The 72,089-nt window shown below is 40.5% G+C and overlaps 1 long non-coding RNA gene across 1 annotated transcript; it reads right to left on the bottom strand.

Moving 5' to 3' along the window:
- Window positions 1-15,861: 15,861 nt before the first annotated feature.
- LOC137162892 (uncharacterized) lies at window positions 15,862-46,912 on the bottom strand. Its single transcript, XR_010922552.1, has 3 exons — window positions 46,831-46,912; window positions 46,300-46,349; window positions 15,862-15,939 (listed from the first exon to the last, which is right to left on the bottom strand). It is a non-coding gene; the product is annotated as an uncharacterized lncRNA (long non-coding RNA).
- Between the last annotated feature and the right edge of the window lie 25,177 nt (window positions 46,913-72,089).

The raw sequence follows: 72,089 nt of genomic DNA, 5'->3' as shown, positions 1-72,089 counted from the left end.
ATTGACACCTTATTCTGTGACAGTTCCTCAGATTTTTCACGTAAAAATAATGGCTCAGGTGTGGGAATGTCCCTCACATTCTCTACAGGAAAGACCATTGTAAAGACTGCAGCTTACAATTTTCTTGAGTTCATTTTTTGTTTGAAATTATTCATCATGTGATTTCTACAAATAATCTTGGGCATATAGATTGTGCTGCTAGCATTCAAAATTTAAACTGCATTAGCTACTTTTGAGTTGACACATGCGTCATGTGACGTGTTTCTGTTCTATGACTGGATAAGCATATTTTTAAATCAAGTTTCCAATGAGGAGTATTTGCCCATCTCTAGATAAATAAAAAGTATGTTGTGCTGATAAGGCATACATACTTTTAGCACTGTCAGGGGGCTGGTACACCCATGACAGGAGTTGGGTCGCATGAGCTGGGGAGGCAGGGAAAAGCCATAGAGCCACCGATTGGGTCTCCCGTTCACAACCCCGGACTATCCCATGTAGTAATACGACCTAATGGCCAGGGTCAATAAGGTGGCCCTGTCAATCAGGGCAGTATTGTCTAGCAGTGGGAGTCAACAAAGCAGCCTTTTCATTCAGGGCAGTGCAGCCTAGTGGCCGCAGTCAAGAGAGAACACCTCTGGTTGGGGCAGCATGGCCTAGTAGCCAGAGTCAATAAAGATGCCCACCTTGGTGGGATAAGGCTCTCTATTGGCACGTTGGGATAGCTGGGTGCCACCTAGGGATGTGCAGTGTCCTTAGTATTGGGGCTCAGACCCTCCCTACTCCCCCGAGCCTCAGCCCTGGGCCCTGGCAGTGGTGGAGGTACAAGCCACCAAGACAGCAGCGATCCTCCCAAATCATGCTGACTGATTCTCTGATCATCCCACCATAGCACCATCCCAATCTCATGGGCTACTTTCTACGCTGCTTCCTGCAGCGACATGATTCTCCAGGGCCTCCAGGACCCTCAGCTGGTGCCGCTCCCGGTGGCTCTGTCCGTTCCTCAGCTTTGCCCGTTAAGCTGGAATCCACCTGCGACTTGGCGTGGCTTAGCTCTGGGGTCAAAGTCTGCAACAGCTCCCTGGAGAGAGCAGGTAATCTGCATCCTTCTCTTCAGCAGCCCACTCAGACTGAGCTGGGTTGCTTCCTTTTATACCTGACTTCCAGGCTGAGCATGACCTCCTTCCAGGAAGCGTGGCCTCCTCAGCCTGCAGTGCATCATTAACCCTCTCTAAGCGAGGGCAGGGCTGGTTAGGATGACCAGATGTTCAATTTTATAGGGACAGTCCCAATATTCAGGGTTTTTTCTTACATAGGTGCCTATTATCCCCTACTCCCTAGTATTCCCTATCTACCCGATTTTTCACATTTGCTATCTGGTCACCCGAGGGCTGGTACACCCTGTCACAAGCACCTGTGAACATTCTTCTCCATATGGCAATGCCATGGTAAATTTCAGTATGAAACAATTGTCACACAAGCCAGAAATACAGAAAGGCCCAAATTAAGACACCTGATTTGAACACAGCTTTGTAGTATGGAAGTGAATCACAATTCTGGATTTGAATCACAACCCAGTTTTTACTGCTGGTGTCTGTCTCCATAATGGCTGAATGAAAATGCTGGACCTGAATACCCCTGAACTCAGAAGGGTCAAGATCATGATTCAGATCCAAACTTTACAGCTCAAACCCATTTCCAGTCAGCATGTGTTACTCATATGAGTCTCTGAGCAGCAATACAGCCAGAGATACAAAAGGAAGCAGTCATTCAGGTTATCCCTTATAATCTGTATTTATTCTTTTATTAATATTAGTGAATTTAGAATGAGGCTCTGAGGATCTTAAAATTTCCCTGTGCAAGCCAAAACTGGCAGTTTGGATTGTAGGTTCAGCCCCAGCCACAGGTCTTTGCTTTTGAAGGCACCCACCGCTGGGACTAGAAATGCGTTCAGCCAAGGGAAACTGCCTATTTGAAAAATCATAAGCCTTTATTATATTTGTTGTTTCACTGTAAATATATTAGCATCTATTTTTGCACTGCATCAGTTTATTTGGGAGAGAATGGGCTTTGTCCCCAAACACCAGAACTTCAAAGCCAGAGACCTGTGGTGTGGGGTTGAATCAAAAAATAAAAAATGTGATTTCAGTTGCCAGTGGGATTTTAGGCTGTTAGAGATATTTAAGTTTATTTTAAATAAGATGAAGGTCTCTTTAAACATTTCTAAACAGAATGTTATTTAAAATTATATTATATTCTTTTGAAAAAAAATTAAGACATTAACCATCTTAATTTTTTTAATATTAAAAATCTCCATTTCTTTGGTCAAATTCTGGTCATTGAAATGAGATATAATTCTCCCCTCCCTTTCCTCCTATAAATGGGTGCATATACACATTGAAATAGCATGCTAATATGCATATATATTCTGGCAATGAACACCCTGAGTAAAGCTACCCCTGGATAACCCAGTTCTTCTCAGAATAGGAATACAGTAAACTGCATGGAGGATCATGCATAAAAGCTATGGCCAAGAGCTTAGTCAGGGAAGGCATATATAAGTACCTGCATTAACAAGCGAACTATGCCCCTTGACTTCTTGGTCATGCCTCATTATGCTCCTCTGTGTCTCCTGTAATGGAAACCCTGAAGAGCAGATTTTCTATGTGTCTCCTGCTGTGAGCTCTTACCACTTCAGACACGGTTTTGTGGTATTTGCATATACACTCAGTAAAGCAGAATTTGGTTTTTGGAAGTGAAACACAGTGGGTATATGTATGTTGGGAGACATTGGCACAGCTTGCAAGCTGCAGTCTTTCCTTAGCTTTATGTTGCATTACTCAGCTACGGTGGGACAAGGGGTCAGATATCGCCCAGCTAGGGTAAATTAGCACAGCTCCATTGAAATCATGAGTTCCACTGAAGTTCATGGAGGTATGTTGATTTACACCAGTTGAAGAACTGGCGCAAGATCTCAAAATATACACAGTCTCATGTCATGTCCTTTCCTTAGTTCCCCTTATCAGATGGAACCTCAGGTCACAAGCACAAATGAGGTCAGTGATATAATTAAGAAAGTGATACATTGTTAACACTCATTTTAGTTTCGGTTGGCGTGGCCCATGACTTTATGGAAAAGTCCAACAAAATCAAAGGTAACAAAATAGAAGGTAGAGGAAAACAAAATTCCATAAGAAATCATACTCTGTTAAATTCTATAGGCTTCTTAAGAATACATGATAGAAAGGTTATAATGTTACAATCTGGAGGACTTGTCTGTAAAGGTGTTCATGATGCAAGACATGGGTGCTATATGCAAGATGCATGCCTGTAAGCAGGGTTCACTCCAATTTTAACACGGCCATATTTTAACACGGCCACAACATATTTTAATATTTCCTGGCATGAAGGAAATAGATATTCGTTTTTGGGTCAGAACTACATTGGGTCTAAAGTTTCTGAATTTAAAGATTTTGTTAAAAGTTTTCATCAAAAGTTTGATTTTCAACCAAAAACCCCAGAAAAAAATCCACTTCTTTCACCAAATATAAAACAGTTTTCTCAGGAGGAAAAGTCTGTTTCCCAGCCAGCTCTGGTGGTGATGTTTAGCTAGGGATAGTGGAGAATATTGTTACTCTTTCGGAGCGTCAAATTTTATTAACTGCTTCATGTCATTTGTTTGCTACTCATCGTCTCTCAAATAACTCAATAAGATGAGATTCTCATTGATAAAACATGTTCATGTTTCAGTGGTTGTCATGCATATACCTAACTGTAACCCAAATATCTTTCACTTTATAAGACCAAAGGTCAGTGATTAGGGCTACCTCAGTTCTCTGATAATTAGGTATATAGAGTAAAGAAGAAAATTAATTATTATTTTTTCCTATTTCTAGCTTTCTTCTGTTAATAACAAAATGTTCTCCTCTTGTTATGCCTCGAGTTTCTCAGAAGAACAGTCATACTGAGTCAGACCAATGGTCCATCTAGCCCAGTATCCAGTCTTCCAATAGTGGCTGGTACCAGATGCTTCAGAGAGAATTAACAGAACAGGGCAATTTATCAAATGATCCCTCCCCTTCTGCCCAGTTCGAGCTTCTGGCAGTCAGAGACTTAGGGACACCCAAAGCATGGTGTTATGTCTCTAACCATCTCGGCTAATAGACACTGATAGATTTTTTAGTTCTTTTTTTAATCCAGTTATAGTTTTAGGCTTCACAATATCCCATGGCTATGAGTTCCACAGGTAGACAGTGCATTGTGTGAAGAAGTACTTCCTTATGTTTGCTTTAAACCTGCTGTTTACTCATTTCATTGGGTGACCCTCAGTTCTTGTGTTATGTGAAGTGGTAAATAATACTTATTCACTTTCTCCACACCAGTCTTGATTTTATAGACCTCTATCATATCCCACCTTAATCAACTCTGCCTTTTTGAGTGATGCCCCAGCATACCAATAAAACACACTAGCACTCTCTCTTTGCAGATGCTACAGAACGATCAGGGTACAGAGCACACGAACACTGTAGGACAAAAATCTAACACCATCCCTTTGCTAAGGCAAAACTCAGGTTTATATCAAGCATTGCAAACAGGAGCTATCTGTACCTGCACTCAAACACTACTCTACACAAACCACCCCAGACTTGCTAAATGCAACCCCTCCCTCCCCCTTCACTTTTGCCCTGCGGATTCCTTCTGAGATATTGCTTTCACTTACCCTTCACTAATTCCCAGAGACCAGTGTCGTGTACAATACCACTGCTGACAATCCCCATGACAAGACCACCCTTGTGCACGGTTGGAAGTGACAAAGGAGAAGGACCTGGGCATATTGGTTGGTCACAGGATGACTATGACCCGCCAGTGTGATGTGGCCATGAAAAAAGCTAATGCAGTCCTAGGATGCATCAGACAAGGTATTTCCAGTAGAGATAAGGAGGTGTTAGTACCATTATACAAGGTGCTGGTGAGACCTCATCTGGAATATTGTGTCCAGTTCCGGTTTAAAAAAGATAAATTCAAACTGGAACAGGTGCAGAGAAGAGATGCTAGGATGATCCACAGAATAGAAAGCCTGCCTTATGAGAGGAGACTCAAAGAGCTTGACTTGTTTAGCCTAACCAAAAGACGGTTGAGGGGAGATATGATTGCTTTCTATAAATACATCAGAGGGATAAATACCAGGGAGGGAGAGTAATTATTTAAGTTCAGCGCCAATGTGGACACAAGATCAAATGGATATAAACTGGCCAACAGGAAGTTTAGACTTGAAATTAGATTTCTAACCATCAGAGGAGTGAAGTTTTGGAGCAGCCTTCCAAGGAGAACAGTGGGGCAAAAAAAAACCCTATCTAGCTTCAAAACTGAGCCTGATAAATTTATGGAGGGAATGGTATGATGGGACATCCTAATTTAGCAATTAACTGATCTTTACTAGTGATAGATATGCCAATGGCCTGTGAAGGGACATTCAATTGAGTGGGTTATAGAGAATTCTTTCTTGAGTGTCTGGCTGGTGAGTCTTTCCCAGATGCTCAGGGTTTAGCTGATCACCATATTTGGGGTTGGGAAGGAATTTTCTCCCAGGGCAGATTGGCAAGGGCCCTGGAGATTTTTCGCCTTCCTCTGTAGCATGGGGCATGGCTCACTTGCTGGTGGATTTTCTGTACCTTAAAGTCTTTAAACCATGATTTGAGGACTTCAATAACTCAGTCATAGGTTAGAGGTTTATTACAGGATTGGGTGGGTGAGGTTCTGTGGCCTGCATTGTGCAGGAGGTCAGACTAGATGATAATATTGGTCGCTTCTGACCTTAAAGTCTATGAGTTGATGAGCATGCAGTTAATGCTGCAACTCTAATCTGTGGAGCACAAGACAACACACACAATGGCACATTCTCTTAAAACTTCCTCATATCTACTTATTATGGCATGCCTGACTCCTCCACAATCCCTATTACTCAGCCATTTACAGCAGCTATTGTCAGCTCCAGAGTTAAGGCTGAGTTGCAAGGGCGGAATGTACTTTAACTCTGCATTTCTGGGGTTTCTGAAGTTTATATTTGTGTTACCTTAATTTCCTGGTTTTTAGAGTTTGCGTGTAGCTGAACTTGATGTTCTGGAAGGCCACAAGATACCACCAGGCAACCTTAACTTTATGGTAATGGCATTCTGGAGAATGTAATAGTTACACTAAGTTAGGCCTACAGTGTTTTGAAAAAAACGATACCAGTTCTTTTAATAATATTCTAGATAAAAAAAACCCTGTGTCATAGGCAGTGCTTTTGCTCTAAATAGCTTCTCTTAGCTTCTCTAATGGTAAGGAAAAAGAAGACAGCTCCTGTTTATAATGCTCACTAAAAGATATAGAAAAGCAAACTGATATTGTAGTTGTCTGTGCTCTTTAGGAGAGCTCATTAGCTCCATCTAATATGTAATAGATATTTGGGCCAAAAAACTTTGAGTTTTACAAATAGTTTTCTTCCTTCAACATATAGAATTTAACAGTTTTTCATTGTTTTACAATTTTCACCCCTATTTGTACAGCTTCTCTTTAGACGGGAAACAGAAGTTTTAATGATTTTCATTGCCTCTAATACATATTCAGAAATGATGCTCCAACTGTTCTGGACTAAAAGCCAACATTTCTTGATGAAAAACAGGTCCACATAGTTGGGAATACTGATGAGTGAAATTTTATGCCATTTTGTTGCCTATAGACCATCAGAAAAGTTGTTCATTTAAATGTAAAAACAGTCCTGTACCAGACATCTCAGCATGGTTGGCAGACTTTGAGTATGAAAATGATCAAGATAATTCTCCCAATTTAGAAAGTTAACTTTTTTAAAACAACTTAGTTGTTTTGTTTGGCCCCTTTCTAAAATTCAGAGAATTAGAGGCCTCCTCTATTTGCATAAAATCTGAGGTTTACGATGAGTACTGATCAGAAGCTGAAATGAAGTTATCCAGTGAATATTGCATAGAACATAGCTCACCTAAAACCTTTTAATAGATTATAAATGGAAGCAATTTGAACATGTAGTTGATTTATGGGGGGAAGATGCCTTCAAATTCACAGAACTTTTTGACACTGTAGGTCTCGAACTTTTTATTTACAAAAGAAGGAAGAGCTGTCCTTTTCAACTGTGGACACCAAGACACCGAGACACCAAACAGAGAACCCCAGATAGTGCTCACTACTTCTCAAAGGAATCCAAGGAGCCAATGGACGCTACCCAGAGGAACGTTGTCCAGAGAGGTGAGACAATTAGGAAGCAGAAACAGGCCCTACAGTCACAAACCAAAGAGTTTCCTTCCCCTGGTCTGGTGGATGGCCATCTTGGTCAGAGCCAGGAGCAGGTTGACAAGGAGGTCTCACAACTTTGTGTGGCGACAGATGGGGTGTGCAAATACAAAGAGGTGTGGAGAAAAATGCATCCAGAACCTCCCCAGGAAGTTATGGAGGAGCCAGAAAGAGGGCCACATCCTGACGCACTCTATGTAGATTTGTGCCAGAGTCTCGCTCCCTGCAAAACGGTCAAGTGTCAGGCAACCCTGTCATGCATGCAAAGCACACTCCACGTGGTTTCTCTGTGGAATCATGAGCATGGAGGTCCCCAGTGGGCTGTGGCACTAAGGTGGAGGACAGGCTGGCTCACCAGGGCTCCTTGTCATCCACAGGTGACAGCAGGTTCCGCCAATTGGTGTTGGGGTGGGACATGAAGGCAAGTAAGTGGATCATATGGAGCACGAGCATGGAGAGATATTCTTAACTTACAACAAAACAGTTTCTCTCGGTAAAACAGCAGGAATCTTTGTATTAAAAATATCTTTTTTTTTTCTCTTTAGAAAGAAAACAAGCAAAAACTTAAGGCAAACACTCAAATTTAAACATTTCTTTAAAACCGGGAAAATGATTTTTTTTCCTAACAGTTTTCCCAGAGAAATTTTTTTCACAGTCCTAGGGCAACATGTAGTATTTTTGTTTTCTTAAAATAAAGAGTGACTGAATGGTACCTGTGTGACACTCTAATTACAGCTGAAGCTGAAGGAAAACTCTGCTAATACTAGCTGAAGCCCTCTTCAGAAGAAAGTTGAATAGGTCATTCTTTCCATGTTTTAGCAGAGTTGTATCAAATCTGTGTAACACATCTAAAATTAGTTCTGACCTTGTCAGGCTCAGCCATATCCTTCAGATATGGATCATTAAATTCAATCCTTGAAGCTGCAGGGGAAAGAGTTGTAAAGACTGGATTTTCCTTAAATTTCATTTCATGATCTCTAGCATTAGATATTAGCTTTGATTGTCATATATATCTTCAACACTTTTTGAAAGTCATGATTAGTAACTTTTTGAAGTTAAGAACTGATGGGAAACACTGATTATTTTGGCATATGTCATATTTTATCTTCATGGTGCTTACACAGCAGATCAAATTTAAAAGAGATGAATAAGTTGGTAAAGATAAACACCGTTTCATTCACTTTTACATACTCAGACTTATTTAGACTCACTCTACCAATGTGTAATGGAGTTTAAGTGTGCATAACCCCCTGCTTCACTTTAACTTCCAATTCCTTGGTATGTAAGTTGTACCCTCCCATAACACTTACACAATGATAAAGCAGGTCTGAATGTATCCAAGGGAATGTAAGAGGGTTTCATTTATAGTTGTAGGTAACTTACAAAATTAAAACGTCATTCAACCTTTAAAGTAAACAACTCTTTCTATAATCTCGGTGTCATGGTTCTTTATTTCTGATGTAAAACATTTTCCAAAATAAAACTCACAATACAAATTTGTGTGGAACAGAGGACACATTCTGTGAATCCCCAGAGAGATCCCTTGTGGCCCCTGTCCCTGGCAACACAAATGACCCACTACAAGAGTCACAGGCACAGCTCCCTCTGCTGTCCATGAAGAGGGCTTGGTGATAAAGATATGTGTTATCATTTCCTGAGAATCTCTAAAGTTCCAGAGGCCTCTGTACATTTCTCCAAGTCCTGCCCCACTCCTCTCTTGGCATGCCTAGACTCTGACCTCTCCCTTAGCACATATTCTGGGCCAGTTGAAAGCATCTCCACAGGATTCAGAAGAGAGGGATGGGAGCGAGAAACTCACATGAGAGAGTCTCATCCTCATGCTGATCTGGCTGGGATGATCCCACTGGATGCTCATTTGCAATATTTAGCACATATGACATTGTTTCCACATCACTAATCTGTTTTTCCCTTACTAGGAAGCAGAATTGATATTTCTTTTTCTGTAAAACTTGGTTTCTGTGGTATAAAAATCAACCCTAGGCCAATTCTGGTAAAGCAAAGAATATCAAGCCAAGCTATTTAATATCAAATGGCTCATTATTACCACAGAGAATTGAAAAAACAGTTGAAGAAATTATCATGGACAACTGAAAAAAAAATCTGAAAAAATGAGAAGGTCCATTATAATGAGCACAAAATGCAACTTAATTTTTAAAAATACAGTATTTGGCTCTTCATAGCTGGGGCCGGAAGAATCATTTTATCATAAGTTTGTACCCGCCTGATGAGAGCACACTGATTTATTTTATCACAAATCAAGCCTCCTGATGGGCTATGAAGGATCTGTAAGATTTTGGCCTTTAAAAGTGGCTGTTATCATAAAAGAGAGAGGCTAAAAAGGGAGAACATGAAAGTTTGCAGTAAGAGAGGTAGAGAACCATGTTGGCCAGATTAACTACTCATATATATATAGGTACAATTCTATTAAATTCAATGGAGTTGCATTCACATAGGCCAGATGTTAATCTTACCCTTCAACAAAAGATAGTGAAAAAAGTGCTCACTAGTGTTCACAATAAAGACCTGAAATCCTCACTCAGACAAACTCCTATTAAAGTCAACGGGAGGTTGCCCAAGTATGAACCCACTGACACTTAAAGTTAAATCCTGTCGGAGAACATTATATTCCAAAGTGTGAATACCATGAACGAATGCGTAAATGGTTGCTTCTTTTGCTCTTTTAAAATATTTTTACTGCACTCAATCTTTTCAGGAAGCTATAGGTGAAACTTTGCCATCCTCTTATCCATTGCTCTAACTCTTACTCTATTATTATGTGTATTACAGTAATATCCAGAGATCCACTCAGTATGTTTGGCATTATACAAACACACAAGAGACAGTCTAAGCCCCCACAGAATTCACAATCTAAGTAGAACAGTTTGAGTCCCATGGCATTCTGTACAGGTTTGCCATTACACTGACAGAGGCAGAACACTCCTGTCCTCCATATGTAACCCAGGCCTGCTTGGCGTGGCACTGTGTCCCCCTCTAGTGGCACCTAGCCCAGCTAGAGATTAATGAGTCTCCTACAACTTTAGCTGAGGGGCATGTAGCTTTTAGCTCATGCAGTAAAGGTTCATATATTAAGCTTCAGAGGTCCCACATTTGATCCCGCCCATGGAGAACCAAAATCTGTTGATGTTACAAGTGGGGTCTCGTCAGGGATATCAGCTGGGAAGTCTCTGAAGCTTGGGATGTGCTTCCTCAACTAGGCGAAGTATGTAATCCATGCATGCTTGGTGTGGTGCTCTGTCCCCCTCTAGTGGCACCTAGCCCAGCTAGTGATTGATAAGTCTGCTACAGCCTTAGCTAAGCAACCTGTACCTTTTAGCTCATGCAATAAAAACTCATACGTTAAGCTTCAGAGATCCCAGGTTCCAACCCACCCACTGACGACCAGTGTCTGTCAGTGTTACCCATATTCATTCTGATTTTCAAGGTATTTTGGAGAAAACACTCCCCAACACATTATAAATCCTCCAAGGACCTTTTCTGAACACTGATCTCTAAAGTGCTTAAAATGTGGGATTTTTTCCCTTTGGTCTTTCTCAAGTAATACACCAACACCCAACTACTTGTGATATCCTGTCTCAACTATCTTTTAGCATCATTAGTGTAGGACTAACGAGACTTCACATGTAAGAAAAGTGAAGGTAGTGGGACGACTCCATTGTGGGTATCCTGTACATTGGACTCTGAAAACTTGTTTGAAAATACTAGGAATGTTTTTCAAGATGTTTCGCCAAAGGTGTATATACTGTGGAGGTGTGATATTGGGAAACATTAATTTTTATAATGGATCTGTGTTCCAGAAGGTAATTTCACTTCATTATCATGGTGCTAGTCCTACACTTTGGCAAATAGCAATTACATGCATTTAGACAATGATAAGGAGATGACTGATTCTTTCCTTAGAATACATTCTGTAGGAAAAGTTAATTCAACGACTTTCAGGCTTAATTATAGTCAATTAAGTATTTCAACATTTACAATTTAATATCCACATTTTTTAAAATACCTTTTAATGGGCTTGCAGAGATAGCCCATTTATGATTATGTCCTTAGCATTAATTGCCTTGCTGACACCAACTCCCCAGATGTTTAGCAGTTTTAAAAATAATTTTCTCAAATGGTAGATTTCAGACATATCTCTATCACAGTCTTTCCACCAGCTTTTCTTATAGGAAGCGATTTAGATTCTACCTATCCCTGCATGACAGAGTCTCTATTTTGCTCATTGAACAAAGTTGCTCCTAGTGATGGACAAATCAAACAATAATTTTGCCAATTATTGTAAATATTGGCTATATTCGACATAGCAAACATTTTTGATCAATTAGAAATATTTGGCAATTAAATCAGGGATTAGCACAAGGGGTTGCTGGGAGATTTCCTAGGTTCTTCAGAGCATTCCAGCTAATCAGTGCTGGATTTAGATTGTCATGTGTCTTACATGTAATGGGACAGTCCTAATGTTACAGCTACTTCTGCTGAAGATTTTTGTCCAGTTTTACCACAAAACTGCCATCCAGCCTCTTACTTCATGCAGTTATTGGGTGCATCTCTGCTTGTGCTTGGGCTGAATAATCTTTCACAATGAATTGGGCTGGTTTCTGTGTTATAGGATGTAATCTGGGATTCCATTAACCAGTTATTCTAAGTCTTTTCCTTCCCAAGACTCCACTTCATAAATAGGATCTAGCCAAGACCTCCATCTCTTTTAACAATTTGGTCACAGGGTGGCCATAACTCCTAAACAGAGAACCCATGGCATAATCCATCATGCAGTAGCACAGCAAAGATAATAAGAAAGCAGTCAACAAAGAGAGGTGCATTAGGGTACAGACCCAGCACAAGTGGGCCAGAAAGCAGTAGAGTGTGGGAGGGAGGTTACAGAATCCCTAGAGTCCAACAATGGGAGCCAGGCCTGAAAGGTAGTGAATAGAGAATTCAGGAAATAAGGAGGAAAGAGAGGGAAGGAAAGAAAGGTAGCATGTCCTGTTGCCTGGAGGGAAAGAGTGACACATCTATTTGGGGGGGGAATAAATGATATAAACAGTGAGCAAGTAGGCAAACAGATGTACCTCTACAGTACATCCCAGATATACAGCTCTGAGTTTTTGTTCTATCCTTTTCAGGTTCTTATATCATGCCCATCGCCACAGTTTCCTCATCTGTGCACTCCCGTCACTGTCCATGGGGCTTCCATGAATTTATCTTGTCCTTTTTTCAACCCAGTTCTACTTTTCACAACCTCCTCTGTCAACGAGTTCCACAGGTTTACTGTACTTTGTGTGAAGTACTTTTTTACATTTGTTTTAAACCTGTTGCCTGTTAATTTCATTGGGTGACCCCTAGTTCTTGTGCTTTGTGCTTGTACTTCCATATTCACTTTCTTCATGTCATTCACGATTGTATAGACCTCCATCATATCTCCCTTTAGTCATCTCTTTTTCTAAAATAATCTGACTCAGTCTTTTTAATCTCCTGATACGAATGCTGTTCCATACCCCTAATCTTTTTTGTTGCCCTTCTCTGCACCTTTTCTAACTCTAATAAATATTTTTGAGAAGGGGTGACCAGAACTCATTGCAGTATTCAAGGTGTGGGTGTACCATGGATTTATACAGCAGCATTATGATATTTTCTGTTTTATTATCTATACCTTTCCTAATGGTCCCTAACATTTTGTTAGTTTTTTTGATTGTCACTCCACATTGAGCAGATGTTTTCAGAGAAACTATCTACAATGACTGCAAGATCTTTTCTTGAGGGGTAATAGCTAATTTAGACCCCATCTTTTTTATGTATAGTTGGGATTATTTATTCCAATGTGCAGTACTTTGCATTTCTCAACATTGAATTTCATCTGCTATTTTGTTGCCCAGTCACCCAGTTTTGGGAGATCCCTTTGTAACTCTCCACAGTCAGCTTTGAACTTAACTATTTTGAGGAATTTTTATCATCTGCAAAATTTCCCTCCTCACTACCCACCCTCTTTTCCAGATCATTTATGAATATGTTGAACAGCAGAGATCCCAGTACAGATCCCTGGGAGATCCGCCATGTACCTCTCTCCATTGTGAAAACTGATCATTTCGTTCTATCCTTTGTTTTCTATCTTTTAACGAGTTACTAATTTATGAGAGGACCTTCCCTTTTATCCCATGACTATATCCACTGGATCACCCTTGACAACATGCTTGTCAACACTCTCAAAGAATTCTAATAGATTGGTGTGGCATGATGTCCCTCTACAAAAGCCATGTTAATTCTTCCCCAATGTACCATGTTTATCTATGTGTCCGGTGGTTTTATTCTTTACTATAGTTTCCATTAATTTGCCTGGTATTCAAGTTACACTTACTAGACTGTAATTGCCAGGATCACCTCTGGAGCTTTTTATAAAAATAAGCATTACATTAACTATCCTCCACTCATCTGAAACAGAGGCTGATTTAAATGATTGGTTGCATACTACAGTTAGTAATTTTGCAATTTTATATTTGATATCTTTCAGCACTCTTGGGTGGATACCATTTAGTTCTGGTGACTTATTACTGTTTAATTTATCAGTTGTTCCAAAACCTTCTCTATTGATACCTCAATCTGGGACAGTTCCTCAGATTTGTCACCTAGAATGGCTTAGGTATGGGAATCTCTCCCATATCTGCTGCAGTGAAGACCGATACAAAGTATTCATTTAGCTTCTCGGGAAAGGTTGTGCCTTCCTTGAGTGCTTCTTTAGCACCTTGATCATCCAGTGGCCCCACTGACTGTTTGGCTGGCTTCCAGCTTCTGACATACTTTTAAAAATTGCTGTTAGTTTTTGTGTCCTTAACTATTTGCTCTTCAAATTCTTTCTTAGCCTATCTTATTATACTTTTACACTTGACTTGCCAGCATTTATGTTCCTTTCTATTTCTTTCCATAGGATTTGACTTCCAATTTTTAAAAAGGATGCTTTAACCACCACTTTTACTCTGCTGTTTAGTCATGGTAGCCTGTTGTTTTTTTTATTATAATTTGGGGTATACATTTAGTTCAAGCTTCTATTATTGTGTTTTTAAATAATCTCCATGAAATTTGCATGTATTTCATCCTTGTGACTATTTCTTTTAATTTCCATTTAACTAGCTTCCTCATTTCTGTGTAGTTCCCATTTTAAAAATTAAATGCTACTGTGGTGGGTTTCTTTGGTATTTTCCCCCTACAAGGATGTTACATTTAATTACATAATTACTGAGTGGTTCAGATGTATACACTTAAACCAGATCCTGTGTGGCACTTAGGACTAAATCAAGAATTGCCTCTTCCCTAGTGGGTTTCAGGACTAGCTGCTCCAAGAAGCAGTCCTTTATGGAGTCTAGAAGTTTTATACCTGCAACCTGTCCTGAGGTGACCTGTTCCAAGTTAATGGGGGGGATAGCTGAAATCCCCTATTATTATTTAATGTTCTGTTTGTGTAGTCTCTCAAATCTCCCTGAGCATTTCACAGTCACCATCACCATCCTGATCAGGTGGTCGGGAGAATATTCCTATTGCTATGCTCTTTATTATTCAAGTATGGAATTTCTATCCATAGAGATACTATAGTAGTGTTTGATTTATTTCAGATTTTTACTATATTTGACTCTTTGCTATATATTTTGTACCCTGGTATTACCATGTCCCATTGATTATCCTCATTCCACCAAATTTCTGCAATGTCTATTATATTAATATCCTCCTTTAATGCCAGGCATTTTAGTTCACTCATCTTACTATTTAGTCTTCTAGCATTTGTATATAAGCACTTGAACATTTTGTCAATATTCAGTTGCTTGCCTTCATGTGTTATATTTAAGGAGGACTCTTTTACATTTGACTATTCTTCACTCACTTTCATCCTCCTTAACAACACAGAGACTTTTCGACTAGGGGTGTGACCACTCCACTGTGTCCCTGAAAGTCTCATCTATGTACTTCTCTGTCTCCTTAGCGCCTCCATTTCACTCACTCTGGCCTCAAGCTTGTACTGTGTCTTAGAGGGCCATGAGCTGCTTGCGCCGCATGCACATGTTCACCACCTGCTCATGAGGCATGCTGCATTCGGTGCAATAAACTGGATAGCCCCCACTCTGCTGCTGGTTTTTTGCCTGCAATATTTTCATTCTTGTAGGGGTTTTTTGGGGAGAAGGGAGGCTATTGGTCTAGGTTTAGAGTGTGTATGTTAGGTGTATCTGTCTGTCTAAACTCCCTCGCAAAACTCCACTGTACACTATTTTCTCTGGTTGCTTAAAAGCTGGCTTTTTAAATCTCTAGCCTCCCTGAGTTAGGCCTGTCCCCTTGTCAAAAGATCCTAAAGAGTCTAGGAATCAAAGGATAGCAGGCTAAGCCTCATTGATAAGCTCTCAGCCTAGACTAGCAGACTGCTTAGCTTAGCATACAGCCCTCAAAACAGACCACACTGTAACCTTTAATTAAGCAAGCAAGCAGACGAACAAACTGACAATAAACTCACCCCAAGGGTCATGGAATCACTTCTCCTTCACCCAGAGAACACCCTTGCAGAACTTCACTCTTTAGTGCTCCTGTTTGCCGGCTTGAACAGACTACAATTCTATAACTGCACTGAATAAGAGAAAAGTGATGGGTAAATTGAAAGGATTTTTCTCATGCACAATATAAAAATACAATTGAAATCAGTGTTTTCAGCCCAATTATATATTTCTTTCCCTAAGTACAATATACATAGACATTTACCAAATTAAATACCTCCAAAATATGAAGTCATGTGGCATATATTTCAGATACTGTTTAGCAGTGGTTTTCCTATTTAAATACACCTATGATTAATCCCCAAACCTGCTGGCATCAACTGAAAATGAATCAGGTGCTGGGATTACACTTTATTTATTCCTGATGATCCACAAAAGTTACAGAGAGAAATTTGAAATATGGAAACTCTAAGGAAATTCATTGGACATAGTTGGGCATATTTTGAACTACCTGTTTAGTTAATTAGCAATGGCTACAAAGCTGGCTACCATAAAAAGTTTCTTAGTAAATTGTATTTAAACCCTAGAGCAGTTTGTAAGCATTATGGTTCCTTTACGCTCTACACAAGATTTTTCTTTGTTTAGTAGCCTGCATGTTACATGTATCTTTTCACATTTCAGTAATGTTTTGTATGCATTACTATTTTATTATCAGGTCATGCTGACACTTTAAAAGTCTGCTGCCCTGTCCCCCTTTGAAAGAGTTGCCAAATCAACTACTATGAACAAAATCATGCCCTAGGCATTTTTCAAGGAAGTAGAACACTATGTCACAAATGAAATCCACGTGCATTAAAAGCAACTTAAAATGTATTAACTGAGCAAATCCTGATGTTTGCACCATGTCTAATATCTCTTAAGAAGATAGCCCTGTCTGTGAAGCTCTTCAACCTCATCTCCTTGAAATCACATCTGAGAGTTCCAGGGGACTACTCCTGCTTAAATTTAAGCACATGCATACATTTTTGCAGGATCACTGCCTTAGTCGTGGAACTCTTTCTCCTGTTATTTCTCCTGCTCCATCCTATATTGTCTTAGCAAGGGATAGATCTTCTTTTGCACTAATTAGAGATAGGCCTCAGTCACAAAGAGAATGTCCAGGTCCAAACCCTGATTAATTCAGGAATGTTCAGATCTGCCAGGTGCCACTCATAAAGGTAGGATCCAGATCATGATCAAAGCTTTAGGGGTTTTCAGGCCTGGAATTTTGATTTGAGCCTCCCTCTAATATTAGCCCCTGTATTTTTATAGCTACCCAATAAACAGGGAGAAGGAATATGTGTGAACAGATGTGTTTTAACCTGCTTCAGTTGTATTGTAAGCTCTTTGGGGCAGATACCATCTTTTTAGTATATCTTTATGCAGTGCTTATCATAATGAGGCCCTGATCCATGAATGGAGCTTCTAAGTGCTACCTTAAAATACGACTCTCTCACTTGAAATATGAAAGCTTTTGGCTACCATAATATGTAAAAATGCAATATAATAACACCTAAAAATCAATGTGTGCCTTTATCTATTCTTAAGCATCATACCGCTTTACAATATTCTTAACTGTTGCACAGTGTCTAAGTAATGAAAAGAATATTTGAGGGAAAGGAAAACTCTTTAAAAAAAAACCAAGCCAATTTCCAATTCTCACTGAAACGAACGTAGAACAGACTATGCATCTGGGAACAGAGAGGAAATACATGTTTCTAGCAATCACAACTATGAAAATAACTTGCAAATTTGTGACATCATGAACTACTAATTATTTCCACACTTAGGAAAATATCAGAATTTATTAGGGACTTTTCAAGATATGGAAAATATCTCACAAGTGAGGCAACTGTAACTCATGAGAGGTAGAACCCAGAATGAATTATTAAGGTCATTCCTTCAAGAACGAATGTAAACATTTTCCACATCTCCCTATACTATATACACAGTATACATGAGTATATATATATAAAATGTCTGTATTCATGGGATCTGTGCATACGTAATAGTTATCCTATCTATTCTAGGAATTTCTAAGGCACATGTCATTATAGTATCTAAGCATCGATACTGTTTATGTAATTTTAAATAAATTAAAGAAATCCAGTTACTACTCATTTTCTTTATTTGTAAATACAATATTAAGATGTTAAATCCTAATATAAAACATATGATAAATATCAGGAACTGATATAAAAGTTAGGTGATGGCTAATTCTCAATGTTTAGAATAATAAAAAAGGAATCACAGAAAGCATGACATCAAGAGCATACATCAACATTACTTTTGCCTGAAGACCAAAGTGTAATGAGTGCAATATAAGGAGGAGGGATGGTCAACGCTCCAAGGATCATACCAAACTGGACAGGACTCCAGGAAAGACTCTTTGGGTGGGGAGGGGGGTTGGTATGGTGCTGAACACATTGTTGGTACTAACCAAGCAATAAAATTATATTTTTATTAAATACAAACAGTCAAAGACCACAAAGTCCAATCTCAAAATAGTGCAGATTTTTTAAAAAATTGTATGTCTTTCATGGATTCTCACTGAAAGACTTAAAAAATGTGTCTTGGGAAGGTTGCTCAGTTGGCCTAAAGGAAGCGGGGGTCTATTCCAATCTGAGGGGCAGCACAGCAATACCTAGATAGTAAGGAAATCATAGAACAATAGAATCGTAGAACTGGGAGGGACCTCGAGAAGCAGTTAAGTGGGAAGCTTGAGAAAGGCCAAAGGAGTGAGGAAGAAATGAAAATTCACAGTACTTGGCAAATAACTCCACATGGAGGATGAGGGAGATAGAAGACTCTAGGGCAATGGGGAGAGCAGTGGTCCTGCCTGTGCTCCACTCTTTCCCCAGTTCCTTCGTAGTGCCGTGCATCCCCAGAAGAGTATGGAGGGAAAAGCTCCTGCATTCTGGGATGTGTCCAGAGGAGGGAAAAAGTTCCTTATGGCCTTTCCATTCATAGTCACTATGTTACCGGTGTCTGGCATGACTTCTTTGTCACATTACCTATGCCAGTCCAGTGACATCTTGATCTATGAACATCACTCTACATAGATCCTAAGTCGGTCAAATTACTTCCCTACATAAAAATGGCCTCTATTTACTGGTTCCTTATGAGGGGGTAGCGGGAGTTAGTAAAGTTTTATATGGAAAAAAAATGAAAATTATCTTCAAACCGTTCTCTGTCAATACACAACATGACCTACCTCGTACAGCCCATTAACTATTGGGCTAGTGTAATATGCCAATGTATTAGTCAAATGGATGCAGTACACATACACAGAGGCATCCACAGCAAACAGTGGGTTAAAATTAAGAAAACCTGAGAGCAAAGCTGAAAGAAAGGTCTATTTTTAAGGCAGTGGTGGGGGTGAGGAGAGGGAACCCAGAGTTGATTTTAGTTCACATTTTTTCCATAAAATCTAAAACCTCCAGACTTGTAAAAATCATGTCCCTGTGGTAATAGCAGCTTTGTGGATTTTCCAGACAATAGGGCATCAGAAAGAGTCACCTGATCCACTTTTAAGACCTGGTGAGAACTGTGGAATATAATGGGCTGCAAAACACCTGAAACGGCTGGTATCATGAGCACTTCCTGTCTAATTCTGTTGGACAACAGACACAAAGCCTGCCCTGTAATTACATCCTACCCTGATCTACATTTGCAGTCATGTAATTAATACTTCCTCTGTAAAGCAATGGAATAATTTAGAGAGCAGATATTTCAATCTTAGTCTGGGAAAAGTCAGAGAGAGCCCTGCATGTGCCTTTTAGCTACAGGGAAGTGCCTTTCTGGTTCCATTTGCTCACAGTAACTGTAATTAGATGCTCAGAGCTCTCTTTGTGCTAGGAGAAGAAAATGATACTTCCTTCCTGTTTAAAAGCCACAAGTGAAGGAGGGGGTGAGGGGAAGCCTATACTTATTCAGTAAGGTTTGTGAAAATGATAAACTTAGATGGCTAGGCAGGCTGAGCCAGCACAGTAAGTGTTGTGTGGTGCTATGAACAGGAGAACATTAAGCTTACTACTGTGGAAGTAAAATACTCTACCTCTAGTAAATCTGTATTGGCTTCACTGCTCACATAATGAGCCCCATCCTGGAAGGCATTAGCCTGCTAAAATCAACAGGAGTTGCACATGTGAAAGACCTGCAGGATCAAGGCCAGCATCAGCCCCATGCCCATCCATGGATTGGCATCAGTGCTTCTCTAAACCTTTGCCCATTGGGTTGGTCATAAGGAAACTTCTGTGACAGCAATTAGAAGTAAAATTGAGTCAAGAACAATGGGGGAGTAACATGGAAGTGCTCCATGACCACCCCACACTCAATTTTCTCACAAATCTTCATTCAGTCTTTCTGATCGGTCCTATTTTTTTTTTAAAGACACACACGCACCCTTACAAATCAACAAGACATCCTCATATCTTCCGATTTTTAGTCCGATATGTTGCAGGAGTAAGGTACACGTGCACAAATTTATAAAGTATAGTGTGTCCACAAGTAAACTAAATGTAAGGCTACAGTGTTTTGAGCCTTTACTGTGGAATACTGCACTATATTTATGTGTCCCTACAGCTCTTAGTTCTTTTCCCCTATCCTCAAATAACCACTGTTCCCTCCTCCTCACAGCTAACAGAGTGGCTTTGTCCTATTAGTACTTCATCACTGTAGTGACCTTCCTTTTCTACTCTGGTGGCTCCACTTGATTCATTGTACTCATTTATAGGTTCTACTCAAATTATGGGATCATTTTCCTCATTGAATTCTCTACAGTCCATGTGTCATGGTATAATATTTTCATGAGGCAGATCAATTAATGCTAAAATACAAAAACTGTCAAAACTCTAACATTGTCCTCAGTTAGTGAAAATGGTCTCATCCCTTAGAAATGTAAGAGATTTGACAGGCTTCCACAAAAGCAAAGGGGTTTGCCTTCAACATCTTTATTCAGTAGTTTAGGCTGAAATTTTTAATGACATCTGAGAAAGGCAGAGAGCAAATCATACTAACTACTTTTTCAATGGCACATTGCTAAACTTCGAGCACGTTTTCAGTCTGCATTTAATCATATCATTGATTCAGTGAGAAGCAAGTCTTCAGGTGTAACCTTTACACTGTTACCCAAACTTTATAGGAGAATATTGTTGATATTATAGTATTAACAAACCTGGTCTCTACCAGAAACTGATAGCACAGGAGTTACAAAATACAAAACTAATAGCTCTGAAGCCTTTTTTTTTATATAAAAGGCAGATACAAAAACTGCTTGTTATGTAAGTATCTTCTGCTTGCTATGAGCAAATACATCGAGAGAAAGATTTTTTTTAATGTATCTGAATGTAGATTTTTAATATCCAGTTAAGTGGACTGAAATATTTGCAAACTGAAATGAACACTGAACAAAAAGTAATACACATAGAAGACATTCAAAAATGACAGCATCTACCCAACATTTTAGCATCTGATGGCAATGCTCTAGTAGATACAGTAGGGGTATCCCTTCACAAAATGTGCTCCTATGTCCTTACTGAAGGTTATTTGCTGTACTGCTGTGCTATTGCTTTTGTCCTGATAGAATAAAATATAAACAGCCTCAGGCATACTTGGGAAATGGAAAAGCGGAGTTAACTAAGTTGCTATTGCAGTACTGCTTACACTGTCATGGGGCAGATAGGTCATTTGCTCTCTGAAAAGTGGTTGGAATCCAGCATTCAAGGGAGAGAAGACATAAGCCATGTACTAATATGTTAGTATATGTTACTAATGCTATTTGTTACCATGCAAGGAAAACCTCTGCCAAAAAAAAAAAAAGAATATTTTGAGCGCATGTGAATGTAGTTATTATAGAAGGCTGAAGAGTACAGTATAACTTTCACTGTAACATCTGCTTCCATGAGCACACAATCATAGAAATGTAGGGCTGGAAGGGACCTTGAGAAGTCATCAAGTCCAGCCTCCTGCTCTGAACCTAGTAAACTCAGACCACCCCTGACAGGTATTTGTCTAACACGTTCATAAAAATCACCAAGATGAGGACTCGTCAACCTCCCCTGAAAACCTCTTCCAGAGATTAACTACTTATCACAGTTCTCTTTATAACATCCCTTAACATATTTAAATACTATGATCGGGTCCCCACCTCGCTCTTCTTTTCTCAAGATTAAACATGCCCAGTTATTTTAACCTTTCCTCATAGGTCAAGTTTTCTAAACCTTTTTGTCATTTTTATTGCTCTCCTCTGCACTTTCTCCAATTTATCCACATCTTTCTTAAAGTGTGGTGCCCAGAACTAAACACAGTACACCATCTAAGGTCCCATCAGTGCCAAGTAGAGCGGGACAGTTATTTCTTGTGTCTTACATACAACACTCCTTTAATACTCCCCAGAATGACATTAGTCTTTTTTGTAGTTGCATCACATTGTTTTCTCATGCTCAATTTGTGATTCACTATAACTCCCAGGTCCTTTTCAGCATTATTATCACTAGCCAGTTATTCCCCATTTTGTAGCTGTGTATTTGATTTTTCCTTCCTAAGTGCAGTACTTTGCGCTTGTCTTAACTGAATTTCATCTTGTTGATTTCAGACAAATTCCCCAATTTCTCAAGGTTGTTTTGGATTCTAATCATATCATCCAAAGTGCTTTGCAATCCTTCCAGACTTGGTGTCATCCACCAATTTTATAAGCATTCTCTCCACTCCATTACCCAAGTTATTTATGAAAGTATTGAATAGTGCCAAAGCCAGGACTGACCCCAGTGGGACCTCAATAGATAAGTTCTGCCAGTTTTAAAGCAAACCATAACTACTCTTTGAGTACAGTCTTTCAAGCAGTTGTGCACCCACATTATAGTCATTTCATCTAGGTCACATTTCCTTAGTTTGCCTATGAGAATGTCATGTGGGACTGTATCCTAAGTCTTACTAAAGTCAAGGTATATCACATCTACTGATTCACCCATCCACTAGGCCAGTAACCCTGCCACAGAAGGAAATTAGATTGGTTAGGCATGAGTTATTCTTGACTAATCCTTGCTGGCTATTCCTTATAACCCTGTTATACTCTACGTGATTACAAAATGATTGTTTAATAATTTGTTCCAGTATTTTTCCAAGTATCAAAGTTAGGCAAACTAGTCTGTAATTCCCCATGTCCTCTTTGTTCCCTTTTATAAAGATAGGTACTATGTTTGCCCTTCTCCAGTCCTCTGGGACCTCACCCATCCTTCATGAGCTCTTGAAAATAATTGCTTACAGTTCTGAGAATGCTAGTCCCCTAAGTAACCTAAAAGGAATTTCATCAGGCCCGGCTGGCTTAAATACCAATTTATCTAAATATTCTTTAACCTGTTTTGTCCCTATTTTAGCAATGCTTCATATAATATTTGATACAATACTTTGTATGAAAAATAAATTATTTTAATCCAGACAGACAATCCAGTTCACACCTTTCACCTTATGGACTTTGACACAAGAGATAACTACAAAACTTCAGAGAAATTCGGCTAGTTTTGTGTTTCAAAGCTAGCAAGAAACTCATTGAGATCACCAATCTCGGCAAGTTAGGCCAAGGCCCACATCCATTAGGCCCAGACTTCCCCACTTACATTTTCTTATGGAAAGACACAAGCCTTTATGGCCGCCTTCACACCATTTGTCTCTAGGAAATACTGGTCAACCTGTCCACCCCTCATTTTTTCAAGGGTGAATAGCACCAATCCCCCATTCTACTATATCTTGGTTGGATGTTTGTAAAAAAAATCAGAATATCATAAAAGGTGGAGAATAGCATGGAATATTATTCAGAATTATTTTTCAGGTACTCAGAAATATAGCAGGTTCCTCACAAAAATAAGGAAAGAGAATCCATGCCCCAAAGAGATACAATGTGGCGTTACAATTAGATATTTTAAAAAAGAGAGAGCAAGAGAGAGATGAGAGAGGACAAAGGACAGGATCGCATACTTACAGTATGGTATGTACACATACTTACGGCAAGGTAGGTACACATTCTGTTAATGACGTTAATTTGGGTTGTTTGGTTTAACCTTTCCTCTCCAGTCACTTCTCTTCAGAGAGTGTTAAGAGTAATTTACATAAAACATAAAAGCTGCCAATACTAAGTCAGACCAGGGTCCATCTTGCCCAGAATGCTGTCTCTGACTGTAGCAAAGCAGTGTGGCCTCCCTCTGAGGCCGAAACCAAGGGGCTGACACACACCATCTGGGGGGCAGGCCCGGGTAACACACCACTTCCAAACCAGAAGTGGTGGGGGCGGGAGTGGCTAAGGCCTCAGGCGCCGGCCTGTGTGGGGCGCTGTCCGGACCCTCCTCAGAGAAGCCCCCACCTGCTGTCACAGGTGGTCAGGGGTCACCGGGCTTTGATATCTCTGGCAGCTGCGCCGACCACGGCTCAGGCCTGCCAGCAGCTAAGGGCTCCTGCTGCGGTGGGAGCAAGCATCCTCCCGGCCCCTCTGCACCCACACTGGGCACAACAAGGAAGCCGCAGGGACCCCGGCCGCACAGCAGGGCTCCGGGGAAGAACCTAGCACTCCTCTTACCCCCCACTGCCGGGTGGCCCGGGGGCATCTGCCCCGTCACTCCTGCTCCCTGCCATCCCTGCTGCCCCCACAGAAGAAAGGGGTAGTGGGGGAGAGTGGGAAATGGGCCCACAGACATCCCCGCAATGGGCGCTGCCACCAACAGGGGGGAGGTGCAAATGCAAGTATTGGCCCTTGGGTGCTGGAGACCCATGGTGGAGACCTACTCTGACAGTGACCCATATCAGAGCTTCAGTGGGAATGTACAGAGCAAGGCAATTATAGGGTGATCCACTCCTGTCTTCCACTCACAGCTTCTGGTAATTTGAATGAAATAAGAAATAGTGAATATGCAACATTACAGAAACTGAAGTATACTTCTAACTCTCAAATGGGGAGCTAAAATTATCTATATCTCTGAGCTGACTGGCTGTGCATTAACAACAATTACTTCCATTTCAGTGTCTGCAGTATGGGAATTAATAAGACCATTTGCTTCCTCTGAGGATGTGACTGTAAAGCAGAGTCCTCTCTGACGTAGCCTCAAGTATTGTTGAATAAATTCTTTCACTTTCCTCTTTCGCTTAACATGACGATGTGCAATCAGGATAAAATAAAATCTGTGATCCTTGGAAAGAAGAGTTTCTCATTTCCCTTGATAGAGGCAAGAACTTGTTCTGAATTGCTACAAACAGGTGACCTGTATGGTCTATCTTTCAGATTCAACACTCGTTATTCACTGGCACCATCCCTACAGAATCCATTTTCCCATATCTGAAAAATACCCTGGCTTTCGGGTGTCCCCGAGCCAAGCAGTGATAGAGTTCTAAAAGATAATCCACTTCTAAAGTAATAGAGTTCCATCCTGCTTAACTTGTGCACCCCAGACTCCAGTGTGAGAATGTCTCCATTGCTCTTATACTTAGCTCCATTCTAGAAAACCTAAGTGCAGATAGATAGATAGATAGACAGATAGCAAAGTCACTTTAAAATGAATGGGTTATTAACATTATTGAAGAGGGAGTTCTCAGAATTTAATTGCATTGTGTAATTTGAATAGCAATTTTTTTGCAATGTAGACTACAGCTTAATACAGCTCGTGGACACCTGTTGTCCCATTTGCAATCACATAAAATCCATGTGGCAACTCCAGCAAACACTTATATGGAAAATTAATATTAGGAAAGTATTTAATATCCCTTAATGCGATTTAGCAGCTGAAAGCAAGAAGGAGAGTTAGCACAGTGTAATGAGCCAGGTCTCCATGGACTGTAGTTTGAAAAACACTGGCTTAGAATAATATTTCATAGTCTGAATAATGTGTTTGCACTGGTGTTCTGTGTGGTATGGATGGGGCCCTTGTCTTGTGCGAATGGTTTGATTAGCTCCTTTACAGTACTAACATCTCATTGAAATCACTGAGACTGCTGCACCATTGAATTCAATTGGCATATTTAAGGTCATAGCAATGCATTGTAATACTGTTCAAAAACCTATTTGCTACTTGCTTATCCTACAGAATAGCAGCAGGGACTGTAGGAGCAAGGGGTCCTGTTGGGGAAGGAAGTCTTTGTGAGTCCCTCTCCAGGGGAAGGAATGTTCAAACCCCACATTTCACAGTTACCCATAGCTCCGCACAGACACATGTTGATCTGCTAGAAAACATAGGGCCATCTCTGCAGTGGCCTCCTTATCAGCCCTAGAGCCCAATACCCCATTGATCCATGACCAGCATGGCTCAAGAAGACCTGTGCTGCCAAGGCTTCCACAAACCATTGCTGCTCTAGGGATCCACCAAAACATGCATTCAGCCTCAAGCTGCATTAACTTGTTTGTAGACTTGCTAATTATCACCAAGGATACATCCCTCCCAGACTCCCAACTTTCCATGCATCCACCCACTCATGCCAATTCCTAGACCTATGGAGGGTCTTCCAGGGGCCTAAACATAAGGGGGATGGGTTCCTTAGAGGCAGCTGATCTCAATCCCACATAGGAAAAGGAAGATCAGCATAAAGTAGAATGCAGTTTCTTGGGAGAATGATTCTGCCCTCCCACCACTACTCCAGTATCGTTCTGTGGTAGAAAGAGTTACATTGGCCTTTCAGAGAAACAAAGGATTTATTTTTTAAGAGAACCTTTGTTAAAGGATCTCATTTAAATTCACAAAAAAACAACAATTCCTTGGTTAAACAGATGTCATTAATTACATTTTTCAAGTTTATTTTTTAACCTACACTGTACACATGGTCCTCTTCGAAGCTTAAAGTAAACATTCCTCGCCTTACATCGTCCTGCATCTGGCAATTATTTTTTCCACTATGTTATCAATGGCGCTGAAATGCACATGCCTTCCTATTTATGTTTCAGTCATTGCTTTGACTAGGCACCACCCACTCAAGGAGGAAAGATTGTTAACTTGTGTTCCCCCTGCTGGCTGCACATTGCAAAATAGCAGAATCAAATTTTAGCTAGATAGACGCACATTTCCATGTATAAAAATACATGCTCAGTAGCTCACTGAAATTTGCATGTATCATTACAATGATTGAGTGCATAATTACCACAACTGGGTACAAGGGCCTAGTCCCAGAAGGTGCTGGATCAGAACTTTAGACATCTACAATAAACACCTGTATGCATGTTAAATATTCATGAAACTGTAGGCATGTATGTATGTACATAGCATCTATACCTCAATCACCCTCCTCTAAAAATTTGGCCCTGTACTTCAAGTCCTATATTAACAGAGAGTTTTGAGGGGAGGAGTTGTGTAGTTTTCATTAGATCTAAATAACAGGGTTGAGTTTAAAACAAAATATTTGAAATCTGTCTGCTCCCATTGAGGTGACTATGATCATTTTAACTCTGTGCTTGCAAATGGCAGGCACCGGTGAATTTGGCATTCACATCTTTACTTCTCTTTCTAAGCTTTGCTAAACTGGGGGTCCGTATAACCTGGCAGAATTAATCCCTTTAGGGCTGCCATTCCATCTGTAAAATAATCTATCATGTATTGTAACTTCTAACGAATATGGTATGTGAATTTACCCACATTTATGACACTCACAAAAGCTGCTGTATCTAAAGGTATGGAAAAAGTAGGGACGGAATGTGCTAAATGTTCCACTTTTCATGGGACATTCCCACATTTAAATATAAATTCTCACATCCTGTTGTCAAGAACCATTGTCCCCAGGCCTGCACCTGGAACACCCCCCTCCACTTGCAGTGAGCAGTTTCCACCCTGGCTGAGAGTGTCTCAGATTCCTGCCACTGCAGATCCTGTGATGTGGGACAGGACAGAGAGCAAGGAGGAGAAATGGAACAGATCAGGAAGGGGCAAATCAGACTGGGAGTGAGGACGACTGATTTAGAAGGGAAATGGGGACAAAAAGTGAGAGAATGGAATAGGATGGGGAAGAGGAAGAAAGAAAGTAAAGGGAAGAGAAGTTTGGAAAGTAGGAATGGAAATGATTTAATTGAGAAGAAATGATGAGGACAGAAAGGAGTGGGTGAAAGGGACAAAGTGAGAAAGAAGGAAAGTTAGGGGGATTGGAAGTGACACAGGGACAGGAGAAAAAGAAAGGAGAGAGAGAAATGGATAACAAGAGAAGGAAAAGTGAGGAAGAAGGAGACATGAAACAAGAATCAAAGGAGAAACTCCATCACATGAAGAACAGCAGCTCCCCTGAGTTGTAGACTGCAAATAATTAATGCAAAGAGCCACTTTCCCCTTCTTTCATTCTGTTCACACAGTTTTGCACACAACATTATTTGGGAGGGGTCTGAGTGAGAAGTAGCCAGGGGATCAGCTTAAAACTTGGGTATTAAACAGCCCCTCACATTTCAGGAATTGCAATGAACTCCCAGTGTTCTCTCCACAGCCAGTGCATGCAGCTGTGATTGGAACGGCTACACAATTTCATATTTTCTTTCCAGACTCTGCTACATGGGGGGAAAAGATTGAAGGTGCAAAGAAAGGCCAGCCAAAATGTGGTGTAGGTGTGCAGTCCCTTGTGCTGACGTTGCTAAGTACAGCTTTTCCCTCAGGTTTCCAATGGATTTTCTAGTATGTAATTGCCAACATTTGTGATTTTTAAAAAGGATTCTTTTTTCTTATTGTTAGATTGATTGTCCCCCTGCTATGAAGGAGAGGAGAGGGAGGAGAGACAACCCAGTGGAACCTTTACATGCTTCTCCTCATGGAGTTTCCTGTGCCTCCTTTCTTCCAAAGGGAGTGGTTCCTCACGTCACATCAGTAGGAGAAAGATGTGGACTAGAAACCCAGCAAAGCTTTAGGTGTCATGGGGAAACTTGGCCCCATCCTTGTGGATCTGGGCACATCAGTACGAGGAGCCAGCCCCTCTTTTTGGAGCACCATGCTACCACTGGCCATCTCGTCCTCAGTTGCTAAGCCTACTCCCCAGTGAGAGGACAAGCAGGTGTAGCTGGACTATTATTTCTGAGGAACTCAGATCACCATGGAACCATTCTGCAGGGAGCATAGCCTGCCCTTTTGACTCATGAGTTGCAACTCCAGGGTGTGCTTGCTAAGGGGCTCACAGAAAGTGGGGAATATGAACCTTAGCTGCTGCTCCTCCTTTTGTGCACCTCCAACAGGGCTTCCCAGTGACTTTTGTCCAATTCTGCCTTCAGTGATGGGATGGGAGTATAAGGCTCTATTAGGCTGCAGATATAAATCTTGCACATAACATTAAATGAACCAGAGCAACCAGGAAAAGCCACTGTTAAACATGGGCTCCTAATACTACAAAAGTCATCATCATTAGAGCTGTGTGAAAATAGCAAATGGTTTTCCACAGTATTTTGCGGAAAAGATTTTGCTGGGTCAATCTGCCACCTCACAGAATCAATTTTCCCAAAAAACGATTAAGACTTTCAAGGCCAGAAGGAACCATTATGATCTCCTGCATAACACAGGCCAAAGAACGTCACCCAGTAATCTCTGTATCAAGTCCTTCACTTCTGTTTGACCTATGCTAGAGTATGTCTTTTAGAAAGATACCGAGTCTTTAAGATGTCAAGAAAATCCACCACATCCATTTGTAATTTTCCCCAAAGGTTAATTTACCATCACTGTTAAACATGTGCACCTAAAACATTCTTAAACAATTTCCAATTCTCATTTGCATTTTTACATTCAAATTTTTCACAATTTTATTGATTGTTTTCAGTGTCAAGAAACTGGCCTTTTTAAAAGCACCAAGTATATACATTACTGCTCAGAACTGTATTTTCTTTGTACATAACAAATGAAATCAGATCACATTATTTGCACCTAGACAACCATTAATTTTTAGTTCAGAGATCAATTCATATTTATCTATCAGAATGAGGTTTAATATAAAGTTACCCTGAGTTGGTTCCAACACTTTTTGTGTAAGAATATTATCAATATTTTTTAGGAACTCCAGTAATGTTTTACTAGTGGCAGCATGAAACTTCCAGCATATATTGCCCAGATTGAAATCCCTCATGATGATGCAATTATTCTTTCTACACATTATATACAGATGTTTAAGAAACAATTCAACTTGTTTCCTCATCTGCTTTGGTGGCATATGTAGCACACCTCAACCAGTACCCCAACCTCTTGTGTTATCAGTTACTACTTTGATCTGTAAGCACTGCTGGATTTTAAACTTTGTATGTTTAAGTTTGAAAACTGATCTTAGTCAAAATGAAATTTTATATTTCTAATTTTGAAAATGAGATTTTTACTTGAAAATATGATCATTTTTGACTGAAAATGGACATACTTTCATTTCAAACTTGTCTTGGTATTAACCTGAGAACTGAAAGTGTGTGTGTGTGTGTGTGTGTGTGTGTGTGTGTGTAATTAAACCAACTTTGCAAACTTTGCTTGGAGGTCTTCAAATTTCATTTCAAGTTTTCCACATATACCTGGCTCAAAAAGGGGTATCCACCATAACAGCAAAGTATAAATGTGTCCAACAAAAACAAACAAAGGAATAGATGCAGACGAGTTACTAGTGCTTGTCCAATGATTTGCTATGAATAAGTTTTCCAACAAATTAAGTCTTTTTTAATTTCTTTTCTCAAACTGTTTTTGTAAGAGTTTCCCACTATTCAAAATTATATTGGATCTAGTTTAGCAATCCTTACTCATGCTGGCAAGCACTTACTCATGTGAGAAGTCCCATTAAGTACTCATCAACATAAGTAAGGGTTGCACAGCTGGACATTTTAAGTACAGTTTGTAAATAAATTTCACTCTATTGGTTGTTTGCCAATCATTCACTTTGTCTCTTCATGACTGGCTGTCTAAGTCACATAATATTGTATTTCCTCCCTGATTGGATAAAAATGTATAAAAGGAAGAATAGCCAGTGATGGATTATCTTGTTTCAGTCAGCTTGCCTCTGAATATATACAATCATATAAAGAACATTCTCCAAATATCCTTGTGTTCAAAATCTCATTTACAGAAATATTCGTAAATTGTGATTAAAGGGTCACTTAAATGGCCAAACTAAAGAACTAATTACATTTCAAATGAATATATTGTAAGCCTTGTTTTTGCAGTATATATAAAACTCCATTTTCACAGATTTAGTGCTCCGTAGGCAAAAGTAATTTAAAAAAACACTGTGGTGTATTAATGGTACCCTTCCAAAATGCAGTGGCTTTCTAGGCATTGTTTCCTAGACTCAGAAGAAATATATTTTAACCTGATATCTCTAAATTCATTAAAATATATCAAATTCATAAGAGGCACATAAAACCATTCCTGGCTAAACTAATAAACGGAGTGAGAGTTAAAATGAGCATGTGGACTGTCATATTTTGCAAGCAAAGACTTGCAGAGACGTTCAGTGTCAAAACAAATCCTGCCAACCATGATAACTTCTGTCATACTACAGCTAAATTATTAAAATAAATGTGAAAACTGGAATGTAATTTGAGGTGACTAATGCTGAGATATGATACAGCAGTAAGGATGCATCTCGATATATTTACTGATCAGGCTGCAAGGTAGGAAATAATTGCATATAACCATACAGGTAGCTGAAGACAGACCTAGAGGTCCCCTTTCCACCTCCACTCCAGACACCTTACCTAGAGCTTTGAAACATTCCCTTTAGAAAAATTCTGCTCCCATCCCATATTATCTGGGGGGTATTGACTTAACTTTAATGTCATTTTAGTTTATTCATAGACAAAATTTAAACCTGAAATCAGAAAATGGGTCTAATTTCTCCTATTAGTTCTCACTAATTAGTATTATTTGTATTACAGTAGTGCCCAGAGACCACAGTCATGATTGAAGCCCATTGTGCTGGGTGCTGTACAAAAATACAGTCATAACACAGTCATAGTATCATAGAAATGTAGGGCTGGAAGGGACCTTGAGAGATCGTAATGTCCAGCCCCCGCAACTGAGACAGGACCAAGTAAACCTAGATCATCCCTCAAAAGTATTTGTCTAAACTGTTCTTAAAAACCTCCAGTAACTGGAATTCCACAACCTCCCTTGGAAGCCTATTCCAACCTCCCTTGGAAGCGTAACTACCCTTTCCTGTCTAACACAAATCTCTCTTGATGCAGATTAAGCCAATTACTTCTTGTCCTACCTTCAGTGGACATGGAGAACACCATCATCTTTATAACAGCTCTTAACATATTTGAAGACTGTTATCAGCTCCCCCATTAGTCCCGAGCCACAAAGAACTTACACTGTAATTAATGAACCTTATTCATTCAAGATTCCTATTGAAGTTGCAGTCTCCAGTTCAGCAAAGCATTTAAACATGTGGTGAAGTCCAAACCTACTCGGCAAAGCAACTGAGTGTGCATTGTAGTTCAAGTACATGTGGAAGTCCCCCTGAAGTCATTATTAAACACATGGTTTAATGCTTTGCTGAATAGTGGTAGACTGCTAAATGAGGGCCACATTTTTCCTCTTTGTGACATCATCACACACTCCAGAAAAAGTTATTGTGATTCAATGTAGGGGGGAAAAAATCATCAGAAGAAAAATACAGAACGTATAGGCTATTAACAATAATAATTGCCTCTAAATTATATCATTTTCACATCTTTCGTGTGGTGTAGAGTTCCCTTTGAGCTTTCATTCAGCAGTTGTATGTGGCAGACCTCAGCCATTCCAGTGCTTTGTCAGTCAGGAGGTTGAGGGAAACCCATCCTCCTTGGAAGCGGTGGAACCACAAGATGGTTCGCTGTTTGTATTTCTCCACACTCGCAGGCTGCAGTAGCACAAAGGATCCAACTGTGCATGCAGGAATTAAAGCACCTGACACCAGTCCTTAGGCAGTTTAAGCAGGTCCATTCCTTTCGTGGCAGGCTGCAGCCTATGGGTGAGGTGGAGATGGGAGGCAGTTGTTGCCGTCTGCCAGGGCGTTGTTCCTTCCTCCACTGGCTCATGACCCACTCACTCCGTCTTTGGCCATTATCTGCCTGTATCAAGGCTTGAGCTGCTCTTATGAAAGGCCTGTAGCTCTTGAGGCATTGAGCCGGCAGAGACTGGAAGATCCTTTCATGAAGGGATTTTCTGCATTTTCTGTCAGGTGCAAGGAGTTGTTTAGCGTTTCTAAATTTCAGACACATAAGCGAACATTTTCTAAAGAGCTCAGCACCCACAATTGGGCTAGATTATCCAGAGAATTTGGCTTCCCTGTAGGCATCAAAATAAGAGGCCAGATTTTCAAAAGAGTGCAGCATGCTGTGTGCGGAGCTCTTTTGAAACGCTGATCACACATGTCAAAGTATGTCTCTTAAAAATCAGAAGGTAGGAACTTGACAAGATGGCCCAAAATGTAGAAGATCTCTGAGATTATGCAAAACCATGGCTTTTAAAATCACTGAGGTCTATGGGAATTTGCTTGAGCAAAGTCTGTATGAAAAACCAAGGCTCAGTTGTGCCTTGCACACACAGCCCCAGAGTATAAGGCAGTGCAGAGCAGCACAGCTCTGGAGGCACTGGGAGACATTCTATCCTCATAGAGTGCAGTTCTACACCAGCTATTGGTAAACTGCTTCCCTTCAACAACATATATTCAGAGGGTGCTTACTACAGATCTCATTGTATCTTAAAAATATGCAATGCCTTTTTTAAAATATCCTTTTTTTTCTCTCATTGTGTGTTATAAAAATGTGTTTTTTGTTTTTTAAAGGCAAGTAGTGGCAAAAATACCCAGTGTATTTCATGATATGCTACCTTTTGTGTAGGAATCCAACAGAAGTTTGTTTTTTAACCAACTGCAAATGTTATTAATTCCTATCTATTATTATAATCACATTTCTATGGCATGCCCAATATCTTATTGAAAAGGTCTAAACTAAGTTGATAGTATAGCTTTAAGCCGTGGCACGTCTGAAGAGTTTGCAATTACAAAATAGGAAGATACCAGGTCCACGTGGACCACTAATTTATGAAGAAAATGCAAAAATAAATCTATTTGGACACCAAAGTTGTTTATTTCGGCCTTTGTAAGATATTTTTTGAGTACCGTTCTTAGAACTGCTTTATAAACTCCATTTGGAGCAGAAGAAACAAATGCATTTGGTTTATGCAGTTCTTGAGTTTCCCATAAGGGCCGAGGGAACAGTGAGCAGGAACTGACAGATTCAATTACTCAAAGTGGCCACTCTCATTCTTTATTTTAGTTTGACATAAAACTTGGCACAAGCCTATTACTAGCAATATTCATTTATCGCTGTAGTTACTTTTAAACTGCAAATCTGGTTTGCATCTATGGAAAAAATAGAGCCAGCATGTACATGGACTGAAGACACATCCAATTATCTGGGCAATTTATTTTATGAACTTACACTGAATTAAAAAGGGAGCATTACCAGCATCCAGTAAGTGTTCTTCCTCTGCAGGCTGCAAATCAGCAGAAAAAGGCTTCTTGAACTCGCACATTGAAAGATCTGGCTTTATAATATGTTGCCTGAACGTGGTCTGGTTAAAACAGGAACTGACAGTCTGATTGATCGCCCCTATTTCTTGCCTTATTGTCACAAATTACTTTCAGGATGCTAGTAGTAACACAGAGTTCAACTCCTATAAAAGGCATAGCTCCCCAGCTGGGCTTTCACCATCCTAAGTATTTCTTCATATTAGCTAGTGGAAATCATTTACACTGTTAGAACCCTCGTTTTCCCTTATGAATGCTACATGAACACTTAAATCAAGCATACTAGAGGACTCCATGGCTCAGGGGATCAGTACTGAAAATGGGATAAAGAGCCTTTTGCCACTCAGTTGCTAGATAAAAATTCAGCCACAACAAGGTAATAACTATGTGACAATAGGTAACTATTTGGTGGCATATACAAAATGAATTTACAATGATTTCAAAATGTCCTTTGACCTCAACGCAATCCTCCATGCAAATCAGGTTCAGTAACACATGTTATTTATTGATCTTGGACCACGTTGGAGAAGGTAGCAGTTTAGGGGCAATGTCCAAAGCTGATGTATCTTTGGCTTTATGTAGGAAGCAAAAGCCTTATTTTCTTATCCATTAAAATTCCAGAAGTCAATTTATAAATGATAGTTAAGACTCTTAAGTAGCTATTATTCCTATATCTTCTAGTTCTAGGGAACCTCAGCCTTATCTCCTTTAAGATAGGATAAATACAGAGCTGGGTGTTATAAATTGAATCTATTGATTTTTCAACATTTTACTGCTACACTTACACTTGAAACAAGTTACAGGGAACCACAGCAAGAGAATTTATGACCTTACAAATGATGGCAGCATGTGATAAATACTGCACTATCAGTTGTTCAGGTAAGTAATATATTCTCTTGTAAAACCAGTAATGAAAGCTGAGTTATTTATGAAGTAAAAGAAGTCTGGCTTCTTTAACCTCCCCTGCTAATTTACTTTAAGATAACATGAGGATAGACTTGTGTGCCACCTTTTTTTTTTTAATTGCTATGCCCTCTCTCATTAATGTATCCTATTTCTTCCATTTATCATGTAAAAGGAGTGAATGTTATTTCACCTTTAAAACTGAAATACCTCTTCTTGATATAAGCTGATGATTTCCAACCCCCCTTTAAAAAAGAGGAAATTGCTTTTCTGGCTGCTAGCCATGCAGAAGCTGAGAACATGTCTTTTAGTAAAGGTAAAGCATCCTAATGAATGACTTCCTTTTGAAAGAACAAGAGACAATCCTTGCAGTCATTCAGAACAAGCTACTACTTAGACACTAATGGAAGAAATAGAGGAAATAAAGACAACTTCCCATATGTAGTACGGCATGTATCACACTAAGCAGAAGTCTTTGGTTTCAGCCAATCAACAGTCTGAATCTTATTCACTAAAAGGAGAAAAGGCTCAGGTCCAACTTCCACATTCACCTCCACCTGTGAATTAAGTGGGGTTGCCCAGGATTTAATCAAGGATAGAGGCCCCACATGTACAGTGGCCATCATTGAGCCTTTGTTTTTCTTTCAATCACAGAAGTATAAGGATTTATAGTTGAAAATTCTTTTGTTTTGTTAGCATCTCCAACCTTCAAAGTGAATACTAAAACCTTGGAAAATGTATTTGTCTATTTTCAAATAGAGAATGTTCCTTTAGGATCATTAGATTTAATTACTATTATTAAATAACAACAAATACGATTATGCACATTCATAGTGCATAATATTCTGGTATTTGGGTGTAATTTACATGGTTTAGACAGAAAGAAATGAATGCTACCTAGATATAGAGAACAAGCATACTTCAGTCCCCAGCAACACAACAGCTTTAGGGAAAAGCAAGGCTCCAATCCTCCAGTGGTTCTACACAGGCAGATTCCTGTGTCCACACAGCTGCATGAATCCTTGATTCCTACCCTACTAATTAGGGTCCCAATCTGGCAACTGGTTCTGTGGATCCCTGCAGATACACAAAGCCCAGCTGGCTTCTGTGGACTTACCCTTTATCCTCTAAATCTTTATTTTCCAATCAGATCTATCCTGAACAGTCCAAAAGAGATTTAATTAATGGAAATATCACTATGAGAGGTCAGCTGTTGCAGAGGTTTAATACACTAGTCATTCACTTTCCAGGTCAAATTTCACATATGGCTGAGGTCACAATTATCATATAATAGGTATGCTTATTTCATATTTGCCTGCAAGATTTTTCTGCTGCCTGCATCATCAGCTGGGAAAACTAGTTAGTTGCAGCAGAAAGGGAAAACCAATGGAATGCTGACAGTCTGTCTTCCCCAGCTGTAGATTTATATCCTATTCCAATGCCAAAACCAGGTACATAGCTTCAGTTAGGGGAAGGAATTCTTACTCTCAGTTGTGGCGTTGCTCTGCAGCCACTGATACAGCATCAGTATGGCGGTAGCTCCCAAAGGAGGAGACCTATGATATCTATTGGGTGTCCTGGGGAAAGGGGCAGAATGTTCACGGGGGAAGTAAAACTACACAGGGGAGAGGAGAAGCAGAGTAAACATGATCTGCACAGATTCCTGGCATCCTGTCCCATCGCAATGGAACCAGGATAGTTTCTCTTCCTTCAGGGCTCTTTGTACTTGCAGAAAGAGAGATTAATATTTGCCCGACACCTAGCAAACTTGTTCAATATACTAAACTTCACTGTCTAGTAAAACATGCTGGCAGCAAGCAACTATCTGAAACTGCTGATATTTCTTTATCAAGGGCAGAAAAAAGCATCCTTGTTTCCTTACACACCCAGTCTTATACCAACAATTGATGTGAAAAGTGACACTATTTTAGGCTTTGGGAGGAGAAGACAGTAGAATTAAAATTCTTTTCCATCCTAATAACCAGAGCAAAGGCAGGCCTTCAAAAATATCAGGGTAATAAACTCTACTCAAAACCCATTATATTCTTTTAAAAGCTTTAGATATGGCCAAGAGGAATCCGCCCATACATTGTATGAGCAGATTTAGAAGGCTTTGAAGGGAGTGCTCTTAGGTGTGTGTAAACACAACAGTCTAAGCCCACAGAGATGACAACAGTGAAAGTACCTGAGGCAGGTGCCTCCAATTCCTTTGTCACCTAGTAAACAAGGAACATAATCTGATAGCTGTCTGTAAACCCTGGCACAAGGGCAGAAATACATGAAAAGGAATTTAGGAAGAATGCCAGAAAGTACCCTGTCATGTATCTAATGAATTAATAATAAAGAGCATGACAGGAACTACAGATTGATAGAGATGTAGGGAATTTGAATAGTGAGAGTTCTTTCTGACTCAGAACCACTCCCTCATCTCACAGACTTTAATGCCAGAAGGGACCATCATGATCATCTAGTCTGACCACCTGCACATTGCAGGCTACAGAACCTTACCCCCACCCCCACTCCTGGAATAGGTCAATAACCTCTGGCTGAGTAACTGATGTCCTCAGATCTTGATCTCCTCTATTCCATCTCAGCTCCAGATACACAGATATAATAGAACTAAGATTTGCATATTATTATTATTATTATTGTCTGCATAAAACTAGAGAAATATTCTGTTCATCATAGATTTGGTAGATTAAAGCCAAAAGAAACCATTATGATAATCTAATCTGACTTCCAGCATGACAGAGCCCATAAGAATTTCATGCAGTGATTTCCATATTTTGTATTTGTAGTCCACTGTAGGCGCGCTGTCTCCGTGGGAGGCCACAGCGGCTTCCTACAGACAGGGAAATAGCTCGCGCTTGGCGAGTGAGTAGTCTTAGCAATCCACCCTTAGGCAGGGTGAGCAGCGGTTGATCGCTCAGGCCCTCAGTCAGGGCGAGTGAGTAAGGAGTCAATTGCTCCAGAGGGTGAGCAGCGGCCCTCAGGCCCTCAGTCAGGGCGAGGGGGAGTCAATTGCTCCAGATCCACTCGGGCTGCTCCGGGGTATCGGCCCAGTCCGGTGGTTCCGGAGCACGGGCCCAGGCTCGGGGTCGGGGTAGCTCAGCCCAGTCATCCTGGCCTGGTCCAACTCCGCAAAGGCCCTATCTAGTCCCCAGGCCCAGGTGGGGCCGGGGTTCGTCGGCGGCTCGGCTCTAGCCTAGGCCTTTGCTGGCAGGGCCGCACGTCTGTCTCTGGCAGCAGTCTGGGGCCCACTGAGCTCAGGGGCCTGGCTTTTATACTTCCCCTTCCAGTCGGGGCTCCGCCCCGCTGCCGCTGATTGGGCTGGCTGGGTGGTCCTATCACAACCCAGGTCCTTGTTGCCGGGCAGACTCCGTGGCAGGGCGTGGAGTGGTCCAATCAGGGTGCTCGCGCCCTTCCTCGGGCTCTAGCTCCGTGGGAGGCCACAGCGGCTTCCTACATCCACAAATCCATAACAATATGGTATGTTCTGTTTAGTATATCTCACCACGCAATTAAATTCATGGACAGTCAGAGATGTTATTTTAGTAATCTGCATTTCAGGTTTGGAACATCTACACTCCTTGGAAACACAGGTTAAAATCCTGGCAAGGTTTCACTGGTTCGTTACCCTTCTGAAGTAAATTAAGCATTGCACAGTTTACTATGTAAGACTTTCAGATGAGGCCTTTAACCAATGAGGTTCTGTCATTCCTTCCTGCGCATTAAGATGGGATTCTACTCAGAGGCCCCTTTCAAATTCTTGGCAGTGGCATAATAGCTGTGGGAGTATTACTGTCATTTTACTTTGAAGAAACAACACAAAAACGTAAAGCATTTTAGTCTCACCTCTTTTCTACCTATTTCCAGCCTGCACCCCATAACATTGATGCTGGATCCTGTTTGCCAAGATATAGGGCTCTGAAGTTGATCAGCAGCAACTGGAGGAAACCTGCGCATCCCCACTGTACCCTCCTGCAGGAAGTGAATCTAGACTCTGGGGAAAGGGCTGCTGCTCTAGCCAATAGCACATGTATTTACATGGGGGAGAGGGAGAGGAGAAAGACTGAAGAGAGGCTCTTAAAAAAGAATGGGGCCAGGAGGGAATTTGCTGAAGGGAAGCAGAACACGAGTTTGAGATGGTCACATTACTCATGCGTGAGTTAGGCACAACATCCTACACAAGTGACAATAAAACCAATCAAAGATATTATTTCACCCACCTTTTTTCTCTAATAAAACATTTGTTTCTCCACCATGTGTGTGTTAATGCCACAAATTTTACATACAGGATATTTTAGGACATTTTAAGATGTGTTCAAAAGTATTATCAATACTTGTTCATTCTCCCTGTAAAGCCAGGTGCCTTAATACCAAGAATACAGCTTTGTACAGGCCTCAGAGTGCCAAAGTTTAATACTAATATTTTTAAAAACTCTAAAGATTCCCTAAAATAACTTTTCTTTCAATCTAGACACTATAACTTTAAAATCATGTGATCACCAAAGCATAATAGTGACCTTTATACCATTAGAAAAGGTTCCTTCTTCCACTATTAGTTCCTAGCCCAGGTAGCTCACAGTACATCAAGCCTTAACAGCACAACATTACTGTGTACAAAAAAGCTATTTTATGCCCCAATTCAGCACAACATCCCTCTTCAGCAAAGGATATGTGTGCTTAAAGTTAAACTTGTGCTTAAGTCCTATTTACTTTAATGGGTCTTAAACACCTGTTTAAGTGTTTTGCTGAGTTGGGGCCTTATGCAATATTTTGAGTTTTAAAATTCATCAGTTATAATTTCTCCCTCCCTCTTAGCCCTGTACAGTTACAGTCATGGTTCCATAGGAACATAGCTAAACAATTGGGAGGAGAGGATAGATAGTACACATCAGATGTTTACATTTCTTAAACGTTTCTAAAATCATTTTTCTGTCAAATATGTGGAATATACAGACTCCATGAGGCATGGGGTGACAAAGATTATACTGAGACTTGTCTGGAATTATGAGTATAATTCATGCCTGGCTTCAGAGCAAATGTATTTAGTCAAAACCCATGACAATAAAGCCTCCATACCACACAACAGTATCATGGCTTATTAAACAGATAGAAAGACAAACACCCGGGGTGTGAAACTTTGGGACTGACAGCACTATACTGCTAGATAATATTAATTTTAAAACATGCAGCTAAATTATCTTATTTCTCCTCTTATTTGCATTCTTGGACTTCTATCAGTTTGGATGAATCCCGAGATATATTTTTTGCAAGAGTTATGCATTATCTTGGCAGATACTTAGTGAAAAAAGTGTACATATCATTTATACAATCAACCATAAAAGATAAATCTGTGAGAGCTATAGGTTCATAAGTTCACAACAACTGTTTTATTACACGAGCACATTTGCTTTAAGTTTGCCTAAAACTACAGACAAACCAGGCTTCTGCCCTAAGTTAAAGCTTCTCTGTGATTTACAAATAATAGAATTCCATGTCTCATTTCATTGCTGTGGTAGAGACAAACAGGAAGGGGAACTATTCAGATACTTGAAGGATTGGAACATAAACACACTTGCCAAACAGAAATGAAAACCTCAACAGGCTGGACTATTTTGTCTAAACTTGAACCAAAGTGAGATTAATCAATTTAGTGGGATTTGTGTTGTTTAAAATTCACTTTCAACTGAGCTAGTTAATTAACTGGCCCATCCCCTTCCAAACCATTTCCGTATAGCAGCATAAACTGGTAATGGATTCTGTAAAACTCAATTATCCATTAAGACAACAATTATATACCATAGCAATTCTGACAGCGATTAGCATCCATAGCCACAGAGAGAATCCATCAGAATTCTTTCCGTCAGTAAATCGAAACACACATTTTCCAAACGCCCTAACTTGTTTACACTCTCACCCCCAACAATGGGTTTTCCCATACCCTCTTAGGATTTCAGTAACTCCCTCCACCCCGTGCACACATGGATATACGTTTTTGTTATTCTCCATGAAATTTCTATAGTCTCATTTATAAGACCCCTTCATCATTTCTCCTTCTGTACACCCACAATTCTGCTCCTGGAATAGTCAAAGCATTCACTACTAAACATCATGAGGTTGTCCATCCCAAAAGGGCAGGAGTGGGCCATCTTGACCATCACCTGGATGAAGAACAAACTCCTAAACAAATTGAAGGCTATATAACTGTTCATAAGACACAGCATGCAATAAGAGTTAGGGGGTAGAAGATGCATAGAGGCCATATAGCAATGTCATAAAGATATTTTAGCTCAATCATCCAGAGTTCATCAGAGGAACTCCACTCCTTTCACAGCATTGGTACTTCCTCCTGGAACTCCGGCAGAGGAGAACAAGGTGGGATGAAGGGTTTCTATCTATGTAGGGCAAGTAACGATCTGCCCATGAGTTTGAGAGGCTGGCACTCAGGGAAAAAAACATCCTTTCACTTGAAAACTAAGTAAATTTGTTATGGAGGTCTGTGAAATACAAGCATGAGCTCCCATGATACCAGTTAGTTTTTGAGAGTAGAAATGTACTTGGTTTGGGAATTTAAATTTATTAATAAAATAGAACATATTTTTAAATGAAGGATTTAGTTTGACAGTATTCCTTTAAAAAAACCCAAAAACTATATTTTTAGGGAATGGAAGCTCTTTTATTTGCCCTAACAAATATGTGAATTCAAAGAAAGTAAACTGAAATAAGCAAACTCCAATTATTTAGCAAAACAATGAGAGTTCTGTGGCACCTTAAAGACTAACAAATTTACTTGGGCATAAACTTTCATGGGCAGAAGCCCACTTCGTCTAAATTATTTAGGAGGCTAACAATGCACTAGCTGTCACTGTCTCCCAAATGTCATTCTTATTCTAAGTTCTGTCTACACATCCTCAGGACTGAGAAAGAGCCAGGAGAAAACAACATAAAGGGATCTAAATGCTTATGCTTACTAAAAAGGTGGGGAGTTACAGCCTGCTGCAACCAGAGACAAAATAGGATATATTAGCAGGAGTGTTGTAAGCAAGACACAAAAAGTAATTATTCTGCTCTACTCCATGCTGATAAGGCCTCAACTGGAGTATTGTGTGCAGTTCTGGGCACCACATTTCAGGAAAGATGTGGATAAATTGGAGAAAGTCCAGAGAAGTGCAATAAAAATGATTAAAGGTCTAGAAAACATGAGCTATGAGGAAAGAGAAAAAATTGGGTTTGTTTAGTTTGGAGAAGTGAAGACTGAGGCGGCACATGGTAACAGTTTTCAAGGACATAAAAGGTACTTACAAGGACAGGAAAAAAATGTTCTCCTTAACTTCTCAGGATAGAAGCAATGGGCTTAAATTGAAGCAAGGACAATTTAGGTTGGAAATAATGGAAAGTTTCCTAACTGTCAGGGTATTTAAGCATTGGAATAAATTGCTTAGAGAGGTTGTGGAATCTCTATCACTGGAGATTTTTAAGAGTAAGTTAGACAAACACCTGTCAGGGAAGGTCTAGATAATACTTAGTCCTGCCTTGAGTGCAGGAGTCTGGACTAGAAGACCACTATAAGGCTCCAGCTAGTTGTTTCATTCAGATTAAAAGGGCAAGATACCAGGCGAGTATGTTGGTAAGAACAACGAGAGTTCTGTGGGCCTTTAAAGACTAACACACTTAATTAATTAATTGATTGATTTAATTTGTTCGTCTTTAAAGTGCCACAGAACTCTCGTTGTTTTTGCTGTATACAGACTAACACGGCTACCCCTCTGGAACTCTTCTACATGTTGGTAAAGTCTCCTATAACCTCATAAACCCATATGAAACATCTTTGTAGTGACCAAGTAATCAAAAAGTGAAGGAACTCTTGAGGAAAGTGGACTAAATTCTAAGGGCTAGGGATCTGGGTAAAATGCAGCCAAAAATTTCTAGCATTAATACCTTCTAGTATTGTGTTTTTTCTTTGAGTTAATTATGCCATTCTCTCTTACGTTATGTTGATTACATAAGTAGTGAGATTCCTTTTGGGCATTGGTGACTCTCTCACGCTACTAAATAAGGGATCTGTTCTGTCTCATATAATGATTTGTATATTGAGAAAATTCAATTTAAGTCAAGAATGCTGAATAGGGCCTGAGCTACTTATCAATATCCTCATCAGCAAGAGCAGCTGCACAGAATACAGCATAAAGGATGATTTATAGATGGAGACTGATAATAGGGGAAATCTTCCTCAGTCTAACATCTGCTTTAGATACAAGATGGGATGACAGAAATTCTACAGCTGTTGCCATTCCTATCATTGCCTCTGCCATATTTTGTCATTCTTTACCACAACTGGCCCAGGCTATTTCAATCTCCATCTAGGGGATGGTTTGGTGGGGGTGGGGGATTATCCTTGTCCTCTTGTATTTTTTTTTTCAAAAAGAAACTAATGAAAACACATTTTGCCACATTTTCTTCATGTACAACATGTTTTACACAATTTTAGCTCAGTGTATATCCTCCTCCAGCATGTGCCTGGGATGCTGTTGTTTACTTGATGTTTGCAGAGGCAGAGGAGGCCCTAGGAAGGGATACAGCACAGAGACATCATTGTCACCCCACCCATCCTCCACTTCAGGGGCCACAAGCAGACAGAAGCTAACAAAATGGAGAAAGTAAACTACATGCAGGGAAAGGAGAAGGGTAAAATGCATCAGAAGAGTGCTGGTTGGGGACAACTAGCAGAGAACCTTAGGCAAGCGACTGCCATGTGGGTTGGTGAGAACCAGTTCTCCAGATAGACCTACTGAAATCACACAACACACGCATTCTCATCCAATGCTACCAAAATAGATCTCACACAATTCTGTTTGAAGGAAAATGTTTGAAAGAAATATGTGCAAAGGAAATTAAACACATGAGAAGACAAATAGGGGACAGGATTGCGCTCTCGGTCACTCCCCTAAGCTGCAGGAAAGAAAGCATTTCAGAATACAATTACAGTCTCCTCCACGCACGTATGAATCCCTACCTCCTATATGTCACAATCTAGAGCAGTGGTTCCCAACCTGTGGCCCATGGGCCAACCACTTCCCTCCTGCCGGCTGCAGAAGGGAGCCTCTGCCTAAGGACCCAGGCGTTGTCGCAGGGCTAAAAGACCGGTGCAGGCTCCTTGCTGCAGCCAAGGGGACGGGAGATCAGCTCTCCCCCTCCCCCTGGCTGTAGCAGGGAGCACGGCAAAGTGCTCTGCATGGGTCCACAGGCGCTGGGGTCCCTGCTGGAGCCAGGGGGAGGAGAGATCAGCACTCCCTTCCCCTGGCTCCAGCAGAGAGCAAAATGCCTAGGTCCCTATGTGCGGAGGTCCCTTCTGGAGCCGGAGGGAGGGGAGCACTGATCTCCCATGCCTCTGGCTGCAGAAGGGAGCCACTGCCGAGGGATCCAGATGGAGTGCATGGGGCTACAGGACATGTGCGGTTTCCCTGCTGCAGCCAATGGGATGGGAGATCAGCAAGCAGGTCCTTGCTGAACTCCTTCTGTCTGGCTGCAGTGAGTGGGGGGGGGGGGGGGGGGGGGGGGGCAAGGCTGCTGTTGGAGACTGGTGGCCTTTCAGGAATGTAAAAGTGATATCTGTGCCCCTCCAGCCAAAAAGGTTGGGAACCACTAATCTAGAGCACCCTGACCTCTTTTAAGATCATGACCACATGATAGATGACTTCAGGTCCTAAATAACAAGACGCCTCTATGACTTTATCTTTCTTTTCATTTTGAAGGAAAAAATAACATAGTGTCCTCTTGTGGTTGGAAGTCTCTAAAAATGTGTTTTAAAATATGGACAAAATATTTTTTTTTAAAGTGCTCCACCTGTCAGGTGCCTTTCTTATTTAACATACAAGTCTGTACTGATCTGGATGATTTTTTATACAAAGAGATCCTCCTTCATCTAAATCATCATGTGAATACTATGTTGCTGTCTTACTGATATCAGAAATAACATAAATCAAAAGGGATTTTATAAACACTGGATTAAATGGTCTGGGAAGTTGTAGGAAAGCTTGTGGAAGATGTGCCTCTTAACACCATGGGAGGAGTTTTGCTGCTTCTCCAATATATTATTATCTTGGATACTCCACCTTTTGGATATCTCTTGAGCAAAAAGTTTTTTTTTTATCGCGTGCTTGTTGCCTCTACTTGTCCTTTCCCTCCAGCTTACATAAGGAAATTCTAGTATGGATGTAAATGCCATACCCCTTCAGCGTATGATGTCAATTTGCCAGATTACTGTACACATGATGTATTATGAGGAAACATTCAGCAATATGCTGTGTTTCATTTTTATTTGAAGTGCATGTGTTTACTTTCCTTTTAGTCTCCGGAGAATAGTGACATTGTGTATTCTGTTGCAGAAACTAACATGGATGGCTGCCATCTTTGGAATGAGGTCCATTTCATCTGCTGTAAATGAAGGATTGACATGTGGCATCAATCCATATTGAGTTAAGGATTTGGGATGTCACAGGCTTTCAGACTTGCTCTACCACAAATTCTCTGCCAAAATCCTACTTAATGCCCAGTATCAAATCAGTCTCTTCGGAGCTTCATGACAATACAATGAATACATTCTTCTGGAAGTAGTGAATGCACAAATGAAGAAGATATTCTGCTTTTCCGGAACCATATTCAAATCCCTTACATAAATATGCCCACACCTAAATCTGTCTCATCTTGTAGATATACATGTAAAATTCACACCCCAACTTCTGTAAATGCAACCCAGCCATGAAAGTAGTTTGTTCATGAGTCATAGCCTTACAAACATTGAGGTAATTGTGAAAGCATCTCTTGCAGCCCACGAAAGCTTATGCCTGCAGAAATTAAATTTGTTAGTTTTTAAAGTGCTACAGAACTTTTGTTGTTTCATCTCTTGTTAGTTTCCAATTAGGGTATTAAGTCTTGATATCCTGAATTAAGCTTGAGAACAAAATTCTAATGATTTTTTAAAAAACATTTAATAGGGTTTAATCTTGTAGATAGTATAAGACAAAGGAAATGCATTTTTTATTTCAATAGCTATTAAAAATAATTAGCTCACCTTCTGAGGCAGTGGCAGGTGGTGCTGTTGAAATTAGCAGTACAGAACATCTAAGAAGAATTGATATGGAGATACATCACCTGCACAGATGCTTACAGATCCACCAATATAATCACAAGTATAGTTACTGAGCCAAAAGACTGTCTGAACACATGAATTTTATAATCTTAAAAAATTATTAGAATGACGACTGTCTTGGATTATGCCCAGTATTCACCAGTTTTGGGTAAATACTATACTTCAATAGTATAAATTAGAAAACCATATACAGAGACTGGAGGAGGAAAGCTGATGTAGGCAGAACATTAAGGAGAAAAAATTCGGTGTTTCTTAAGAGACCTGGGGAGAAGCAAAACAATATTATATTCTGCAGCACCTCTGTTTCTGATGCCACTCATAACACATTTTAAGATATTCTGGTTTTTGAAGGAGTTACACTTGCGCAAGGTGGACTCGGCAGCAACAAGGGCCAGGTTCAATATCTAGGGTTTCCTCTTCACAATACAAAACAGAACCAGCTTGAACACTCACCTAGTAATCTGGGAAAATTAGACACTGCTCCTGGGTGCCTCTGCGAGACAATACTTCCCTACTCAGAAGCACTGAGTCTGTGTATAACAAAAGAAAACTTCTGTTAAAAGGAAAAGAGAACATTGCATTTATTTGGGAAAACACCACAACTATGATTCAAAAGTATGTAACCGTAAGCAAACACCCATCCCACAATACGTTGGGCAGTGTCCTTTGACTCAGTTTCCCGCCTTGCGATGTGAAAGTCAGGCGAACAAATGTTTAACACACACACCCCCCTTCCCTCTGCTGAAATCCACTCACAGTTGGCTGGACTTGGTCATCGAGGACTCAGAGTTCAGAGGTGCATTAATGTGGGTTCAGCTCCCACTCATGAAGGTGGGGGGGGGGATCGAGCAATGTCTCTGCTGCTGCCATCACCTCTGCAACTGGCTCACCGCTGCTGCTGTCTCTGCTGCCATACTCTGCCACTTAGCCCAGCTCTTACTTATTTCACTGGGTAGTGAGGAATCTCTCTGCTGCGGCCTCTGCATTGTCTTTCACTGCAACACTGTCCCCATACCAGTTCTAAGGCTTAGCCCCTAGACCTGCTCCTCAGTGATTTGAGCTCTAGTAACCACTGAACAGAAATAAGGAGTCTCAATTGACTCTCATCAGATCTGTCATTAACCATTGGAGAAATGTAGCCCATAGGTCTAGCCTGCTTGCTTGCTTATGTCTCTTTTCTTACGGGTTAGATTGTTTGTTTTGTTATAGTATATTTACAGATTTGTACTAGAGTATTTTTGGCCATAACAGGCCACATCATGTATGTTGCACTAAAGCAAGTTAACATACATGTTCAGGACCTTTAGGCTAGGTAAGTGATGCATAGTTAGCATATATATGTTTGTGACCTTTAGTATAGATAATTGAGGATGAGTTAAAGCAAGTTATAACTTTGGCATAGAGAGATGGCTAGCTAAATTCACCACAAAAATATGGAAATAACCAGTTAAGCCAGAAATAATAGATGTGAGAATAAGTTAATGATCATTAATAAGTATGAACATGCCAGACCATAGACTAAGAGTACCCTGATATTTAAGTTTGGACATAGAAGGCGGGCACATGGTGCTCAGGCTCCATAAGAGGGGCAACCCACCATGTCAGTTAGTTAGTTAGTTATAGTCAGGCTTTAAGTTAGCTTCTATAGCCTTTCTATAGCTTTTTAGCTCTCTAGCTTCTCCTAAATTCTACACCTGCTACTCAAGAATTGAGGAACCTGGACCATTGGACTCTTTTGGCATGCCAGGGGCAAGGCTGGTCCTTTCTCTCTTACAACAGGTTATCAAGAAAGCATGTGAGTATGTTAATCTAGAAAGTTTTATAGCATGCAATGCCACATGTATCTCTAGAACAATACTATTTCCTTTGTAATTCTGACTGATTACTGTTCCATTTATCTCAATAAAAGCCTTTAAGGCTGTATTTTGTTCTCAGTGTGAATGCCCAAGGATCCTTCCAAAACTCTGTATAGCCTAATTCTGGGACAAGAACCTTATTATCTTCTGATCAGATTAATTGGCAATCCTATAATCTATATTTTGTATATATTAATATTAATCCCCTAAAATCAGGCAACAGACTGGCAAGGGTCACATGATGTCTGGGACTCACTTGGCTGGGCCGCCGCCGCCCCCAGCCCCAACCCCACCCTACTCCACTCTCACTTTCACTAGGATTTAGCATCCCTATCCCCTGCTTAGCAAGGGAAGTACAGGTTAGGTTGACCCCTCTCAATCAAGGCATGCTAAGCACAGTTCAGCTGCCCTCTGCTCATACAATAAGGATAACAACATTTCATTACCCCTGCATTCAACACTCAGGTGAATTGTAACCCATAACCAGCCAAAATTGATAACTTTGGTAAAGCAGCACCAGAATACCTAGGCAAAGAAGGTGCGTCTATGCAAATACTGTCCGCTTCTGAAATCTTTCCCCCTATTTTGTCATTAGATGTCAGGGGAGAGCTCATTCAGACCATGGCTTACTCAAATTTAGGCAGTATGTAAAGAAGTGTTCATATGTCCTTGTAGTTAATCTCAATTTATTTTATTGCAAATAGAACAAAGAAAAAAATTATCAGATAATGGTGCCAAATAGCAGTGAGGACTTTCTTTAAAGGATCCCCTCCCTTCCCAACCCAACCCATATAAAAAAACTGCATTTGATACGCTGTGTAGAAAGATCAGTATTGGCACACACAATTGGTATTGCAGGAGTCTGGCACACTAATGTTTCATTGTGTACATGTCAGCTAGCCAGATTTTTAATCTGGATGCTGTCTAAACATGGTTAATCATGGAAAACTTCCCAATACAATATAGCAGCATGTCATGGGTGAATAATGAAATATTTCTTTAATTATGTTAAAAAATCCTAAATGTCTGAGTTTTTAAGCTGCCTCTTGTGCAATTGTTCCAATTGCCATTGTAGTCAAAGGAAAGATTCCCATTGGTTTCATCTGGAATTGGATTGGGAAATATGACACTATTGCATGATGGCTCCCAGCTTCATTGAAGTCTTTCCTCTTTACATGCAAAATGTTTGGCTCACAACTCAGATTTCCAGGAAGTTGTTCTAAGGAAAAATACAGCGTTCAGGAGTAAGGGCCCAGATACACACATAAGAATCCTATTGACTTCAGTGCAAGTTGACAAGAGCCAACCTTAGCACTTTTGAATGTGCCTGCAAACATCACCCTATACACTATGTGCTTCTATTCACATGGCTGACTTAAGGGTTTTGGGAAAGATCAGTGAAATAAAATTCTCTCTCTACCACCATCCTCAGCCTCCTGCTGCAGAAAAGGATTCAAACTATTGGCTCCTGTCAACTCTAAAAGTTAGCTTGTAATAGTTTATGCTTTCAAGGCTATGTTCATAGGAAAAAGGATATGAAAGTTACTTTTCATTTTTCAAATTAAAACTAGTATTCTCCAATGCATTCCTAGGCTCCCCTTCTGACACTGGCTCTGTGCCAAAGAACCCTGCATCCAAACCAGTTGTAGCCCCAGATCCCTTGTTTCTCCAAATTAGGGAAGTATGTTGCTGGAGGAAAGGAGACCAAAGGCTGAATGAGTTGTTTGTACATATCTGAGAACAAAATTGGCCCTCACATATAAACTTCTTTATTTAATTGATTGAGACAGGGACATCAAGCCCCATCCATTGCCACACATTTGAGTTGAGGGTAGAAGAGAAGCCAAAACTGAACTTATTTACATTTTTGGTGGTAATTATGAACTATTTAAATATATACCATCAAAGGATTACAAGTGTCAAAAGGCTTGGTTCTGCACTTGAAATGCATTTTTGCAGGACTTAAAATCATGCTTTTGCCACTCGGTTAGAATTCCGTTGTGAGTTCACTGTAGTACAAAACAAACATATTCAGATAGTCAGAACATAAGATGTCAGCACATACAACAGCTAGTTTGAATGATGATAAAAGCCCAGCCAAACTACAGACAACATTAATTTTTAAAAGCAGGTATGTTAATGATATATACTACTTATAAATATGGTAGAGAATGTAATAAGAAGCTTTATCTGAGATCTATACATACAATTTATCATGAAGTGGAGAATGTGAGAAATATGGCTTAAATGGTCTTAACTACATATGGCTTAAATGTGGTCTTAACTACATTTCACCCGTCGCAGACAATGAAGATGGAGCCTGGCAAATGGCGTCACATGTGTACATGAGGTCATGTGGCCAAGGAGGAAAAGACAAGTTCTGACTGAAGTTCAGGGTCTGATGGTGACCTGTGAATGAGTGTGCCCATGGCCTGGAACCTCTCAAGCTCTTGCTGAGGAAGAGTCCAATGTCACCCCTATGAAGTTTATGGACCTCACAGGGGTCAATATGGATTTCTCATGGTTGACGCAAACACTTAGGGAAGGTAGTAAATTGATCAGGAATTGGATTTCCGGCTGGTTTTCTTCATAGGATCTGCCCGTAGGAAGCCAATCATTGAGGTATAGGAAGAAGGTGAATCCCTTTCTTCTCATCCAAGCTTCCACCACTGAAAAAACTTTTGTAAAGAACCTGGCTGCTGAAGTGGTAATTTTCTTGAGCAAAGAGGAACCTGAGGAACCTACCGTGAGATGGGTGAATGTCTGTGTGAAAATATGCAACTTTCATGTTGAGAGCTGTGAATCATGTGCCCTCCTATAGGGAGGGAATTATTGATGCCAGAGAGATCATGCAGAATTTTTGCTTTCGGATGAATATGTTCTGTTGACGTAGGCTGAGAATCAGCTTCCATCCCCTTTTTTTGGGTGGGTGGGGAGGGGATCAAGTAGTAAGGGGAGTAGAACCCCATACCTTGATTTTGAGGTGGAACCCTTTCTATGGTTCCCCACAGGAGAAGAGAGTCCACTTTCTGATGGAGAATCCCCTTATAAGAGGGTCCCTGTACCAATCCTGGGTGTCTAAGGTATGCTGCCCACAGCCCCAATAGTGCCAATAGGAAGGATCAACTGGTGGGGGAGAGACCATGGCATAGGGTACCACCCATCCCTTTGCCAATCATGTCTGACAGGAGGCCAGGACCCCGATCTTCTGGGGTTTCTGTCCAGGGCTGTCTCTACCTGACACTGCAGAGACTCCTGAGGAGCTTTTGACTCACTGGAAGAAAACACTGAATCCCACGCTACCAGTGGCACTGATGGTACCAGTGGCACTGATGGCACTGATGTGTACCGAGGCTGACGGGTGGGATGGGAGAACTTCTGAATCCTCAAGATAGCCTCTTCTTCTGGAGTAACAATATCCCAGAAGAGAGATGGTCCAGATACTGGGTGAATGAGGATAAGGGAGAGCAAAAATGTCCTGCAGGGAGACATAGGTCTCAGACCGCCCTGGGTGTGCAGAGAGTCCATGGTGGAGCCGTCAGATCTGGAGTTTCCCTGGTCACAACGGAAGTCAGATCCATCTGGGGCCAAGTTGTTAGAGGCATCATGTCAGCTATAGATGTGGAAGGGAGCACCACAGGCTGTTTGACATTAGCCTTGGCCATCAGAACCAGTGCTGGAACCAATGAATCGATACCCTTACATGCCACTTTCTCTTGCCAAGAAAATGTATTTGGACCTAAGTCTTTAGCAGCTGTGTGTACAAGCTCTCCTGACTTTGATGGGGTTGGGGCAGTCTTCAATGAAGATGGTTGGTCCCTAAGTCTGTGAAAGTGCCCCGTACCCTCTTGGGAAGCCTTCTCTTTCGGCTTAGAAGTCTTAGCTTCTTTTCCTGAGCTCGTGCTTGTAGGAGCGCTACCAGCTAAAGGAGGTTGATGTTTGGGGTGAGGGACACTGGCTCCAATCTGACTGGGGTTTCATTGCCTTCTCCATCAGGTGTTTCTTAAGTCTGAGGTCCCATCCCTCATGAGTTCTGGGGGAAAAGGAGTAGCAGATGTTGCACTTGGCTGAGATGTAAGCCAGGTAGTAGCAGTGGTGTTGATGTTAGTTGCTCACAGAAAAGAAGCAAGGACAGGAAACACAGTTTCTAAACCCCAGAATCCTGCGAATAATCCCAGCCTTCTTGGGGAGAAAAAGGGGGAAACAACTAAGTACACTGTGCTAGAAAAATACTAAAACAAACTATTTACAATATATTTTCAGAAATGAGGCAGTAGAAAGGAGCTGAGGATACTGAAGATTCTGACTCAGACCATTCAGCAGTAAGAAGGAACTGGAGAGGCATCAACCCTCACCACCCTTTATGCCCTTGGTTTGAAGCATGAGGAGAGCTACGGCACATGTGCAGACTAAGAGACAATGCAAAAAAATTCCAGGCTTTGGCACATAGTACACATGCATACCCCACATGTGGTATACATATAAGGACCATCTCTAGAAGAAGAACTGATTTATTCTTTGGTTTACTAGTGAGATGATTGTATTTTATGGGCTAAATTCTGAAGTCCTTACTCCCTCTGTATCTACATGGAAAGTATCCAGTGTCTGTGGAAGAGGATAGTTCTATCTCTCTTTCCTTGGCCTAGTGGAAGCCTATCTGCAATGGCTCCAGGGGGTATCAGCTCCTACAGTTGAAGAGACCAGGCTGGGCAGAACAGCAGATAGATGATCCTGAAAATGTTAAGAGGTCTCTTATGACTGGGCTCCATGAGGTGCTGGGAAGCACGAAGCACGGTGGGTACTGGACAAGGGGTGGGAGTAGAATGACTGATAGATTTTGGTGGAGAGTATGTAATTTGGGTTTCTCTGAGGAAGGAGGGAATGTCACACACATTGCCAGCTGAGGGAGAACAGTTCTGAGAAAGCTCCTTGTTGCAATGTTGGCAGGACATCTCTGGGTAATCCCTAGCCTGTGAAATTTTGATAGAAGCCACAAAAAGAGATTGGCCCAGGATGAAGTAACCATTACCCACAGTAGGCTGTTGGCTCTCCTGCTTTCTTCAGAAATAAGTAGAGACATTAAGCTGCAAGTGGCATCCTCCCTCCCCACAAATTTGAGTTGGGAGCAGAAGAGAAACCCCAAACTCCCCCAAACAGAGGCAATGTCCAGGCAAGAGACTTACCCAATGGACGAGCTGGGGCTGCAGAGCAGTGGTTGGGGAGATCCGCTAGGTTCCCCCAGCCGCTCTTCACAACCCATGCTGGATGGCACAAGGAAAGTCATCAGACTATTCTTTTGAGCTATGGAGATTGAGCTCTCCACTGACTGACTGTTTGCCCCCTTCCTCCTCCAGTCCCTTTCCCTCACAGTCCCCTCCTCCACTAACTTCCTCTGCCTTCTGGGCCTGATCCAAAGTCCACTGAAAGTCAATGGAAAGACTACCATTGACTTTTCTTTTCTTTCCTTTGTTACTCCCTTGTTCCTATTAACTTATCCCTCCATTCTTATTTTATCCTCTGCCTCCATAACATGCTGAAAGGAATCCAAAACTTGGTACTGACCTGATATTTACCAATCACCATCCTGGTCACTTTGCTTCTCTGTCATATTTCCCCGACCTTTTAATCTGTCTTGTCTAAACTTTTTGACCATGTCTTTCTAGGTGTTTTAGAGCACCTATCGCAATGTCACCCCTTATCTTGTTTAGGGCCTTCAGGCATATCACAATATAGAATAATGTTTATAATAATCAGTAATTATCTCCAGTGTACCTGATCTATCTGCAGGACCTACTCTAGGCTGGTGGGACCCAGATTTGTGGATGTTATTCTTAGAAGAACCACATTTAGAAGGCCTCAGAGGATGATGTCATCTCAATTCTAATACTTCTAACCTTTTGAAACCCCATAATTTCCAACATTTCTTCTTTTAAGGATGCCACTCTTAGAAATGATGAAAGAAAGCCTGATAGTACTCAGTGACTAGAGATAGACGTAGGCCACAAAGTTATCTATTATGGGCCTTCAAATAATTATTTTGAAGACTCCCTCAGTTTGTCACCCAGATCTAATTAAAAAGTTCTCTGTTTATAGCAATTTACTCTATGTTTCTAGTTTTCAAGATGATTTTTCATTTTAATTCCCAAGACCTTTCACTTTCAAATGACACATCCATTCTCTAAGAGAGAGAAAAACAAAAAACCTGCCACATATCTAGTAATGTATTGTTGTCTTTGTGGTTCTTTTGAGAAACTGATGCTAAATACTGAGATGTATGGCCTTGTGTAGTCAACAACTTGGCACTCTGCTGTAAAGCAATAAGTCTAGAATGCCGAGGAATTCTTAGAAACTTGCCTCTTTGACCAAACATGGGCAAAGGAGAACTTGTATCAGAACGTAATAACAATATAAAACATTCTGTAAGTAGCTCTTTTATTGTGTCATGAATCAATCAAGAGCTTTACTACGGGACTGTATTTTGGCAAGGAAGCTTACCATATTATTTTTTTCCTGTTCTCTTCATTTTCTTTCAAGACAGATCTTCGTTAGTTATCTTCATTTTTTTTTTTTTTTTTTTTTTTTTTTGCTGTCTCTTCTAGATAAGTCACTGATCCTAAACAGAAATAAATGTGGTTTTCCAGATTACAGATGTCTATATAAACAAGCCTGTTAGAATTTGTTTCCATATGTGTCTGTTGGATTGTATAAAGGACTGGCAAGGTAGAATTTATACTTATTTTGCCTTCCTTTCCTTAAAAAGAAAAGATATATAGTTTTGTCAATGAAATGCAGTGCAAATCTGTAAACAATATGAATGGAATGCTTTTCAATGTTTCTCTCTCAAGTTGAATAAGGGGAAGTTACATTACATATTTTAACTTACGTTTGAAATAAGTAAGGAGAATGGAATAATATATCATCATGATCTAAAACGTGTTGTCCACCATCCTGTTTTTGTATCTGTACTTAAAATTCTGTTTTTCTAAAGTGCTTTTTGGTTGTTGGATTGTTTTTTTGTTTATTTGTGTTTTTGCATAATGGCCTAATGCCATCATAGCACAGCATTATACATCATGTGGCACAGGGAATTCAAAATGACAACACTGCAGATGAAACACACGGCAGTAGTAAAACCACAAAAAATGTACTTATGTCAATAAAAAAAAACCCAGCCTGGCACTACGATACTTCCAGCATGAGATTAATATATTTTGGAAAGCAGTGTCATCTAGAAGTACAAATTTGAGAGTCTAAAGATCCTGAGTTCTAATCCTTGTTCTCCCGTTTATTTGCTGTGCAGTCTTAGGCAAGTGACTTAACTTTTTTGCTCAATTTTTCCCCACCTGTAAAATAGGTATAATAATAAATGGTTATTTAGTAGAGCTAGTTGAAAATTTTTGAATTTCAAAAACAGCAGCAACAAGTATAATGTTTTGAGCTTTTGCCAGTTCTATTAGAGAGGAAGAATGTTCTTGTGTTTAAGGCACTGGACTGGTATTCAGGAGAGTAGGATAAGGAGACTTACTTTGGTGTGAAAAAGCTCTTCCTCTACCTCAGTGGGTCCAGTGCTTCCTTCTAGTGGTGGGTCAGGGAATTGCTTCACCCCTTAGTGTTTATTCCACCCTCTAGTGGTGGGAGAGGGTAATGCAGTCATTCTAAGATGGCCACTCCCTAATGGCTCCTGGTCCTGTCTCTGATTCTCACAGACCCTTGCCTCTTCGCTGGGGCTCTTGCCCCTCCAGTGAATGGCCAGTGGGGGGGCCCAGTCCCACCCTCGACTCCAGGTCCCAACCCAGGGACCCTACAAGCTGCAGCCTCATGCTGTGGCTTCAGGAAAGCTGCTAACTTCCCTAGGTTACTACCCTGTGCCCCTTGACTTAATGTCCATACCCTGCTCGGACAGAAGCCTTTCCTGGCCTCCTTGCCAGGGAAGGTTCTTGACCTCTGACAGCCCCACGGGTGTGTACTGCCCAAACCAAATGTCCAGTTCAATCTTTCCCTTCTGACAGGGTCTCTTCCCTTAGGCCTCCAGGCCTGGGAAAGGTCCTTTGTCCTCTTCAGGCAGGGTTTTCCCTCCCCCAGTCTTTGTATGTGCACGGTTCTCTCCTGCCAGCATTCTGCTCCTTCTCCTAAACCCTCTTGGCTCTTGACAGTGTCTTGCCTGCTCACACACTCTCTGGTAGCTCACCTCACTGCCACAACTCCAGCGACACCCTTTCTCTGGTGGGGAGGCTTTTTAACAAGTCCTGGGTGGGGCCTTGATTGGCTCCAGGTGTATTAATTAACTGGGAGTAACCTCTGCTCAACTACCAGGAGAAAAGAGACTTACTGATCCTGTGGCTGATATATTGGCCTTCTAGCACTCTCAGGTAACCATCCAGTCTGACCCTGTCACATTAGGTAAAACATTTCACCACATTATGCCTCAGGTTTATATCTGTAAAATGAGTATAGATATATTGTAAAATGCAATAGTATCTCCTTTCTCCCACCCTTTGTCTTGTCTATTTAAACTGTAAAATTTCAGAGCAAGAAGTGTCTCTTACTATGTGTTTGAGTTGGGTCACTACGTGCTCGAGCAATAATAAATGTTTGGACAATGAATGTAAACTATTATTATTTTTAAATAGGCCCTACATCCTCTCCTTCACCATTCCTGCCTACTTCATCTCAGCATCATCACTCTTTAGTTTGTGTTTAGCAGGTGCCAGCCTTAATTCAGCCTTCGCTTTCTATTTATGTTGAAGTTGCACATATAGGTCTTTGGACAACAAGACATAAACCAATCCAGTAAAACAGATGAAAATAGGAAGAGGGATCCACCAGTTTTAGCTGTTGTTTATCATCATGCAGGTCAATGTTATATAGAAAGGTGACATTGTTTCAGAAGATATGACATGGGAACAGGAATGCTGGGGACAAGGGAACTGATATATCTGAAAGTTCATGTTCTCACACAGCCCCAACTCAAACAAAACTCCCCAAACAAAATAGTGAGCCTGTGTATCCTTGCGCAGAATATGGAGCTACATATGGGGAACATCCCTTATATTCCTAGCCATCCTTCCTATTATGGAGGAAACTGATAGGACTTTTCTGTTTCTCCTGGATTCTGGCTAAGGGAAGAGGTAGTTGGTGATGGAGTCTTGTCCTGAAGGACAGAGAGATGTGGAGCAGCAGATTCTGCCTCTTTCCCTCACTGTCCCCTCTGGAGATGCAGGGGAACCAACAAGGAGACAGCAGAAAAAAAGTGGAGGGATATATGGGACTTCCAGTTTGGACAATTCTTCTGCTTCCTCAGGTGCTGCTTCTCCAGCTGGCAGGAAGCCTAGAGCCCAATAAGCTTCTCACATTTTCCCACCTAATGATTCCTTACTTCACAAGCCAGTGAAAAGGAAAGATGAGTGGGAGCTCTGGGAGAACTGAGCACTCCCAAATCCAGATGAAGGAGAGGAGGGTGAGCATTTCCCCTGATTTTAGAGTTCACTTTAGACCTTGCTCAGCAACTGTAGCTTGCTGGGCTGGTGACAGCTGACACAGACCTCTGGGAGCTCTCTGGCTCAATTTATTGAGCTGACGTCAAGGAACACTTTGAAGTTCCCAGCTCAGCACCTCTAGCATGATTGTCTGAGGTGAAAGCACAACCTTTTCTGAGATTACTGACTCAACAGCTATAGCCTGTTCGGTTGATACCAAAACACGGGCCTCTGTGAAGTCATTAGATCAGCACCTCCAGCCTACTTGCCTGGCTTGAAGGTTCAGGTTTCCGTGAAGTGTGACAAAGTCAGGCTGGACAGCTGTAAAAGAATGATCGCAGGTGGGTCTATTAGCCCTAGATCGATAAAGGCCCTTTTCTCCATATCTCGGGCCAACTAGGGACACCTGAGTCCAATTAAGGGCTGCCTGAGACCTTTAAAAACTTCTTCTCTGATGAGAGAGAGGGGAGGAGAGACAAGCTGCTGAAGGGCTAATGGCAACAGGGAGAAAGGCTGCTTCAGAATGGATGGCTGCACTCCTCCCTACAGGGGAAGTTACATAATTAACTGCCTGTTTAGGGGAGGACTGGCACTCCATGGCCAATAACTAGGTCACACATCCTCAGAGTGGGTGGTAGGAAAAGGTATTCCCATTTGTTTCATGTTAGAACTGATTTCTTTTTTTGTCCGGCAGCAGGGCACCTCTTGGGCTGGTCCTGAGGCTTGCCAGAAAAGTATTGGGAAATAAACCCCCAAGTAGAAGAATAAATGCCGTCCCGTGTGGGGCTGACTTACTCCAGGCTGCCAATGTCACAAGGTAATCAGAGGGATGCTGACGATGCCCCCACCCCCAGGTGGAGGAGGTAACTTGCCACTCAGCAATTTTAGCATGCTTGGCAAAAGCCAAGGCAAACACAACTCTTTGTAAGGTTACTGGGTTGGTACCTCGGTCTTGTTATTCTGATACCAAGGGCTAGTACAGATTTTAATAGGCAAGAGAGGATTTTGAATATAGAATGAAAGGGAAGACTTTATGAGAACGGAATCCTGGTGTCTTCATTTCACCATTTCAGCACAGGAGGAAAAGAACCTTGTTTGGTGGTTCTAGCACAATGAAGCCATTTGTTAATGTGGTGTACGTAGCTATGATACATGAATGTTTTTGTTTTCTGGGTGCTGCCCTTTATATTACTGAGGACTATCCCTGGATATAGAGAAAGCATCCAGTTAATTCTCAGAGTGTTACAGAGGCTGGGATCCATCCTGTACATAGGGACCAAATAGGCCTGTTACAGAGGAGGCATGTACTGTGATCCCTCTTGAAGACCTTACTTTTGTTTTTTCCATTTTAATTGTATATGGTTGCTTTTTTGTTTGGAGACACGTAACTCTTATGACTTGGACACATTTTCTTAAGCTTCTTGATACTGTTGCCCTACTGACAATAGCAAGATCACCTTCTACTCTGGAAAGGGTCTCATAACTAAGAAAAACAGTGGAACAGTTTGCTTAACAAAGATGAACAGATGATGTAAATAGTGCGGAAGCATCTGGAGTTATTTTCCTGCTGCTGAGATATACAAGTATTTCACAACCTTGAAAGACAGTCCTATAATCTAAACAGCAGTTTTATCACTTTCGATGCATCATGTTCTTGATATTCAACCAAAGTCAAAAGTGCCTGTTTTCTTACTATTTCTAGTCAACATTATTTCGTAATGGAGGGTGCACATTAGCACAAACAGAATAATCTACAAATGATGTCTTGCTGTTTAGGTAATTATTACAATGAGTCACATTCAGAAGTGACATAAATGATGGCGTAAAGACCTTTTTCCTGAGCCCCTACTGTTAGTTTGTTTTCGTATTAATGGAATGCAGACCCAGTGATATGGAGGCAGAGTTATGGGCAACAGTCAGCATGAGCCAACTCTCAATAGCTTATTCACTGTTTACTCAGGCCTTACTAAGGCAAAACTCCCATTGAACTGAAAAGGGCCTATCCATGGTGATCAGCAGCCCTGGAGCCCAGCCAGAGCTCAGTAGCCCCACTAAGCTCTTCACTCAGAATGTTAACTTCATTTCTGATTGGAGAAGCCTTCTCAGAAGTGACTGTAGCGCCTTTCTATGGCAGCCCTGCTCTGAGAATGACAGACAGATCTGTGAAGGTGTAGGAACAACCCCCCACTTAAAATGCAACCCCCAAAAGGTACTGGTTTAGCTGGGGACTTAGAATTAGCCCTTCCCCATCCCAAGACCCTTGTATCTCACTACCCTAATTGCTCTATGCAAATTATTGCAGCTCCAAAGCTGTAGTCACCTCAGAAATCCCTCTTTATGTAAAATAGAGAGGTAGAACCCACAGCGTGTCAGCAGAGGGGATGAAAGTTCATTACTGTGAGCTTTCGGCCTCTGGGACGCTGCCAGTCCACAACATGGAGCATCTGAGCCAAAAAAGATTCTACAACATCCTATGAAGCAGTTGCCGTACATATTAGGCACACTTGATCAATGGGCAAACTAAAAGGATAAATGGTATGCCAAGAAAACCCATGAGCCCAGAAATAGAATCCAGTCTCATCCTTTGACCATAATATTACCTACACTCCCTCATCTACTTCAATGTACTCCGTCTACTTTTAATAAGAGCTATAATATTTTAAATCCATCTCCAATTGGAGGCTTTTGTAATTTCATTTGTTTGTACAAGGCCTGATCCTACCCTCATTCAAATCTACAAATGACTACAATGGAAGCAAGATTGAGCCCAAAATGATGTACTCTAGAAAAGAAGTACCATATTCTGGTAAATTATAATTGCTGCAAAGGTATTTCCAAGTATTTTAGCATTAGCTTTCCAGTTGTGGTCTTGGCAACTGGAAGTAGCTTGTTCCTGTTCGAAATAAAATATTTTTTTCTAAACAGTATAAATAAATATTTGTGGGGGGTTTTCAATGTTTTTGACTTTTCACCACAAGAAAAACAACACAGGACTTGTTCCCACTCTTACTGAAATCAGTGGTAATGTTCTTGTAACAGGGTAGAGGAATGCTAACAACATTATAGATAACTACTGTACTCCCCTTCTTCCTGCACCTCCACTTAACATTTTGCTGAAGTACTGACAACAGTTCTGGCTTTTGAAGACTTTCAGAAAGCATTACACAGAGTTAAACCTCAGGATTTCTGTATGTAAAACCCTGATAAATAGATGTTAATAGTTCCCAGTCTACTTCAAAGACAGAGAGTACCATATACTTCCTTAGTAAAACAAACTTTTAATACATACAGAAAATATTATAAATAGTATTTGCAATAATATTAATAACTTTTAAAGAAAAACTATTCGTAAATACACTGGTATTCCTTATACAGACTTCCCTATTTCATTTCATAGAATCATAGAATATTAGAGTTGGAAGGGACCTCAGGAGGTCATCTAGTCCAACCCCCTGCTCACAGCAGGACTAACCTCAGCTAAATCATCCCAGACAGGGCTTTGTCAAGCCACAGCTTAAAAACCTCTAAAGATGGAGATTCTACCACCTCCCTAGGTAACCCATTCCAGTGCTTCACCATCCTCCTAGTGAAAAACTTTTTCCTAACAGTCAACCTAGACCTCCCCCACTGCAACTTGAGACCATTGCTCCTTGTTCTGTCATCTACTACCATTGAGAACAGCCTAGCGCCATCCTCCCTGGAACCCCCTTTCAGGTAGTTAAAGGCTGCTATCAAATTCCACCTCATTCTTCTCTTCTGCAGACTAAACAAGCTTAGTTCCCTCAGCCTTTCCTCATAAGTCTTGTGCTCCAGCCCCCTAATCATTTTTGTTGCCCTCTGCTGGACTCTGTCCAACTTTTCCATATCCTTTTTGTTATGGGTGGCCCAAAACTGGACACAATACTCCAAATGCGGCCTCACCAATGCCGAATAGAGGGGAATAATCACTTCCCGCAATCTGCTGGCTATGCTCCTACTAATGCAGCCCAATATGCTATTAGCCTTCTTGGCAACCAGGGCACACTGCTGACTCATATCCAGCTTCTTATCCACTCTAACCCCCAGGTCCTTTTCTGCAAAACTGCTGCCTAGCTCATCGGTCCCCAGTCTGTAGCTGTGCATGGGATTCTTCCGTTCTAAGTGGAGGACTCGGCACTTGTCCTTGTTGAACCTCATCAGATTTCTTTTGGCCCAATCCTCCAATTTGTCTAGGTCACTCTGTATCCTATCCCTACCATCCAGGGTATCTACCACTCCCCTAGCTTAGTGTCATCTGCAAACTTGCTGTGGGTGCAATCTACCCCATCCTCCAGATCATTAATGAAGATGCTGAACAAAATCAGCCCCAGGACCAACCCATGGGGCACTCTGCTTGTGACCAGCTGCCAGCTAGACATGGAGCCATTGATCACTACCTGTTGAGCCCAATGATATAACCAGCTCTCTATCCATTTTATAGTCCATTCATCCAACCCATACTTCTTTAACTTGCTGATAAGAATATTGTGGGAGACTGTATCAAAAGCTTTGCTAAAGTCAAGGTATATCACATCCACTGCTTTCCCCACATCCACAGAGCCAGTCATTTCATCATAGAAGGCAATCAGGTTGGTCAGGCATGACTTGCCCTTGGTGAATCCATGTTGACTGTTCCTGATCACCTTCCTCTCTTCCAAGTGCCTTAAAATGTATTCCTTGAGGACCTGCTCCATGATTTTCTCAGGGATTGAGGTGAGGCTGACCGCTCTGTAGTTCCCTGAATCCTCTTTCTTCCCTTTCTTGAAGTTGAGCACTATATTTGCCTTTTTCCAATCATCAGGGACCTCCCCCAATTGCCACGGGTTCCAAAGATAATAGTCAATGGCTCTGAAATCACATCAGCCAACTCCCTCAGCACCAAGGATGCATTGCATCTGGCCCCATAGACTTTTTGTTATACATATTCAAGTATAAAGTTTTGACATAACATTCTACACTTCCGTACTTTAGCGCATACATATCAAAACACATTCCCCTCTGATCTTCTCTCACAGATGATATTTTCAGTCCTTATTGCATGTTCATGATCTACGGTATGTATCACCTGGACTCTTTAGAGCTTGAGAATGGGAGCACCTCAGTCTTTTCAAACACCACAGAACCCTATCAGCTAAAAAACAGTCTGGGGATCTCCACAGCTAGCAACATTTTAGCCCTTAGGTTAATAGATGACTGGTCCTCAGTTGGTGATGGCATATAAATCTGTAGCCTGTATCCAAAGGGGTACAGAGAGTGGGATCAGTAATATAAAATATCCATTCCCTCAATCTCTGTAAGGCTTTTCACTCTATGGGGCACTCTCTTTCCCTCATACGCCCAGCTAAATCAGACAAGAATTCACAGTCTTTCCCCTCTCTGAGCGCTCCATTCTCTTTAACAGACACACAATTCCAGTTTAAAGCAGTCAGCTGATAGCTAAATGCAAGTTCTATAGGCTCTGTAGTCTGTATGGGTAACAAATGCCCTCCTCCCAGCTCTCCCTCTAGGTCCACTGAACATATTGTGGTGGACCAAACATTATCTTAATGAAGGGCTTCCCTGTAAATAAATCTGGAATAGCACTTAGCTGTATCCAAAGTGATAAAGGGATCGGGAACTGGTTCTCAGAGCAGACATATCTCTTGATCCTAAGTCAATCAGCTGCTGAATCCACAAACATGACAGCTCTGCAAAAATTAGAAAACCTCTCATAAAAAATTTATCTGTCATTGGTCAACTTTAGCTTGTGCTACCAGTAAATATAATAAGGGGGTATCATTGGCTTTGGCTACATTATTGATGGCATCTATATTTACATAGCAAACCTGCTTCAATGTATAGATACAGCTCTTTCACAGCAATAATTCCATTTTCCCATTTTGTTCTTGAACATACCTCTTACTGTGGACAATGCATGAAAAATCTAACTTCCTTTCTTATTTGCTTCGTTTAAATATCTCAAAGCAATGTCACAACGCAAAATCTTATTTCAAACCAACCAACCTTGTTTTTTATATCTGCTTTCGATATTCTAGCTCTATAAAGCAACTTTTCAGGACAGAAATAAACTCTCCTCATCCTGTCATATATAAATTGAGTAAATTCAGTGAGTGCCCTATTGTCATAAAGTACAATGGTTGCTGAGATATATACCATGGTGAGGAGCAAAAGTCTAGGGCAGAGAGGCACTACCAAAGAAGGATGAGAATTTTATGTGGGTAGCTTATGCATACTATGTGACTGATGATGAGCATTTCAGAAAGGCTTACGGATATGTAAAGAGAAGACATGGTTTGCATTGATAGATAGATAGGTAGATAGATAGATAGATAGATAGATAGATAGATAGATAGATGGCAGCAGCTTTAAGGCATCAAGAAATGTTATCTGGAGCACCAAAATGTATAGAAAGTTTCAAAGTCGTTAACTCACCATGTTTTATGAATCCAGCCAATTCATGTTAACCATGCAATGACCTAGGCTGCTTTTTTGACTGTAGAAGTGGTTTTAAGAATGTACAGACAATAATATAAAGCATGCACTGCGCTCTTGTTTGTAATACAAACAAACCAAAATAAATCATTATACTCATATTTAAAATCTGTAATTACGAGTCAGTTGCTGATATGGCATTGAGAGTTTTGCTATTGACGTCAGTAGGAGAAGGAGCACACCCTAAGTTCATGTTCTGTTAAATCCTTTCCAAATGCATATTTGGGATGCACTTCTAGCAAGAGAATATGCAGCAAAGCACCTGTTTTCCTACATTAAAAAAAAAAAAACCCGTCCAAGAGATTGCAAAAGACAAAAAAAGACCAGACTTTGTAATGAATTTAAGCAATTAAAAACCATTTGCAACCAATGTTATGAACAGAGCTTTATATAACATGACATATCTCTGACTAAAGCTTTTAATCCTTGACCCTAAAACATTTATTACGCAAGTGTTGTGTAGGGTCAATATTAAATTGCACCTTATAAAATCAAGCTGGATGTGTGAAGTAAGGATCCATAAACTCATATAAGTGAAATCATTTACTGAAATTCACTGCATCTCTATGGAGATAATAAGGGAGGACTGTCATTTTAATTGGTCCAATAAAGCCAACTCTTATTATGGTAAATGAATGTAAAAGCTAGATCAAAGACAGCCTGTACAACTGGCCTGTCGGCAGCATCATTGAAACAGAATTTGCAGCCCTGCCAGCACAGCATCGAGGAAGCACACTGCCATGCACAAGGTGATCCTCAAAGCTTTTTTAATGTTTCTTTTTTAAAAAAAAAGCTTCATCAAGTGGAGGGTCATTGATTTTTAATGTTGTTTGGTGAAGAGAAGAGGGGAAGAGCATAATGGATGGGGAGAGGGAGACAGAAAGAAAAGGGAAAGGATATGTGTAGATGAGGAAAGGATGCCTAGGGCATTCTAATGTCCCAAGGGCCTTCCCTTTGCTCTGCACATGATCCTGAACTAAAAGGACAGAAAGAGGACAGTAATTAGTAGCCTCCCATGTTTCCCAGTGAAATCACGTCCTCACAGTGGTCCAGATCCTCATCCCAGTTACTAGGCTGTGCACTGGGAAGTAATCCTCCCCTCCATGCTGCAAAGACGACTTGCATCCACTTCTTAGATCTCAATGCTGCAGTAGCCTCTGATCTTGACATTCCACTCTATCTTGAGTACTTATATTGTCCCATTACCTCATAATCTTTAATGTTTTTATCCTGGGAGGTAGGGAAGTGCTATTATCACTATTTCATACAAGTGGAAATAATTAACAGAAAATGGCTTGCCCAAGGTCACACAGGAAATTGAACTCAGGCCTCTCGCGTACCAGGTTAGCGCCCTAACCACCAGACCATTTATTCATCTCTGTTGGGGCAGGAGAGGCTGCCAGTGGATCTCCGTAGTCTCAGATCCTCTGCCTCCCACATGCTCTCAACAGGTGGGCTTCCCAAAACCTGCCCTCCAGACAACGGAACTAAACTGATTCCACTCTACTCAAGGCACTTACAACTGTGGAGGAAGAAGCAGGACTTTCCTTACAAAAGGAAGGGACTGGTCGCAGTTACTAATCAGTTTTATCTCAGATGTCAGGCAAGGGCACTAGAGAACATTTTCCGCTTGATAAGGTTCAATGAGCACAACTTTAAAGGATTCTTTCCTCCCCATGAATACAATGAAACAGTCAAGTATAACTTCCACCCCTGCAATGCTGTCACAATTGCTCACCTCACAAAATTATACTATAAGCAACACATTACTTTCTAATCCAATATGTTTATGTTACATATATATATATATCACTGATTACAAAGATATTCAAACCCAAAAATTCCAGTCTGAAAACTTATTCCCTATGGCCCCACCATACTCAGGTAGTGTAATGCCCAACTACATGTATGGTTGTTGTAAAAGAAGACTCAAATAGGCCCATGGGAACAGAAAGCAATAAAGGTTTAGTAGAGCTATCCTAAGAAGAAGCAATACTTTAATAATCATAAAATAATAATTTAGAACAATTTCCGTGAGACATAAGCTCCATTAATGGATAATATAGTAATAATACCTGGTCCACAGGTAATTGTAAAGTACTTTGAGAATGTCATATTGAAGGCCCTAAAGAAATACCAAATATTGTTGTTATTATTATTATTACATATCCCTCTTAAGGCTTGGCTTTACTGTGAATTTAAAAGCACATTGTTTAATAGCAGCCAAGCACTGTCCATACATGGTACATAGAGTGGTGTAAAACGACAGCAGTAATGGAAATTCAGAAGAAGAATTTTCAGCTTTGTTTTGAATTGATGTAACTATTCAACAACTCAGAACCTACCACAGAGACAGCTCCAAAATGGGAGAACAGTGGTGAGACCCCAGTATTTGGAATTCACAAATGGATGGAGATGGATTCATATATTCAATCAAATCTCACAAATAAGGTGTTCCAGAATTCAGATTCCTGAGTACTAGGGTAAACTTTAACTAGAAGGTATAAACACAGTAGTCAATAGTGTGCTTAAATAGTAGAGTCAGTTGGAAAAAAACAACCAGCACTAAATAAACAGGCCACGTGTTTGTGGAGAGACTGCAAATAAAGGGTGTAGACTAAGCTAGACCTGCAAGGATACTATTACAATAGCCAAAGAATTTTGCATTTTTTAATGTTTGGAAAGCATTTTGCACCTTGTGTTTGTTATCCACAAAACAAGTAATAATAACAAAAATAGTATTAGGTGTAAACTGGATGTTAGAGGCAAAGGGGATGTAAAAAAAGGAAGAAAACTTTCTTATGCACCATCAAGGTGTGTGTAATTCAATCAAAGCAATTTGACAAAAATTAACTTCTCTCAAGAAACAGTCAAATGATGTTGGAACACAGCCAAAACAAAATCAAATCTGGATTTCCACCAGGTTGTTAGCATCGATTCATAAATATGGAATGGATACTGACAAACTAATTTCCAGGCCTAGATTTTCAGTCTTGATAGCACCACAGCTCTGATGTATAGCTACAGGCAGAGGATAGGAAAGCAAGAAAAACAAATTACTAAAAGAAATCAAATGGTGGCCCCATAATAGGAGACTAACTTTGAAAAAAGACTCAACAGAGCACCATTGTCTGAGCATGAGAACAACCCAACACTCAGCAGAATGAGCAGTGGTAGAAACGCATTGGATCATACCAAAGGAATTAAGTAAAGTAACAATATTCAAAACAGAGGCAGAAAGCTGATCAGGATGTCTGTTGAAACACACCTAAAAATCAACGAAGAACAAGCATTGCAAAATCAACCAGTCACATGTAACATTCTCAAATAAGTATATAGAATAGTAAATGATGGTCAGGGCTGACCTCAGACAATATGGGGGAAAGTGATTGAACTACTGGTATTAAAAAGATATTCTGGCACCAAAATATGCCAACAGGGCTAAACAGCAGAGTAAAAGAGGTGGTTGGAGGCAAAAAGGCATCATTTAAAAATTGGAAGTCAAATCCTAGTGAAGAAAATAAAAAGGCGCATAAACTCTGGCAAGTCAAGTGTAAAAGTATAATAAGGTAGGCCAAGAAAGAATATGAAGAGCAAATAGCTAAGGACGCAAACACTAAGAGCAACAAAATTTTAAGTACACCAGAAGTAAAAAGTCTGCCAAACTGTCTGTGGGGCTCCTGGACAACCGAGTTACTAAAGGATCATTCAAGGAAGATAAGGCTGTTGTGGAGAAGCAAAATGAATTCTTTGCATTGGTCTTCACTGAAGAGGATGGGAGGGAGATGTCCATACCCAAGCCATTCTATTTAGGTGACAAATCTGAGGAACTGTCCCAGATTGAGATGTCAGTTAAACAATTTTTGGAATAAATTGAAGAATTAAAAGTAAAAAGCAACTAGGATCAGATAGTATTCACCCCAAGAGTTCTTCAGGAGCTCAAATATGAAATTTCAGAACTATTAACTGTGGTATGTAACCTATTACTGAAATCAGCCTTTGCGCTAGATGACTGGAGGATAGCTAATGTAATGCCTATTTTAAAAAATGGCTCCAGAGGCAATTCTGTTGGTAAGTACTTCAGTACTAGGCAAATTGATTGAAACTATAGTAAAGAACAAAGTCATCAGAAATATAGAGGAAATTGATATGTTGGGGAAGGGTCAATATGACTTTTGTAAAGGGAAATCATGCCTCATCATTCTATTAAAATTCTTTGAGGGTGTAAACAAGCATGTATACATGGATGATCCAGTGGATATAGTATACTTGGACTTTCAGAAACCCTTTGACAAGGTCCCTCACCAAAGGCTCTTAAGACAACTAGCAGGCATGGGATAAGAGGGAAACTAGCAGGCCATGGGATCTCATGGATTGATAAATGGTTAAAGGATAGGAAACAAAGAGTGGGAATCAATGGTCAGTCTTCATAACAAAGAGAGGTAAGTAGCAGGGTCCCACAATGTTCTGTACGAGAACCTGTTCTCTTCAACATATTCAGAAAAAATCTGGAAAATGGGGGTGAACAGTGATGTGGCAAAATTTGCAGTCGATACAAAATTACTCAAGATAGTTAAGTTCAAAGCTGACTGCTAAGAGTTACAAAGGGATCTCACAAAACTGGATGACTGGGCAACAAAATGGCAGATGAAATTCACTATTGATAAATACAAAGTAATGCACTTTGGAAAACATAATCCCAACTATACATACAAAATGATGGGGTCTAAATTAGCTGACACCATTGAAGAAGCAGGTCTTTGAGTCTCTATGGATAGTTATTTGAAAACATCTGCTCAACGTGCAGCAGTAGTCAAAAAAAACCTAACAGAATGTTAGAAATCATTAGAAAAGGGATACATAATAAGACAGAAAACATCATAATGCTGGTATATAAATCCATGGTACTGCCCATACCTTGAATACTGCATGCAGATCCGGTCACCTCACCTCAAAAAAGGTACATTAGAGTTGGAAAAGGTGCAGAGAAGGACAACGAAAATGATTAGGAGTATGGAACGGCTTCCATAGGAGGCGAGATTAAAAAGACTGCAACTGTTCATCCTAGAAAAGAGATGATTTAAGAAGGAATATGATAGAGGTCTATAAAATAATGAATGGTATGGATAAAGTCAATAGAGAAAAATTTATTTACCCCTTCACAAAACACAAGAACCAGGAGTCACCCAATGAAATTAATAGACATCAAAATTTAAAACAAACAAACAAAAGGAAGTATTTCTTCACACAATGCACAGTTGACCTGTGGAACTCATTGCCAGGGGATGCTGTAAAGGCCAAAAGTATAACTGGGTTCAAAAAAGAACTAGGTAAATTCATGGAGGATAGGTCCATCAATGGTCAGGGATGCAACGGCATGCTCCAGGTGTCTCTCAACCTCCAACTGCTAGAAGCTGGGACTGGGCAACAGGTGATGGATCACTCAAAATTACCCTGTTCTGTTCATTCTCTCAGCAGCACGTGGCACTGGGCACTGTCAGAGACAGAATGCTGGGCCAGACAGATCATTGATCTGACCTGGTATGGCTCTTCTTATGTTCATACATTCTCAGACTGAATTCAGTTCCAGCCAGTGGCAAGAACCAATGCCAACTCCACAGTTCTCTCTAGGTGAATGATAGAAGAAATAGCTGTTTAGGTCCAAATCTGCCACTCTTACTGTCACTGAGAGTAACTTATTCCTCCACTGAAATCAGTGGCTGTATTGAATTCAATGGGAGTTTTGCAGTTGACTTCAATGGGTCCAGGATTTCACCCAAAGCATCCAACAGAAGAAGGATGGAAGAACTGTGTCCTTTCAGTTAAGGGAATGGAAGAAAACCAGAGCCCTGAGAAAACAACCACTTTTCGGTTAAAGCCAGAGGGCCTGATTCTCCATTATCCTGCACAGATGAAATGCCATTGAGTTGAGTGTAAGATTTTGCTTCATTCTGCCAATTATCTTCATTTTACAGATGGGGCTAAAAGATAAGGTGATTTGGCCAAGGTTACACAGGATGTTAGTGGCAAAGCTATTACTAAAATTCAGGACTTCCTGACTCCCAGTTCTGTGCTAATTCTTCCATGCCACACTGCCTTACAGGACCAATGGCTTTAATCACTAAACTCCACTGTTTAATTATATTAAGAAACCACTTATATATAGTGACTGAAGATAAATCCCTATTTTTCCTTTATTTCCATAATTTTCATTCGTATATACAAAAAATAATTGCAGACACTACAGTAATAGAGGCAAATCTGATGTCTTGATATCTGCAGCTGTATCATTTCAGGGTGCGCGTGTGGTAGCTTTTATAAGCTAAACAGAGTAAGTTCTGATCAATATTTGGAGGGGAGCCCTTAATGGCAAACTTAGATGCTGTGCATGGTATTTTTGATTCAACAGGTGAAGCTTAAATACTTACATTTGAGAATCAAGCCCACAGAATGTATTGTGATGTGGTGGTTTACAAAATAGCAGGTGCAATATTTATGAAGGGGGCAAGGTCCCGTTTTTTCCTCCTATTCTGTAGAGTCCTAGCCACACAGGCTTCTTATTCCAGTACAATAAAAATTATATTTTTCAATATGACTCCACACAGAAAATATTTGTTTACCTGAATTACAGCCAGAAAGTTCACACTACTTTGCCAAAAAAAGTACACATTTCACAGAAACCATTTAATGCAGTTCTAGTAAATCCTATCACATGACCTAAAGTCATCTCCAGTTAACATATGAAGGTTGTGTTCCTATTTGTTAAAGTAGTTTATCAGAATAAATTCTCATTTAACTGTTTTTCTACACACCAAAGAATTTCTTTGCTATGTCTAAAGCAAACAGTAATACGTTACATTATCACACTGTTCCTGTTACATTTATCCTTCTATATCTTTCACTTATGCTCTGAAAACAACACACTGTACATTTCTATTTTCATTTAACAAAATCCAGGCTTAAGGCTGATTTTGTCATGTGTCTTCATTTCAACTGGTACTGGTTTTGTTTTTCTTGGACCCAGCTAAAGCTAAGTACACCGCAACATAGCTTATTTCATGTCAAAATATATTGTGCTACACATACTGACTGATCAGGAGTTGTTTTCTCTAAACACAGCAAAGATTTCCTCTTATTGTTTCAGGATATTTCTAAAACGTGCCTCTGAGCTTAGGGCTAGGGTTTGATTAATGCATGATTTCCTCTTTAAAATTAGAAACAGGAATCATGAGTGATGGTTAATAATTTTCATTTGCTCTTCTGCTCTGTTTTCCAAGCAGTCTAATTAAGGCCTGGTTCCCAGGCCTGATTAGGCTTCTTTTACATCTGACTGCAGTTTGCAGATAGTGCTTCAAGGCAGGAACTCATGCTTATTTTCAGTAAATGGGAACAATCTGGAAAGGAACAAGAAGGTTCAGATTTTTTTTTCTCCTTTAATGAGAGAAATTGTAATGTCTCTTGCAGGAATCAACAACATAATTTAACAATAAATGTTAGAATTGGAGGCAAAGTAACAAGGCACCAATTTATGGTTTTCAGAACTGCATGTTGTAGGCATGTTATTAGTAACAGCTCTTTTATACTTTTACTAAATGTGTTGGATTGAATGGCATTGGGTCAATCTATATTGGTTTGGATTCCATATGGATCCAGAGAATTGTAATGCTTCCTTGTCTACTCAACCTGTTTACTCTTTGGGACTCCTAGACTGATGTATTCATGACATTGTGCAGTACCTACTGGACATCCCAAACACAGGACAGATTCGATCCTTGCTAACTAACAGCTGGAGAGACACTGAATGGTGCTAATAACCCAATAACAGACCTGAAACAGGGAACTGAGTAGGGTTGCCACCCATCCTGTTTTT

This window comes from Emydura macquarii, unplaced genomic scaffold (assembly GCF_026122565.2).
Source record: "Emydura macquarii macquarii isolate MOO-44397 ecotype Brisbane River unplaced genomic scaffold, CSIRO-AGI_Emac_v2 contig_2473, whole genome shotgun sequence".
Taxonomy (NCBI): domain Eukaryota; kingdom Metazoa; phylum Chordata; order Testudines; family Chelidae; genus Emydura; species Emydura macquarii.
Note: the sequence above shows the minus strand (reverse complement) of the source record. Positions and strands in the feature narration are given on the sequence as shown.